The sequence below is a fragment of the Vigna umbellata genome, chromosome 1 (genome assembly GCF_029865625.1).
Source record: "Vigna umbellata cultivar VRB3 chromosome 1, Vumbellata_1.0, whole genome shotgun sequence".
Lineage (NCBI taxonomy): Eukaryota > Viridiplantae > Streptophyta > Magnoliopsida > Fabales > Fabaceae > Vigna > Vigna umbellata.
This window is the reverse complement of record NC_142165.1, coordinates 7110312-7182400: the sequence shown is the minus strand read 5'-3', so window position 1 is coordinate 7182400 and position 72089 is coordinate 7110312. Positions and strand designations below refer to the sequence as shown.

Genomic DNA, 72089 nt, shown 5'->3' with positions numbered 1-72089 from the left:
CCGGAGTCCGTCCTCATCGGACACGAGTTTTTGTTAGAGGACGCTCGGGCAATACAGGAAACGCTACCGAAAACGAACGACCGTTCACATTACACGACCGAACGCGGTTAGTGTTCAGACACCACTACTTTTTGGACGCTCGGGCAATACGGGAAACGCTACCGAAAACGAATGACCGTTCACATTAAACGACCGAACGCTCTAACACTCACTAACACACAGACCGAACGTTCAAAAGGTACACTCCGATCCAGGTCGAACGCAAACAATCACTAACACATGCCAAGATCGAACGCTAACGCTCGTTACCTGAGAACACAAAACCGGACGCTTAAAATTCAAACCTAAGAATCGAAATTAAGAACGAACGCTCACAAGCATTAAAACAGAACCAAGATCGAACGTTAAAGCTCTCTGACACAACTAGGACGAACGTTTTGAATCTTGGTCGAACACATAGCGTTCTGGACGATCGTCTAGAATCATGGCCGAATGGTCAAAACTTAACACATGACCGACCAATACCGCATCAACACTTAACTGCATAAATCAAAGCTTGATCGAATGGTATCTAAAATCTCACTTAACCGTACGGTATCAATTGAACTTCCGAACGAACGTTAACAGGTTTGACCGAACGGTATCAGATTAATATCTTACCGAACGGTGAAGATATTGGTCAATAAATAACGATCGGTTGAGCATGCAGGGGAGGAGCCGAACGATGACGAACGGTCTGCGACATTGCAACAGAGGACGAACGGTTTCATTCGAGGGGAAGGAGCTGAACGCGCACGGTCGAGGAAGAACATTGTTTTTTGTTTATTTATATATATATATATATATATATATATATATATATATATATATATATATATTTTTTATTTTTCTTTTTATTAGGAAAATACAATAAAATAAATATATTAAATCACTAAAACACCAAAACTAAAACATCAAAACCGAACGCTTAGACTAAAACATCAAAATTTGAATGGAACCATAAAACACATAGTATGACCGAACGTTCATGCACAAATTAAACTTAAGCATAAAACGCAAACCCAGAAACACAAACTTGAATGGAACCAGCGACTGAAAGCAAGCATGAACAATAAAATCCTACCATGGCAGCGTGAAAGAGATGATGAACAGTAAAACTTGCAGCACAATAAACAGTTAAAGCGTAAAATGAATAAGAAACTTGAGTGGAGAAACAGATTCAACTAGAAAATTTCAAAGAGACTGAGTTCAATACATGAAAATGGGAAAGAAACCAAAACCTAAACCTCCCCAAATGGGAAAGAAACCTAAACCTAAACCCCTCTTTTTCGTCCACCGAACAGTCGACACTCCGGCGGCACTCCGGCGATGCTCCGGGACAGGGACGGAAGCAGGTGGGACGAAGCGAGACCTTGAATGCGCCTCTAGTTTGCTGGGCCGGACGGAAGACGATGTCGTCTTCGCTTCGTTGGCCAACGTCGGAGCTGCGGCGGCCGTGAATCGGAACCGGCTGGAGGGGTTGAATAGCTCCGACACGACCTTCAATGTTGTCCGGCGGCACCCCGGCAAGCACTCCGTCGGACCTTTCTCTCTCGAACTCCCTTTCTCCAACTCTCTCGGCCTCTCTCTCTAGGTCACACTCTCCCTCTCAACCTTTGCGCTTCTCTCTCTACAATTCTTCCAAATGAATTTGAAATTTGAAACGCAACTTTATAACCCTGCCCACCCCCTTTCCACGTCATATTTCATTTGCTTTTTGATTTTCCACGTGGACCACTTCCATTTAGACACCTGTCTCGTGTCTAAATGTTGTCAAAAGAGGTTGTTTAAGTATCATTTTCCTTTATTTTAAAGTTAGAGATAATATTCCATAGTAAAGAAGTTAAATAAAGTTAAGTATGTTTCTTATCCATATACTATTATGTAAAATTAAAAATCGTCTTAAATAAACTTTAAACAAATGTAGACCATAAATTTTGATTCAAATATTCGCTTTCTTCATCATCACATTGTTCACACAAAACTGTGATATACACTAGAAAAATTGGTGGTTCTTCATTTCAATCACTGCCAACACACATTTTTAACAACACAACAATCAATGAAAGAAAGAAAGGTAGGTAAAAGGATAGTGTCTGTGTAAGGACCGAGTGTCCTTTGTTAATTGATGTGGTAGGGGAAGAGCTTCACGTGGGCAGCTGCACGTTCGGTTGAAGTGGTGGGGGAGAGGCTCCACGTCCAGCAAAGAAGTGTGCAGCAGATGTGAGTGGTGGGTCTCTCCACCTTGAGTGTTTCAGCCACTAAGGGAACCACCATCATCACCTTCTTAGTGGACTCGGCACTGAGGAGTGGGAGGGGATGGCTGAGATTCGTCCAAGCTGGCACCAACAGTGGAGTGTAGAGTCTTCCTTCCTCTTTAAGAGAAGAACCCAGGGATTGAAGGGGTGTTGGGGTTCTGCATCTGGAGGAGTGAAGAGGCTTGCTGCAGATCTGGGAGAGGTGAAGTGTTGATCTTCTGGAGTTGCAAGGAGGCCTTGGTACTGCAAGTCTTGGAGAAGATAGATTCAAGATTCACTACGGAGGTCTTCAAGAGGTAAGGGGAGTTAGATCTTTTGTTTGATTGTTGAAATATACTGTATTTGATGCAAATCTGGGAATTTGGGGATGAAAAATGGGGTTTCTGGGTTTCTGGAAAACCTGGTGCGATTCTGCAGAATTCTGCAGAAACGCGCGTTCGTCCAAATGGCTCGACCAATTAGTGGTCGGCCAAAATAATATGAGCGTTCGGTTTTGTATTCTCATGTAACGAGCGATAGCGTTCGTCCTTGAGTTAGTAAAATATTAAACGTTCGTCAAAATATTATCCAATGAATTAGAGATGTTAGGCATTCGTTTCTAATTTGGACTCGTAACAATCCTGAGCGTTCGGTCTTAAGGTGGAAATTCTTAGAGTTCGATGATGAGCGTTCGGTATTAATATGATATTCCAAGGTTTGAAATCTTAAACGATCGGTTTTGATGTATCTGTGATAATAAGCGTTCGGTTTTGATTCAATAGTGGTTGTAGGCGTCTGTCCTTAAATTGATATTTACAGTGATCTTTAGCGTTCGGTCTCTTTCTGTATTAGCATTTGAGCGTTCGGTTTTGATGAGGTATTCTCGCTTGTGAGCGTTCGGTCTTAATTTGGATTGTTAAGTTTGGATTATAAGCGTTCGTTCTTGAATAATTGTGATTGTGAGCGTTCGGCCATAATTCGATATTCAAAGTTTGAAATCTTAAACGATCGGCCTTGGTGTACTAGTGAGTATGAGCGTCCGTTCTTCACTTAGTATTTTCGGGAGCGTTTGGTCTTCATTTGATAGTCTTAAGTTTGGATCTTGAAAGTTCGGTCTTGATATCTGTTAGTAATCATTAGCGTTCGACCTGGATCGTGTATTCTGAGGTTTAGTTGGTAAGCGTCCGATCTGGGTGTATCAGTGATAGTTAGTGTTCGATCTTGAACAGGTATTCACAGGCTTCGATCGTAAGCGTTCGGTATTAATGATAGATAACGTTCGGTTTTGCTGATGTTTATTCCCAGTTAGTGATCTAATAATGCTAAATTTTACCATTATTTAAGCATCATTTTAGTAGCAAAATCAACTCCTTTCTAACTTATAATTTGTTAAATCCTCTTCTTTTGTCTTGTTTTCTAAATAATTGTGTTTTTGGCTACTTTGATGTACTTTCATCAATAATCCCTTATTTTGTAGCTAAAAATGAGTTTGGAAGAGTCTCCAACAAATTATAGAGCTGAACCAACCACGCTGCACATGAAGAAACGCTCGGCCGCAGGAGAGAGGACGCTCGCCCAGGATAAGTGGACGCTCGTCCAAAATGGAAGAACGAGCGGACGCTCGTCCAGCGAAGGCAGAAGAGGACGCTTGTCCAGAAGGCAGAAGAGGACGCTCGTCCAGCCAGGCAGAAGTGGACGCTCGTCCAAGACAGACAGAAAAGGACGCTCGTCCCAGCCAGGCAGAAGAGGACGTTCGTCCAGCCAGGCAGAAGAGGACGCTCGTCCAGCGAGAAGAGAACGCTCGCCTGTGGACCCAAGAGAGGACGCTCGTCAAGCCAGAAGAGACGCCCGCCCTGTGATCGCAAGAGAGGACGCTCGCTAAGCGAGCAGAAGAGGACGCTCGTCGTCCAACGCACGAACGCTCGTTACATGCGGACGTGCGAGAGGACGCTCGCTCAGAGAGAGGACGCTCGCTCAGAGAGAAGTAGACGCTCGTTCAGTGCACGCATGAGAGGACGCTCGTCCAGCGGGAAGAGGACGCTCGCCCTGTGGACGCACGTGAGAACGCTCGCCCAGCAAGAAGTGGACGCTCGTCCATCAAATACGTTCAGTGGACGCTCGTCCAGCGAGGACCCGCAGTGGACGCTCGTCCAGCGAGCTAAGAGGATGCTCGTCCAGAGAGGCGCTCAATGGACGCTTGGCAGCGAGAATTGGACGCTCGTCCACTTTCAGTGGAAGTTGACTTTTCCAGAGAGTTTCACGCCCGGGCGTGAGAAATGGGGCTCCTGGGCGTGACATTTCCAGAGAGGTTCGCGCCCGGGCGCGAGAAAGGGCGCCTTGTGCAAGTTTTCTAGGGAGATTCGCGCCCGGGCGCGACTGAGAGGGTGTCGGGCGCGATTTTTGCTGATGTGTCAAAATGCCTATTTATTCAAGTGGTCTAGAAGCATTTGGGGATCTTTGGCTGCCCAAACACGATTTCTCTCATTTGGAGCTCTAGGAGGCGAGCTAGGAGCTATGGGAACAGTCCTTCTTCACCCTTGGGTCTTCTTCCTTCCTCCATTTCCACCATTGTTGTAAGCTTGAGCTCTCCATTCATGGAGAGTTAGTTTCATTATTGTTGGGGGATTGATGTAGCCACTGAAATCTTATGTAAACTACTATGTTTTGAATGAATTTATGCCTCTTTCATTGATTGTTAGTGTTTAATTCCTTTTCTTAATGCTTGTTGTGAAGTTGCTACCCATTACATGATTTTAGGGTTTGCTTGATATTGGGAAATGTTGGGTAAATCTGGACTTGGATTAAACACCTAAAGGAAATAATATCTAGGGATAGAATTAGGACCTTTGGTTGTCTTAGATCTCAATTCTTAATGCGGAAATAATTGTTAGGTCTTCCAAGGGATTGGAGCCTAATAAGGAAGTCTAGGCTCTCTCTACCAAGGGATTGGGTTTGAGTAATTTAGTAGATTGACATTGGCATATTAATGAAGAGGAAGTGATTTTCTATACATAAGAATGAAGTAGGTGAAATCATACCCCCAACAATACCATTCCATATCATTTCTAATCTTTCCATTTCCAAGTGTTTGAGTATCTAAGATCACTTTTATCAATTATGTTTCATGTTTATTTTAATTGAACAAAAACACAAATTATGAAGCATTCTTTAGTCTAAGTTAGTTGGAAATTATACGATTGTTTGGTGACACGAGTCTCTTGGGAAACGATATCCAGTCTTACCGGTTTTATTACTTAGAACGATTTGGTACACTTGCCAAAGTCCCAACAAGTTTTCGGTGCCGTTGCCAGGGACTCGTGTCAATACTAGACTTTTGTGAGGTTTCTAACTTGTGTAGACTTGATTTTGTATATAGAACTAACTCTTTTGTTGTAAATAGATTTTCACTTTTATTTGGGCTAATTTGTGGCTTTAGCCTAGTTGTGTCTAAGTGTATATGCAGGGAGATGTTCACATAAGGAGGACTGCAGCCTCAAAAGCATCATGAAGACCCTGAGATTGAAGGAATTATAGGACACAAGGAGACAACTATGTTGAGCATCACAAGCTGCGCCAAATTCTTCCTCCCTTGAAGATTCTCCAAGTGTTAAGTGAAAGATGAAGAAGAAAGGGAGAAGGAAAAGAGAAAGACTAGTCACCACCACCCTTTGATGAGAGACAAGGAGCTCAAGCCTAGCAAGCCAAAGTTGATCAAGAGGATTGAGTATTTAAAGATGTCAAGGTAGTGGAAGGGCTAAAAATGAAGAATTCAAGGTATGAGAGTTAATTTGGTGACTAGAAAGTAGTTCAAGAAGAGTTGGTGGAAGGAGCACACCAACAACAAAATCCGCACTTCATTGAGTAATACGTCAAGCTAATGACGTTAAACAAGCGCTTTTGGGAGGCAACCCAATTTTCTTACCCTTTTTACTTATGTTTGTGTGATTTTTGTGTCATTTGCATTAGTAACTTATGTTTTGCATGTTTGTGTAGTTTTGCATTGTTGTGATTTTTGAGTTGTGATGTTGTTTTTATGGTTTGTATAAGTGTATTAGGTTAGTTTTAGCTTGTTTGGTGTGTGAGTGCATTGAATGAAGGGCTAGAACCAAAAATCACATGGTGAGTGGCCAATTTCGTAGAAATCTGCATTATGCAGAAAACTGATATGGCGCCCAGCGCCCCCTGCACCAAGGGCGCCCAGCGCGAGCTGCACCAATGGCCTCTGCACCCAATTGACTGAGTGGCGCCCAGCGCCCCTGCACCAGGGGCGCCCGGGCACAAACTGAGCTGTGGCCACCCTGCACCAGTGGCGCCCAGCGCCAAAAATTATGGTTCTGCACTTTTGTTTTTCTTGATTTATGATGAGTTTCCAATTCTTTTGCACTCTTTCACACACTCCTTTTGGTGTGCTTTCGTCTTTATTTGTTTTGGTTTTCATTGGTTTGTTTCTTTGCTTTCTTTTGTACATTTCTTTTAGTGTGTTGTTGGACCTTTCTCTTCAATTGACTGTGAGATACTAATTTTGCTTTGAGCTTTCTTGTTACAGGATAAAATCTTCCTTAGGAATTAAAGAGTTTAAAACCACCATTTGTGAACCCTTGAGGCATGCAGGAGTTGAGCAACCATATGACTTGAAGATTTTGCTGCTCGTGTAGCATGGCCTGGGGGTCAGGCCCCTACTGATGGGGGAGGTGGAGCAGTTGCGGAGTATAAGCTACTGTTGGAGGAAGATGTTTCAGATGAAAGTGAAGCTAGTGTCCTACACTGTTGGAGATGCAAAGAGTCCATTTTCATCGATTTTTCCGTTTTAATTTCAAGTTTTATTTACTTTCAGTATTTGTGTTTTTTATTTCTTTTTTGACTTGCCTTGTGGATAGTTCTTGTGCAATTGGTCTGGTGATTTGAGTGAATCATTTGTTATGCTTGAATTGAATACAAATCTGTTGTGCTTGCTCTTTATCCATGAGAATTGTTTTGAAAATCTAATTGAGATTATGTGGTTGATCTTGTTGAACAGAGATTGTGGTTGCTTGTATCTGTTTAGATAGATGCTTGGTTTTAATTGTGATCAATATTCTTGGCATGATGTTTATCAAATTTTGGAACCTTGAGTAAACCTATGAGATGTTGTGCCTCAGAGTTTATTGATGAATGATATTACTTTGGAATCATAGTTGATTTTGCCTAAGTTTCTCTATTTGAACTAGTTACTTGCATGTTACAAATGATCAAGGCCATCTTGTTCTTCCACCTCTTCTACATTTTGAGCCTAAAAGCCAATGTATAACCTTTGAACCTTAAAGAAAACTTTCTCATTCCCGAAACCTTAAGCCTATTGAAAAATCCTTAACCTCCTTACCTTGAGTAGAGATGAACATATATGTTAGGATGAGGAGCATGATTTAAGTTTGGGGGAGTTCTTGTCAAAAGGGGAGCATTGAGAAAACAATAAATTGAGTAAAAAGAAAGAAGAAGAAAAACAAAATCATGAATTCAATGAACAAGAGTTGGGAAATAAGTTGAGAATGGTTTATTCAATTTTGGAGAAAAAGAGATACTATGTTATAGCTTGAATTAAATTGTTTGGTCTCTTATCTCAAGGTGCTTTGTTGTCCAGAGAAACCAATTTTTCTTCTTAGCCCAGCCACAATACAAGCTTCAAAAAGTCCTTGTGATGTAACTTGCTTGTTAATGTGTTTGATATTGTTGAAACGAAAGACAAAGTTGATTTGTGTAACATTGTGATATTTGAGAGTAAGACACACATCCTTATACACCATTGTGCTTGAGTGAAACACTTTCTTTGGTGAGGATTGGTTCCATGCATTCATTGAAAACAACTTGCCACTTTTGTTGATCTATCATTTGCATCTATCTTGTGACTTTTAATTTGTGAGCACCATGGTTGTAGTTTAGCTTGCTAAGGCCATATTCTCTCTTGAATGTGATTTATAAGTTGAGCAAGTGTGACATCCCAAAAATACAGCAATAACCATATAATTAGAATAATCACTTTTAATAATAAACTAGTACAGTTTTCCAACTAAAAACAAAAACGAACGAATGAACGCTCAAGGACGAACGTTCTTGATTACAGTCTTACAACAATAAAGAACGAACGTTCAAGGTCGAACGTCCTTACAGTAAAGTTACAAAATAAAAGCCGAACACAAGTTGAAACTGACCGAACAGTTTACACATGAAAATACCGAACGGTCGAACATAGCCAAAATAAAAGCATAAGTTAGTCGAACGACCATTCTGCCACAAACCTACACTACTAACCGAGCGTCTCACTGCTCGGTCTTCACTTCAACTTCAACCAGATTCTCTTCGTCCAATGTCTCTTCCAACCGCTCGACTTCCCTCTGCTCACATCCACACGGATGATCATTGCAACGACAGGACGAACATACAAAACGAGCAACACAAGGAAAAACGCAGGGTAAGCTTATGTAATTTAACTCAGGCATCAACATACAAATCACGTAAACAGTTCATCACACATATACATATCAACGCACGCATTACATACAACTCAATACTCGACTGACCGTCCGGACTGTATGAATTCTGCGTAGTTACAGGCGTTCGCGCACCCGGGTGGTGTGGTAACTGGCATCCTCATCAGCTGCCACCCGAGGTTAGTCCGTTCCGTCCAAAGTACCCCTAAGGACGAGGACCTCCTGCCGTTCCCACGCATGACGTACCCCTCTACTTGAGGATGAGTACTCACGGAACATCAGGATCAAACAGCCAGCATTAACTTCCCACAGTCATACTTTACAAATTCTCAAATTCTCAATCAGGAGTCGTTCCAACCCGGAACGCTCGTTCAAATCCATAATATTCTTTTTATCCCAAATAACATTCATCATTTATTTTTCATCATTCCATAACCGTTTTCATCATTAATAGGACGACCATCAAAAACCGAACGTCCTGCCCTCACTAAGAAAACGAGGACGAACCATGCAGACTGGGCCAAAAGGACGCTCGTTAAGAATCAGAGTACGAACGTCAGAATTTCAATTACGTACGGGAATAGCTGAATAATATATTGTTCATTGGACGAACGTTATTTACCATGAGGATCAGTTGAATGAACTGACTCTTGTGAATTCAAACAAATACTCCAAGAATGTTCTAATTGTGGAGGTCCTAGGCCGAATACATCAAACGCGAACATCTCCAGATTTCAAGGAAAATTCTCATACTGAACCCACTGCTAGTAAACGACCAAGCGTGGAAATCTGAAGTTGGACGTACGCTATTTTATAAGACTAATTTACGAGAAAGAGTACGAGCGCTCAGTATAAGACCGAGCACCATTTAGAGCGAGCGCTAGGTATAAGACCGAACGCTATTCAGTACGAGCGCTAGGTGTGAGACCGAACACCACTCAATACGAGCGCTAGGTATGATACCGAATGCTATTCAGTACGAACGTTAGGTGTGAGACCGAACGCCACTCAATGCGAGCGCTAAGTATGAGACCGAACGCTATTCAGTACGAACGTTAGGTGTGAGACCGAACGTTAATAATCTTAAAATAACAGACTTTGATAATTATACCAAGGAACTTTCGAAGCATTGTTTACGAACGGTAAAGTATGATATTACATATTTATAAATATAAAAGAATGGAGTTTATCAAAGAATACCATATACAACAGTGCTTGGCCGAACGCTTAAGTATAGTATTTTGACACGAGGACGCTCGTCCTCAACAAGGGATCTATCCAAATGAAAGAATCCCACTTTCGCTATTTTCATCAGGAAAACCGAACGGTCAATGACCGTTCAGCAACGAATGCATATTATCACAGGGAAGGTTCTTATTCAATTCCATTTACATTTCAATTCATTTCTCATCTTAAATTTTCACAGTTTCATTCGTTCATATCAAAATCAAGTTCCATATTTCATACGATCCATTTCATCAAGATTCGTATACTTCATTTCACCACCTCAACGAACGTTCATGTACTTCAGTCACATCAAACATCATGGATTATACTCATACAGTCAAATAACGAACGTTCATATAATTCAATCACATCACCCATCATGCATTATTTTCATGCAGTCAAATAACAAATGTTCATACAAAACACAACATCAAACCAGTTAAATTAAATAAGTTTCCCTTACCTCTAAAGCGTGACCGGACGTTCTCAAACTAGAAACACAACCTCTCAACCACTGATTCTCCTACTGTCAACACTCGTTAATCCAACTACAACAAAATGGATCCTGACACCATCAGATTTACTCACTTTTTAAGAAGGATGACGAACGTACGAACTTAAAACTGAGTTGCATGTTTGTAAAACGAACGATAGAGAGCAGGGAAGGACTTACCAGCCCAGCTTCACCAACCGAACAGTTTATCTAGGAGCTCTTGACGCCGTGCGTCCTTCAACGGTGCTGGAATATTGATCGGAGGAGATGAAACGGTGTACTCTTAGAGAGAAGGTGGAGAAGACGTAGAGAGAAGGAGGAGAGAAAGGTTCTCCAGGAACGTTCCTGGGGAATGGCGCAGAGAGTGTGGGGAAATAAGTTCAGAAATCTTAGTTTAGCTTTTCGCTCTGCCAGCGCACGTCCTCACTCAGCCAGCACACGTTACACTCTGGCCGGCACATGCTCTGCATTTCCGGTTTTTGGCTGCCCATGCCGAACGGTCGTCCACTATGAGGTCGCCACGTGTTTTCCACTACCGCTGAACGCACGTTCTCACCCTGGCAACATGCTCTCCACTAACGTTTCTGACTCACCTCCACGTGCGACACCTGGCGTCCGTTAGTGGGTGTCAGGCGCTGCTATCGCCCATGTGCGTCGCTGAGTTGGCTCGTTTTACGCTCGCCACCTGGACTCCACTGACGCTCGTTATTTTCGAGGCCTGACAGCAAGCATGATTGATTTTGTTTATTTGATTTAAATTGACTCTTGGATTGTTAGACCATTGTGATTGAATTATTTGCTAGGTGAAGTACTTTTGCTTGAGGACAAGCAAAGTTGTAAGTTTGGGGGTATTTGATAATGCTAAATTTTACCATTATTTAAGCATCATTTTAGTAACAAAATCAACTCCTTTCTAACTTATAATTTGTTAAATCCTCTTCTTTTGTCTTGTTTTCTAAATAATTGTGTTTTTGGCTACTTTGATGTACTTTCATCAATAATCCCTTATTTTGTAGCTAAAAATGAGCTTGGAAGAGTCTCCAACAAATTATAGAGCTGAACCAACCACGTTGCACATGCAGAAACGCTCGGCGGCAGGAGAGAGGACGCTCGTCCAGAATGGAAGCACGAGCGGACGCTCGCCCAGCGAAGGCAGAAGAGGACGCTCGTCCAGAAGGCAGAAGAGGACGCTCATCCAGCCAGGCAGAAGTGGACGCTCGTCCAAGCCAGGCAGAAGAGGACGCTCGTCCATCGAGAAGAGAACGCTCGCCTGTGGACGCAAGAGAGGACGCTCGTCCAGCCAGAAGACGACGCCCGCCCTATGATCGCAAGAGAAGACGCTCGCTAAACGAGCAGAAGAGGACGCTCGTCCAGAGGACAATCAGTGGACGCTCGGCCAGGCAGAAGATGACGCTCGTCCTCGGCCAACTAGAAGTGGACGCTCGTCCTGAGATCAGTGCACGCTCGTCAGCGAGCTAAGAGGACGCTCGTCCAGAGAAGCGCTAAGTGGACGCTCGTCTGGACGCTGTTTTTCAGAATGGTCCACGCCCGGGCGCGACAGAGGGGCGCCGGGCGCGATTTTCCAGAGAGTTTCACGCCCGGGCGCGATTGAGAGGGCGCCCGGGCGCGACTTTTCCAGAGAGCCTCGCGCCCGGGTGCGACTGAGAGGGCGCCGTGCGTGACTTTTGCTGATGTGTCTATTTAACCCTAAAACACGAAGGGGTATCGGTCTTTGGTTCTTTGGAGGCGCGATTTCACTTAGAGGAGAGCTTGGAGGGCTGCTAGGGCTCGTGGGAACACTCCCTTCTTCCTCTTGGGTTCTTCATCTTCTTCCATGGCCATTTTGTAAGCTGAAAGGCTCTCCATGCCAAACCCATCTTGTTGGGGATAGATGTAGCCTTTGAATTCTTGTGTAATTGTTGAATGATATGATTATATATATGCCTTTTCTATCAATTGCTAGTATTCTTGTTTCCGATCTTAAAGCTTGCATGTAATGGGGACGTTCATGACTTGATTTTGGGGTTTCATGGATTATGGGGACGTAAGATGGAACCCAGAACTGAAATAGGAGTCCTTGTGGTTCATTGATTCTAGGGATGGAAGATGATTCACATGTTGTCTTAAGATCCTAGCTCTTTAATGCGGGTTTGCTTGTTAGATTGTCCAAGGGATTGGAGTTTGATAAGGAAAACCTAGGCTCTTTCACCTAAGGGATTAGGGCTAGAGTGTTTTAGTGGATTGACTTTAGTAAATTGATAGAGAGGAGATGAAATTGGTTATATGTAACACCCCGAAATTTGGTGTTACGCCGACTAATTTTTCCGTAAAAACACGTAAGTAAAAATTCAAGTTTTTAATATTCAACCTCAATGGAAAAATAGTACGTTATTTATTACAAACCGATTATTCCGAAAATAAAATGTTCAAATAGTCAGGATCGAATAAAATATTAAAATACATTCCCAAGTCCTCTATCCCATCTCTCTTTCATCCTTTATGCATGTTCAGAAGCATCAGCCATCACATCTGTAATAACATCTGCTCTTGTATAACATCACGCATTATACGATCATCGCATTCACATGCACAAACAAGCAAGGGTGAGCTAACAAAAATACAATTCTTATACATCATAAATATACTCATAATAACATGCTATCATCCACACCTTAACCAGATCAAACTATATACCCGAGTACGAATTATGCTTCAACCATATGCATATTCCAATAAATTTAATCATTCACTAAGTCCCTATTTTCGCATGGAATCTCAATTTCGTCCCTTTCTTTCTGAAAATATCAATTGGGTCCCAATTTTAAAATTGGGACCCAATTGATATTTTCAGAAAGAAAGGGACGAAATTGAGATTCCATGCGAAAATAGGGACTTAGTGAATGATTAAACCTATTCCAATATGTATCAAAATATCAAATTAGAATGCATACACCAATACGTATTACAAAATAAATCAGACTACATCCACCAATATTACAGACGAATCAAAATACATACCCCAATATGTATTAGCGTCACTCCCATCACTCTTTTCAGAGCTTCCCCGGGCCGTTACACATTACCCTAATGTGTAGTGCTGCTTCCCATCACTCTATAGGGAGATTCCCCGAGCAAGTACACAAGTCACCCTCCATCACTCTAATCAAGAGCTTCCCCGGACAAGTGCAAGTATAGCCCTCATCACTCGCCTAAAGAGATTCCCCGGGCCCGCAAGCACAACACCAATCAAATTTGTAATGAGCTTCACCGGACTAGTACCCCACGTCACCCTCATCACTCTTACATAAATGTAAGAGATTCCCCGGGCGGTTACACACGTCACCCGTGTATAGGGTTACTTCCCACCACTCTATAGAGCTTCCCCGGGCCAGCAACCACAACGCTTACTATCCACCACTCATTTAATGACACCAACCAGCCAAAAATACACATATCCAATAATCCTCACAATACCAATCCAACCATACCATAACGCACATATCATATCATCATCACGTAATCATCACAATACCAAATTGTAAACAATTCAAGTTCTTCATTTAACATGAAACTTATAATCAAATCATATACAACCATGATTTCAACAGTACTTAACCATCCAAACATCATTCTCATATCAATTTGCAATCTCAAACAGATCACCCAACATTCCCATATCAAATAGATATATCAAACAACTCAAAACAGTGTACACATAACACATTTTCTTTATATCCTTTTAATACTCATTTTTAGGTAACTCAAACAGCTTTGAAACCATCACCAACAGTTCTGGAAGGGTCAAGAACCCCCAAAACGACCTAGAGAACGTCCAAAACGGACATCCAGAACCCCCAAAACTATCGAAAACAAATTCTGCAAAGTGCAGGTGCGAGTTAACTATTTGGACGAACGTCATAAACCATTGGACGGACACTGTTGGGACGAACGCTGTTACTCTTAGTCGAGCACTATTGGGCCGAGCGTTGTTACCCTTAGTCGAGCACTATTGGGACGAACGCTGTTAATGCTAGCTCTTCATGACGAACACTGTGAGATCTAAGACTCTGCCGAACGCTCAAACCCGAACACCATATTGAATTCAACACTGCTGTTAATGCTAGCTCTTCATGACGAACGCTGTTAATGCTAGCTCTTCATGACCGAACACTACTAACCAGCGAATGAACGAACGCTACTAACCAACACCTGAGCGATCGTTTGTAAACCATAACTTGAGCGATCGTTATTTAAACCAATGACCGAACGCTCTCCAGACAAGGACGAACGCTAAACTCCTAAGCCAAAGCATGATTATGACCGAACGCTACTACCAAGAACGAACGTTAACCAACATTTGACCGAACGCCACTCAGCACATGGCATGACCGATCGTCCAAATCCGACGAGGACGAACGGTCAGTTTTCGCATTCTGCAGAATTCTGCAGAATGGTAGCAGAACCTCCCTTGACCATTTCTAACCACTTTTCTCAACTTCTTAGACTCTTAATTCTCGTTTTAGACTTAATTAAACTTATCCAAATGATTCTAAGCATTTCTACTACCATTTTTAAGTGATTAAAGTTCACTTTCAGCTCCAAAACACTAACTTTAACAACTTAGGGACCCAAATTTGATTCTACTACTTGGAACATGTTTTTGACTACTTTTATGTTTCTAGCAAGTCACAATGGAATTGTCTAGACTGCCCAAACAGTCCAGGAACACTACAGCCCTCATTTACTCAAAATCCCTACCTCACTTCCTCTAAAATAGCCCAAATTGACCATAAAGACACTTGATTTCCTTTCACTCTCAACCATGACTCTTCTCATATTCATGATAATTGTTTCGGTGTACATTTGTCCGGTGTGTCTTTATTGCTCCTGGCTGTCTGGGACGCTTGCTGGGACGCTTGCTCTTCTCCAATTGTTGTTGTTCATACTCGCCAAAGGAGGGGGAGGTACCTGCAAAGATACTCCGACGCTCAAGTCAGATGTGAATTATGGAGCCTCAGCTCTCAAGAGAGTGATTATGATACTGTCTAGGGTCTCTAGAGCATAAAGAGAACGTACCTGGACTTTTGCCCTGTCATTGTATTTATAAGTCAAATAAAAATAACCACCTTACCTAAAAATGTGGTTAGTTACTTAACCGTCTAAGATATTTTATGTAAATATCTTACTACATAACATGCCCCCCAAGTCCGAGTTAACCGTTCTGTTTTATGGACGCGGTAACTATAGGACTTATGGGTTTGAGGGAGGCTGTGTTTCTGGTTGTCGCTCCTGTGTGGACTGAACGTTTTAAACCAAGGATGACCGAGCAGTTGAGTGTGATGGGCCAAAAAGAGGCGGATACGAACGGCAAAAAGCTGGAACGACCGAGGCCAAACGTGAGGATATGTATGGCCGAGCGGTAGAAGCCGAGTGACATGTGAGGCCGAGTGGTTGAGACCGAAGGGAGGACGGACGACTGACTGTGTGAACGTTCGTTGACATTGATGGTCGAGCGACCGGCTTTGTGAACGTTCGTTGACATTGATGGTGGAGCGTTGAGGCCGAACGACCGACTTATTGAACGCTCGTTCATAGAGATTGTCGAGCGGTCGAAACCTAAAGGTTGAACACCTTTTTGGCCGAACGGCCGACAGCTTGGACGCTCGTACACAGGGATTGTCGAGCATTTGAATCCAAAGGGCGAGGCCGAGCAGTCGACTGTTTGAACGCTCGTACTCATTGATTGTCGAGCGTTCGAATCCGGAGGGCGAGGCCGAGTGGTCGACTCTTTGAACGCTCGTACTCATTGATTGTCGAGCGTTCGAATTCAGAGGGCGAGGCCGAGTGGTCGACCCTTTGAACGCTCGTACTCATTGATTGTCGAGCGTTCGAATTCAGAGGGCGAGGCCGAGTGGTCGACTCTTTGAACGCTCGTACTCATTGATTGTCGAGCGTTCGAATTCAGAGGGCGAGGCCGAGCGGTCGACTGCTTGAACGCTCGTACTCATTGATTGTCGAGCGTTGAGGCCGAACGACCGACTTTGTGAACGTTCGGTTGTAAATTGATATTCGTAAATTCATATTCCTAAATTTAGATCTGGAACGTTCGGTTGTAAATTGATATTCGTAAGGTTGAATCATGAACGTTCCGTCTTAGTGTATTAGAAATTGTAGCGTTCGTTCTTTTAGTATTCGGTTAAATGAGTTTCGAACCTAGCGTTCGTTCTTTTGGTGTTCGACCTAATGGTATCCGGTCTAATAGCGTGGGGAATTCTAATGTCGAGCCTAAGACTTTGATCTTAACGTTCGTCCAGGCAGTATCCGATTTGAATGCGGAGTTCTGTTTTAGCGTCCGGCAAATAGTGTTCAATCTAATATGAAGTTCGGTGTTTTGACTTTCGACCCAGTAGCATTTAATCTCACAGCGTTCGGCCTAATAGTGTTTTATGTAATATGGTGTTCGGTTTGGAGCGTTCGGCCTTGTATGATCTAATCTCACAGTTTTCGTTCTTAGAGTGTTCGGTCATCATGGTGTTTTGCGTTTTAGCGTTCGGCCTAAGTACTCGATCCCAACGTTCGGCCTAAGTATCAATCTTAGCGTTCGTCCTAATAGTGTTTAAATCCAATATGGTGTTCGGGGAAATAGCGTTCGGCCTAAGAATTCGATCCAAGCATTCGACCTAAGTATCAATCTTAGCGTTCGTCCTAATAGTGTTTAAATCCAATATGGTGTTCGGTAAAATAGCGTTCGGCCTAAGTACTTGATCCCAGCGTTCGGCCTAAGTATTAATCTCAGCGTTCGGCCTAATAGTGTGTTCGGTGAAATAGCGTTCGGCCTGTTGGTAAATAGCGTTCGTTCAATACCGTTCGGCAGATAACGTTCGTCCAAATAGTATTATGTAAATGTTGGGTTTTAAGTTCATTTTCTCTTGAATTGTATGTGCAAAATGTTTGGAAAATATATACTGTGATGTGATTTATGTGAATGTATGAGATATGTTGGATTTAATGTGATATTATGGGGGTATCTGGTTATTCATGACTTGGGATAAGGTTCAAAGTAACAGTATGATTCATGGACGTAATTCCATGATCCTCAAGGAGAGGATACATGGTGGTGTTTTAGGGTTGTATAGAATGATTACATGGTAGCTCAGTTTTGGGGGTCATCCTGAAACTCCAATGGTCTTTCTTCTCATGTAGAAAGGATTGAACATGTGGTGAGGAGTAGCAGGAGGTCCTAGTCTTGGATGCTTCCATATGATTCAAGGTGAGTGATAACAGATTAACCTCGTGTGGCCGGGCGGTAGTGCCCAGAGTTCCACCGGGCGGTAGTGCCCAAGTTTCACAAGGCGGTAGTGCCAGGGCGGGAGTGCCCAAATTTCATAAAGCCACCACGAGTGCAAGACCCGCCATAGCTCGGTAATCATTCTAGTCCGGACGAGTCGGTCTATAAAGCAACAAGTCGGGGTATAAAGTAACAAGTCTTGTGATGTCAGTTTGCCATGTTTGGATGACTTTTGCATGTCGTGTGAGATTATATAACATGCTTTTTATATCTAGCTCACCCTTGCATTGTTTGTGTTGTGTGCTGTTTGGGTATGTTTCTTTAGCGATGATCATCCACTTGGATGGGAGCAGATGACGGGGAGGATACTTTGGGAACAGCTCTTGATGGAGACGGCAGTGCTGCAGCTTAAATTTGCTAGCTTTTATTTCAAGGACTCATATTATTTGGAAGAACTTTTGAGTGTTTAAATTTTTAATTGTCCCATAATTTCCAGGGAGAAATTCTAATACTCTAGTCGGAAATTTTGCACTATTCTAAGGATGACTGTAATCCTTGATTAACTCTTGACTGCTTTCCTATATTATGCATGACGACGTCTTTATTATATATGTGTGACGTATATAATTGGGATGTTACAGCAACACCCCTAACTTCTCGAAGTAACAAACAAAGGACTTGTACTTTTTCTTACGGACCAAAGACAAGCCCATGGGTTAAGGGTCCGATCGTGAGTAATTGCCATCTCTTTGGAACGAACGAACCCAAGAAAAAACCACCATCTAGGGTTTTAAACTAAACCCTACAACTGTTAATCCTTGGACCAATTTCTCAGTCTTGCGCTTCGATGGAGAATCCAAAGAAGAAGAAGAAAACCAGTCAAAATCTTGAGGTAAAGTTCCAATATGAGCTTAACTCATGTTCCAAGGCTAAGGACCTGCGAGGCGCCATATCCTTATATGACGACGCCGTTTTGAACAATACGCGCCTCAACCAACACCACGTCAATGCCCTTCTCTACCTCTGCTCCAACTCCGTAGCCGACGACTTGCTCAAAACCACCGCACTCGATTACGATTTCCGCGCCTTCCGCCACATGTCCTCTCTCGGCGTCGTTCCCAATGAGGCCTCCGTCACTGCCGTTGCGCGCCTCGCTGCGGCCAAGGGTGACGCCGATTATGCCTTCGAGTTGGTGAAGGGCATGGGCAAGTACAACAACGCTACCCCGAGGCTGCGAACCTACGATCCTGCGTTGTTCTGTTTCTGTGAAATGCTAGACGCGGATAAGGCCTACGAGGTGGAGGAGCACATGAATGGCGTTGGGATAAGTTTGGAGGAGGCGGAACTTACCGCGCTTTTGAAGGTGAGTGCGTGGAGTGGTAGAGCAGACAAGGTGTATGAGTATTTGCATAAGCTTAGAAGCTGTGTGAGGTGTGTTAGTGAGTCCACTACGGTGGTTGTTGAGGAGTGGTTTTGTGGTGCCAAGGCCTCTGAGGTTGGTGAGGTGGAATTTGATGTGGGGCAAGTCAAAGAGGGGGTTTTGCGGAATGGGGGAGGGTGGCATGGTCAGGGATGGATTGGTAAAGGAGATTGGGCCGTCAATAGAACGAGTGTTGGTGTCGATGGACATTGTTGTTGTTGTGGGGAGCAATTTGATGGAATCCTGCTTGACGTAGTCCTCCTTTTTTACCTTTTATAGTTTAATTCTTAAGAAACATGGGTTACTATAAATACCCAACTCCTCTCTTGTATTGATACTTTTAGCTTAATGAGAATTTAATTTTATGATATTCAAAAATAATTCTCTCTTGAAAGTCAGAGAGTCTAAAGACTCCCTCTAGCCACCTTCCTTGCACACTGCCTTCCATTTTCATTTTCCTAGATTTCCACTGTGCTACACATATTTCTTTTTCCTCCACGACGTCGCTTCTACACCAATCCATTTCCTCTGCGTGGCGCGCCGCAGCAGCTACAATTGCACGCGTCAGCTCCTTCATTCCACATCACTGTCATTCTCTTTGTGCATTTCATTCTCGCGCATCCCTTGCTCATCCCAGAGCATCTCACTCTCTCTCGAGAGCCCTCTTCGTCAAGATCCATTGTTTCCATAACGGTAATCTTCTTTTTCCTCACAGATCCATCTTCTTCCATCATTTCCTTCGATTTCCACCTATCGTTCTCCATTTCTCACCATTTAAACCATTTTCCACCGTTCAATCTTCAACTTCAACCGATTAATCGGTTCCATTTCTCTTTTCCACCGCTTAATCGGTCCGATTCACGTTTTCCTTCGGTCTCTAGGTTTTCCACCGATTAAACCCTAGATCTTAGGGTTCTTATTGTCCGCCCTCAGTTTTCCCATTCAATCTCGCGTTTCCTCTCCATTCCGCTGCGTTGTCACTCGTGCTTCGAGGAGTCCGAATCGTGCTCGCACAGCCTCTATCGTCATCTTCTCGGGTGCTCGTCCATCAGTTGGTATTCAGAGCTTAGGTTTGAACACGCTTCAGAGGTAAGTTGTGTCGGGTTCATTTGATTTTGAGTCGTGTTTTTTCGTTCATTTGATTTTGAGTCGTGTTTTTTCGTTCATTCTCCGCGTTGTTTTATGATTCCTTTGATGTCTTGTGTTGTTTCGCTATTCTGAGTTTCCTTCACTTATGCGTTGTTCATTACATCTTTCTATTGTCTTGATCCTGAGTTTGTTCTTCCATTCCGCTGCTTGATTCATGTGCTGGTTTAACGTTGTGCGTTTAATTTCTTTCATTTTCGTGTTGTTAGTTAATTTCTTTACTGTCTTATGTTTAACTTTTGTTCGTACACCTTCATTCAGTGAAATTTGTGTTCATGTGTTTAGGTTTCCAAATTCTGATAAGGTTGCTTGTTTTGTGCTTTGAGTCTTATATCATTTTATTCGGTGAATCCAATTTGTTTGAGTCTTTTATTTTCTAAATCCATTTCTGTTTTGTCTATGTCATGTTGCTTTGTTTTTAATTGTTAATTAAATCTGAGTTTAACTGATTCAATTGAGTTTTTGCTTTGAGTAAGATCTGTCTATCATCATAAGCAGTGACATTCAATTGAATGAGCTTGATGACAGACTTCAACAGCAGTTTTAATGTCATTTCATTTATCTGAAGCTGTCTTGAGTTTTTGATGTTGTCCATTACATGTAATTGTATTGCACTTTTGAAATTCTGTGAGCTGAAAGTTGAATCTGCTTGTGGATAGCAAATGCACACCAATTAAGCTATGAAATGTTGCATTGAGCTTGGGTGCAAGATGCTTACAGCAGCATCAGTCTCTATTTTGGCCAGCTACACCGAACTGGTTTTTCTTTGCAGAGTTTGTGAGTCATTCATACTTGGTTTTAAATTCTTTGCCAAGTTCTGATTCAATTTCTTTTCCAGTATTGTCTTTGTTTCGTTGGCATCTATTGAGGTATATGAATCTGCAGAATTGCATTAAAACTGTTTACAACAGTGATTGAATTTAGTTTGAACTTCTGAGTTTGTGATCCATAGTGTGCATTCACTGTTTTCACTTTTTCACTTTGCTATCAATTCTGCAATTGAGAATAAATTTTTGTTCACTCAAGGAAGCCTAAACTAGTGATATGGAAACTATAATTGTAGCTGAGAATGATTAGCCTCTTGTTTTCTTTTGGATATTTTTTTTTTTGAGTTGAATCATTTGTTTCTATCATGACTCATATCTTGTGAAGTTGAATTGAAATAGAGTCAAATTATATGTTGTGAATTGTAGCAAAAGAAAGTGAAAGTATAAAAGCATGAGTTCTTGTGATTTGAAAAAGAAAAAGCAATTAGAAAAGAAGTATTGATTGAACCACATAAAGAGTCAAGTGGCAAGTGCAATTCACAACACAGTTTCACTCTTAATGTTTCTCTCCTTTTTCTGATTCATCATATAATTGGATTAGAGTGAACATTTTAGAGCAATTGGCAATGCATTATTCTATTTCAGTTGCAAATCTGTTTGGTCATGTATGATTCAACTTGCTGTGATTTTCTTGTGTTTTTAATCTGTTTCTAGTTCTATTCCTTAGGCTCTATTTTGCTGTGCGTACCTTTATTAACTACCCTGTTTCTTGTTTGTCAATTGTTGGTTGTCTTGGTTTTGTCTTTCACGTGTGAACTCTGATCTGCTGTTCTTAATTTGAGCTTTAATTGCTTTATTCATCTGATCTAGAGTTGTCTTAAGCAATAGATCTGCTTTGTTGTCATTGTTTTGTGGTTGTCCTGCTCTGTTCTGCATATCACTTTGCCTTGCCTAGCCTTTGCCTGTTTGAGAAGTTGTTACACTCTGGTTTCTGGAATTTGAAAGAAGGTTTGTGTGCTTGGTAGCATCTTAGGTGGTGGTGGTCTGAAAGACTCTCAAGCTATGTACTGCCAAGGGAGAATCTCCCTTCCAAATCTTTCCATTTTGAGTGCTTTAAGTTTTCAAAGAGAAGCCTGAGTGTTGTGAGTTTCGTGAGGCTAATTTAGCCTAATTCCTTGGCACTTTGAAATAGAGAATTCATTGTTAATCTAACTGTTTGTGATCGTTCATTGTGCAGGAAAAGAAATTGGATCAATTAGATTGGAGCAGCTGTGATTTGCTTAAACTAACATTGCATTCATTTTGGCTTATAAACTGTTTGCTGAAATCATTGAGATATTATATGTCTGAATGTGATTACTGATTTCATGGTTTGCTTACAATTGTTGAAATCTGTTGAGTCCTTATTAGCACCATCACTCTTTCTTTGTTAAGATCATTTTTTCCAAATGCATATAGAAAATAGTTTCTTGGTATTAATCACATGCAGCTTTCAGTTTTTTTTTTTCAGATTGATTGATTGCATACCCTTGCATGCCACCTAGTTAGGATTTCATGGACAGATTTATGCATGAATTGATTTGCTTGGAGTAATTAGGCTTGTGCATGAACTTGTTTTAACTGTCAAAGCATCATTCCATTTTTTTAAGAAGTGACTAAAGCACTTAATTTCCAATTCTGACTTCCTGGTTGAATTAAGCACATCATTCTTTTTACCCATTGGATTTATCAGATTTTAAATTAGAATTGAATGGTTGTTTAAATCAGTTTAGTTCAGTTTTGAATTACACCCATTGCATCTGGTTAATGTCCATTCCTATTTGTCTTTGCTGGATTTGGGTTTGATTTTGTATGCAGAAATGAACCAGTGCAGGGTGTCCAATAGAAGTTGAGATTAGTTTAGAATGAGCATGAGTATAGCTTGAGCAACCAGTAGCAGCCATCTGAACTGAAGGAGTTCTTTTATCTCAAACTGCTTTTGATATCCTTAAATTGTTTTGTATGGCTTGCAATCGTTGGGATTAGAATTGTTTAATCTGCTGATTTAGTTGGAATTGTTTGTGCAGTATAAGTTGAGACCATTAATTGAGCAGCAGCAGAATCTTAGTGGAAAGCTTGGAAAGGTTGTGCAGCCAAGAGAAAGGGAAGATTATACTGGCCAGGAGATTCAAAAGCATTGATTTCAGAAGCTGTCAAGAAGCAACAAAATTGAGCAAAAGTGTAGTTGGAGCAGGCTAGCAGCTATCTTCTGAACTAAAGGGAAGACTTGAAATTGTTGTGTATCTCTTCTTGTAATTTGTTTGCATCAGGTTCCCTAATCCACATGTTATATACTGTTTTGCAGGAGTGGTGAATCAGATCCAAAGAGAGTGGAATCCAGAAGCTAGAAAAGGGGGCCAAAGCTGCCCGAAACAGCAACATCAGTGTACGTATTTTAGCACAAGGACTTGGCATCAAAAGTGGACTGTAGCTGAACCAGTACCAGACCGTGGCAGCGTGCATGTTTTATATTTTTTTTGTTCCATTTGATGTGTAATAGGATGATAGGCTAGCTTTCTTTTAGTTTCATTTTTGTTTGTAAAAGGCCTTTTAAAAAGTCCAAGTATTTGGAAGTCCTTGGTGCTCTTTCAACTCTTGGCAACTTTTCTTGATTGTTTGAACTTTAATATTGATTTGCTTTGTGTTTTACGTTTAGGGGTGATTTAGGCTAAAAGGGATTAAACTCTAAGCCTTATCACATTATAGTCCGAGAGTCTAGTCTTTTAATTGTGATTAATTATTGATGTTTGTTTTTTTATTTTGAGTTGTGTCCTTTGATTTTAAAGGTGATTTTAGTTTAAGGGGTAATTAGTTAGTAGCCTAAAACATTTATGGCAACGTAAGACTTGGTACTTAAGCAGCTCTTTAGCTCAACTCTCTTGTCTGGGACTTGTCTAAGTGAAAGTTTTGAACCCTTTAGATTAAGAAAACTTTTAAAAACAAAGATGTCTTCTTATAGTTCACATAGGTCTTCTAGGTTAGCTAATGTTGATGAAATGTTTAAACAAGCTAGCAATCTTCCATCCTTGTGTAAAGACATAGGTGCATTAACATACCTAGCTTGGGAAAAAGAAATTGATAAAATAAATCCTTGGTTTTATGAAGAGAGTGAATATTATGTTCTTAGTATATATCTCTTTAAGTTAGAAGAGCATGCAAGTGAGTGGTGGGATGAAAGATAATATCGAAAGGTAGAAAGTCTTCCATACGTGATTGGCATGATTTAAAAGCTTGCATGAGAGGAAAGTTTGTGCTTTTAAGTATTAAAAGAAACCTAGAACTAATTAGGGACTACATTGTAGATGGAAAATTATTTCTTGAGAGTTTAAATGATCATGGGTTTCTTCGTAGAGAATTAGAATTTAGGGCAAGACTTAAAAAGATCAAGGATAAGAAAAGAGAAAGAGAGATTGAGAGAAAAGAAAAGGAAGAAAGGAAAGAAGAAGAGAAGAGAGAGAGAGAAAAAAACAAGAAAAGAGAAGAGAGGAATTAAGAAGAGAAGAAGAAAAGAAAGAGAAGAAGATAAAAGAAAAGAAGAGAGAAAAGAAAAAGAGAGAAAAGAAGAAGAAAAGAGAGAAAGGTAAGAAAGAGAGAGAAAGAAAAGGAGAAATTGTTACTGATTGAAAGACCACGGAATCTAAAGGGAAAAGTTTCCAAACCTTTAATTCTTTTTCAATAATTGATTACTTTTCAATTTTTAACTTCTCTTCAAAACAAATTGTCATCTCATATTTCATGCAAACCTTTTCAAAATATGACAATTCATATCTTGAGTTATTTTTATCTTTAAGGAAAGAAATAACTCAAGACAAAAGTGAATTTGGACTTCTAAAATTTACTAAGACTAAAAAAAAAGATATAGAAATCCTTATTTCTTTGTTTTTATAGAAAAATTCTTTCTTGGATTGATATGAATTGAAAATATATTTGATGTTTACTGCAGATTTGAGTTTGATCCAGGAGGAAGAAAAAGTGAATATAAAAGAATAAGGTCAGTCCAAGATGGCCATGCTCCTAAAGATTGTGTGGAGCTTCTTCATAAGGCAATTGCCAAATTTGAGGATAAATTTTTTTTTAAGAGGGAAGGTATGAGGGAACCCTACTTGACGTAGTTCTCTTTTTTTACCTTTAGCATGGGTTACCAGCTCCTCTCTTGGTACTTTTGAGTTTAATGAGAATTTAATTTTCTGAGCATCAAAAATAATTCTCTAGCCACATGGGTTTAATCCTTTTCGACATCCCTATTTATGTACGAATGTCTCAATTGGGTCCTCGTTTTTTAAAGTGTATCAAAATGGTCCTTAATTTTGAAAATTGATATCAATTGAGTCCTTTCCGTTAAGTTGGCTGGACGGCGTTAAAAAAATTGATGAGTGGATGTTGAGATGACGAACGAACGAACGTCCACCAGCGAACGAACGCTCGTCCACCAGAGAACGAACGCTCGTCCACCAGAGAACGAACGATCGTCGACCTCTTACTGCTGGACGAGCGTTCGTTCCACACTGGACGACCGTTCGTTCGGTGGTCGACGAGCGTTCGTTCGCTGATGAACGAGCGTTCGTTCGCTGGTGGACGAGCGTCCGTTCGTCATCTCAGCATCCACTCATCAATTTTTTTAACGCCGTCCAGCCAACTTAACGAAAATGACTCAATTGATATCAATTTTCAAAATTAAGGACCATTTTGATACACTTTAAAAAACGAGGACCCAATTGGGACATTCGTACATAAATAGGGATGTCGAAAAGGATTAAACCAGCCACATGCTAGAGAGTCTAAAGACTTCCTCTAGCCACCTTTCTTGCACACTGCCTTTCATTTTCATTTTCCTTGATTTCCACTGTGCTCCACATATTTCTTTTTCCTCCACGACGTTGCTTCTACACCAATCCATTTCCTCTGCGTGGTGTGCCGCAGCAGCTATAATTGCACGCGTCAGCTCCTTCATTCCACATCACTGTCATTCTCTCTCGCGCATCAGACACGCACCACTTCTTTGTGCATTTCATTCTCGCGCATCCCTTGCTCATCCTAGAGCATCTCACTCTCTCTCGAGAGCTCTCTTCGTCAAGATCCATTGTTTCCATAATGGTAATCTTCTTTTTCCTCACAGATCCATCTTCTTCCACCATTTCCTTCGATTTCCACCGATCGTTCTCCATTTCTCACCATTTAAACCATTTTCCACTGTTCAATCTTCAACTTCAATCGATTAATCAGTTCCATTTCTCTTTTCCACCGCTTAATCGGTTCGATTCGCGTTTTCCTTCGGTCTTTAGGTTTTCCACAGATTAAACCCTAGATCTTAGGGTTCTTATTGTCCGTCCTCAGTTTTCCCATTCAATCTAGTGTTTCCTCTCCATTCCGCTGCGTTGTCACTCGTCGGAGAAGCTTCGAGGAGTCTGAATCGTGCTCGCACAGCCTCTATCGTCATCTTCTCGGGTGCTCGTCCATCACAATTGGTTTGTGTTGATATTGATGATTCGGAGACGGAGAAGTTTGCAGGGTCTGTTGTTGGCTTGGCTTTGCAACGAGAGGTCAAGGCCAATTTTAGTGAATTTCAGGTGTTGTTGATATCTCCATTCATTGCAATGCAACACAATTTTAAATGACATGAATGATGATATATTATTGTTAGAGTTTAGTTTATGTGCTAGGTAGGTATCAATTAGGAATCTTGATAGGTATGACTTTTTAGGGGTGTTATTGTTAAAGTCAACAAACTTAATATGCATGACAATTTGTGATTGGATTACTTTTTGATAAGCAGAGGGGTATCAACAATAACCTTTTTCATTGCCAATAACCTTTTTCCGATTCCTAAAACAATAAATACAATGAAAGCATACCATGCTTAAGAAATGAACAAACAAAAATGCAAACAAAATATATATTAAGCATTACTATTTGCACAAATGTCGATATTTTGGAGATCAAACTAATTAAGAATAACTTATCTGCATCCACACCAATTGTAGGAGACATACAATTGTCATCACAAAAAGGATCTCACTCTGATCCCTGAAGGACAGAGATCAAAGTTGCTTGCACAACTTCATGAACATTAGAGGTAAAAAAAGTTTAAAAAGAATATACTGAATCATCACTTTATTAAATGACAATACAAATCTCTTGTTAATAACCAGAATAATTGTCTCAGGCCAAATAGTAAGAAGATATACACAAACACCAATGAAAATGATTGAGGTGGCACTGGGAACTAGTTATTGAGTCCCGTTCAGAAGGTATAGAGGAATTAAAATAATTATTTAGGGGAAGTTTGCTAAATGAGAGAGGTGGGTTTTGATTATTCTCTTCTTCATCTAAAGCAGAGGGCATTGCAGTATAGCTGTATTCTCTGCAGGAGCTGTGCTCCAGAAAAGTAAAGCAGCCCCTTTTACACTTATGTTTTTTCCTTCGTCTGTGATTCGTTTATGTTTTGAAGCTTATACTGACAGAACACAATAGAATCCCTTTACCCTCAGTCCTCAATCTTGGGTCCCTAAGTCCTAACTTCCTACCATCTCCCCTCGAATACCAAAAGATCAAAACTACTAAGTTGTCAGACAGAACAAAATGCAAGCGCATCCCAGAAGGAACAGTAGTAGAGTGGCCACTCCAACATTACCTGGATAACCAATGAATATGATGGAGGCATCTGAAGCTTTAGGTTTCCTTTCATAAAAGTGTAGTGAACCTATAAAGAAAACAAGATAACTAGTAAAGAAAAAGAAGGGTAAGCCATATAAATCTTGAATAACCTACATATCACATGTTGAACTATACGCATAAGAACCTTAACAGCTCGAAACGGAATCAACTACTCCTATGTCAAACATAGGAAAATGTCCTAAAGGGAATAACAAACAATTAAAAATTATGCATCACCTTTTTTTCACAAAAACTACACACCCTTCCCGAAAAAATCCCAATCCCACATAAAACAGGTACAATAAAATTTAATTAACACAAAACATAATATCAAAATGAAAAATCTCCTGAACTAACCTTAGGAGTAATCAATTTCAAAAAAGTGCCCAAACATGACACAGATATAATAAAATTTTAAATTAAATTTATAGGGAAAAAGATCCCATAGAAGACCAATTTTAAATTGTGAATAGGCAACAACTCACTCGTATATTGCTAAAGTAAGTAAAGCTAGAAAAATGAATAACTTACCTGATGTCTTTCTTTCCGCTGGTTAAAAAAGTTACTTCCTATGAGTTCAAATATGTGATCTCGCATTTCATCATTTGTCACAAGCAAACACCTAAGTTTTACTGTTGCAAACAGCCAATACCTGCAACCCAAAAGATTAATATATAAGTAAATGGGTTATTAAACTTAACAGATTGAAACTAAATTTTAAAAATACATATGAATCAGTGCCAAACAGAAAATAAAAATGTTATAACATATTCATGAAAAACACAACAAAGAATTTTGACTAAATTAACTATTAAATATTTGAACCTCCAAAAGTTAAAATCGTTTACATTTTAGTACTTAAAAAGTTTAGCTTTCATTTAGACCTTCTCAGTTATTCAAGTCTACGTCCACTTTGGTTTTACCAAGAGCTTCAGCTGTCTAATGCAGAAACATATCATATACGGGACATCGAATGTGAATTAAGTCCCACACAAGATTATACATATTGCATAGATAACATGATAAATTCAAGTTTTAAATAAAGAGTCAAACAGAACAAGAAACGATATGGTTGTCCAAAGATTAACAGTGAAAAGCAAATGCAATGTTTAGGACATTTATTTGGAAATTTACCAATCATCATTGGACCCATTAGGAGTTGTATACAGTGCACCATTATTCATCCACTCCTCTACCAGTTTCCTGGTAGAAGGATTTTCCATTAGCCCTCTTAGGCACTTATTGTGCAGCACAACGAGCGGCCATTTATTCTCACTCTGATTGTAAAGTTCTTTTACAACACAATCAAGCTGCACTATTACAAAATCAACAAAACAAACACAATTAGCTGCAAAAGCAATCAAGCAAAATTATCAAGCAAGAGCAATAGACATACATAACTTGTTCAGACAATAAAATTAAAGGAACTCTATAACTTAGGAATACAACCTGAGAAATGCTAAATCCACCATCAGCAAAATTTTGTTTGTAGAGCCCAACATTTGCTCCATCCACTATAGCTTCATAAGAGTCATGCTTTTCAAGCCAGGCCTGTAAGGGATCAACCAGAAGTATCAAAACCAAGCTATTATAGCTAGACTAAAAATATCAAGAGTAAATAATGGATGCAGCAATATTGCGAAGGGTTTGTATACGAAAGTAATCCAATCACAAATTGTCATGCATATTAAGATTGTTGACTTTAACAATAACACCCCTAAAAAGTCATACCTATCAAGATTCCTGATTGATACCTACCTAGCACACAAACTAAACTCTAACAATAATATATCATCATTCATGTCATTTAAAATTGTGTTGCATTGCAATGAATGGAGATATCAACAACACCTGAAATTCACTAAAATTGGCCTTGACCTCTCGTTCCAAGGCCAAGCCAGCAACAGACCTTGCAAACATCTCCGTCTCCGAATCATCAATATCAACACAAACCAATTGCTCCCCACAACAACAACAATGTCCATCGGCACCAACACTCGTTCTGCTGACGGCCCAATCCCCTTTACCAGTCCATCCCTGACCATGCCACCCTCCCCCATTCCGCAAAACCCCTTCTTTGACCTGCCCCACATCAAATTCCACCTCACCAACCTCAGAGGCCTTGGCACCACAAAACCACTCCTCAACAACCACCGTAGTGGACTCACTAACACACCTCACACAGCTTCTAAGCTTATGCAAATACTCATACACCTTGTCCGCTCTACCACTCCGCGCACTCATCTTCAAAAGTGCGGCGAGTTCCGCCTCCTCCAAACTCACCCCAACGCCATTCATGTGCTCCTCCACTTCGTAGGCCTTATCCGCGTCTAGCATTTCACAAAAATAGAACAACGCAGGATCGTAGGTTCGCAGCCTCGGGGTAGCGTTGTTGTACTTGCCCATGCCCTTCACCAACTCGAAGGCATAATCGGCGTCACCCTTGGCCGCAGCGAGGCGCGCAACGGCAGTGACGGAGGCCTCATTGGGAACGACGCCGAGAGAGGACATGTGGCGGAAGGTGCGGAAACCGTAATCGAGTGCGGTGGTTTTGAGCAAGTCGTCGACGATGGAGTTAAAGCAGAGGTAGAAGAGGGCATTGAAGTGGTGTTGGTTGAGGCGCGTATTGTTCAAAACGGCGTCGTCATAGAGGGATATGGCGCCTCGCATGTCCTTAGCCTTGGAACATGAGTTGAGCTCAAATTGGAACTTTGCCTCAGGATTTTGACTGGTTTTCTTCTTCTTCTTTGGATTCTCCATCGAAGCGCAAGACTGAGAAATTGGTCCAAGGATTAACAGTTGCAGGGTTTAGTTTAAAACCCTAGATGGCGGTTTTTTCTTGGGTTCGTTCGTTCCAAAGAGATGGCAGTTACTCACAATTGGACCCTTAACCCATGGGCTTGTCTTTGGTGCGTAAGAAAAACTACAACTCCTTTGTTTGTTACTTCGAGAAGTTAGGGGTGTTGCTCCCTCCACCACCACACCTTTCTCCCTCCACCTCCCCAATTTTTTTTAATTCCAATTACCCAAACCCTCACCTGCAAAACAACCAGAAAAATTCCCAGGCAGATATAAACATATTGTCTACCCTAGGGTTCAATATTCAGCAGTTATTTACTCACATGCGATTATTCAAATATCAAAGATAGATAAAGAAAAAGGGAAGTAAAACATAAAGAAAAACCACATTGAATTCGCACATATAGTTAAATGGCTTGACTCTCTAAAAACAAAGTCCCCAGCGGAGTCGCCATCTGTCGCAACCGGAATCGCGACGGGACGACGATCCAAAAAAAGAAACGGGTTTTAAAAAGAGATTTGGAGTCGCCACCATAGTTTATTATGGAAAACTATGGAAAAACCTCAAAACGATAAAGCACGGTCCACGAAAACCAAAGATTGGGTTCGGGAGTCGGTTACGCGTGGGGAAGGTGTTAGCACCCCCACAACGCCTGCCCTAAGGCAGTACCTTTAACTAAATGCACGAATATGATGTGGTTTTTTTTTAAAATGTTTAATTATCCCCTAAAATAAAATTCTAAATAAACAAAACATATTTTTTAGTTTTTTTGGGCCCGACAAGGATTGACCTTGCTCCTACGTATTCTCATTCAAAATGAGAAATCAGGGTTACGTAGTTCTAGCTGAAAGACTGTTTGTTTGTTTGAAAAACAAATGTTTTTAATTTTTGGAGATTTTTATGTTTTTAATATTTTCGAGAAAAAGAAGGTAATGAGTACTAGGCCGACGCGAACGGTCGCACGAGTACTCATACCTTTAAAATGATATTTAAATATTTTTAATTATTTTTGAAAAGAGAGATAACGATATTAAGCACTAGGCCGATGCGAACGATCACACGAGCACTCATACCGTTATTTACTTATTTAGGAAGACTTGAGAGTATTGAGTGCTAGGCTGATGCGGACGATCGCACGAGCACACATACCATTATTTACTTATTTAGAAAAACTTGAGAGTATTGAGTGCTAGGCTGATGCGGACGATCGCACGAGCACTCATACCCTCGTTTAATATTACGTAAATAAGAGAGAAAAGTATTGAACACTAGGACGATGCGAACGATCACACGAGTGTTCAACCTTTAAACGTATTTTTGAAATTTTATTTAAGAAAAGAAAAGGTTTTTAGCACAAGGACGACGCGAGCGGCCACACGTGTGCTTAACCTTCAAAACGTATTTCTTTTGTAAATTTATTTAAGGAAGAAGAAAAAGGTTTTTAGCACAAGGACGACGCGAGCGGTCACACGTGTGCTTAAACCTTTAAAACATATTTTTGTAAATTTATTTAAGGAGAAGAGAAGGTTTTTAGCACAAGGACGACGCGAGCGGTCACACGTGTGCCTAAACCTTTAAAACATATTTTTTGAAATTTATTTAAGGAGAAGAGAAGGTTTTTAGCACAAGGACGACGCGAGCGGTCACACGTGTGCTTAAACCTTTAAAACATATTTTTGTAAATTTATTTAAGGAGAAGAGAAGGTTTTTAGCACAAGGACGACGCGAGCGGTCACACGTGTGCTTAAACCTTTAAAACATATTTTTTGAAATTTATTTAAGGAGAAGAGAAGGTTTTTAGCACAAGGACGACGCGAGCGGTCACACGTGTGCTTAAACCTTTAAAACATATTTTTTGAAATTTATTTTTATTTAAACTATCAATATTGTATTATTAAATATATATTTTAGGATAAGTAAATGTCTAAAATAAATAAATAGAACAAAATAAAATAAGACAATAAAGAAAAAATAAATAAACAAAAGAAAATTGAGAGGCTGAACGGACGCTGGGAAGAGATTCAGAATAACGAGCGTTCGTTAGGTAAAGAACGAACGTTCGTTGGGGAAGAGGACGAACGTCCATTGGGGAACATAACGGACGGACGTTTAGAAATGTGACCGAATGACGAGCGTTCGTCAAGAGATATGACGAACGGACGTTGAGAACGAAGGCTCAATAACGAACGCTCGTTGAAGGCATGACGAACGGACGTTGAGAAATTGAAGCTGAGTAACGAACGTTCATTGGTTCGGAAACGAACGCTCGTTCGAGCGCTCTTCAGGGAGAAAATTTGAACGAACGGTCAAAAAGCTTAAGGATAACGAGCGTTCGCTCGTTTGGATAACTAGCGCTCGTTGGTGAGAAGGTTTGAACGAACGGTCAAAAAGCTTAAGGATAACGAGCGTTCGCTCGTTTGATGAGAATGTTGAACGAACGGTCAAAAAGGCGAGCGTTCGCTCGTTTGGATAATGAGCGTTCGCTCTTTTGGATAAAGAGCGCTCGTTCATTTGGAACGTTGAACGAACGGTCAAAAAGGCTCAAGGTTAACGAGCGCTCGCTCGTTTAGATAACGATCGTTCATGGGTGAGAAACGAACGCTCAAAAAGGCTTACGGATGACGAGCGTTCGCTCGTTTGATGAGAATGTTGAACGAACGGTCAAAAAGGCGAACGTTCGCTCGTTTGGATAATGAGCGTTCGCTCTTTTGGATAACGAGCGCTCGTTCATTTGGAACGTTGAACGAACGGTCAAAAAGGCTCAAGGTTAACGAGCGCTCGCTCGTTTAGATAACGAGCGCTCGTTGGTGGTAAACGAACGCTCAAAAAAAGCTTAAGGTTAACGAGCGTTCGCTCGTTTAGATAACGATCGTTCATGGGTGAGAAACGAACGCTCAAAAAGGCTTACGGATGACGAGCGTTCGCTCGTTTGGATAACGAGCGCTCGTTCATTTGGAACGTTGAACGAACGGTCAAAAAAAAGGCTGAATGTTCCCGGACGTACGTTCATTTCTGGGCTTGGCCCAGTCCAATGCTTCTAACCTAGAATTTTCTAGGGGTTCAGGAGGTTCACCCTCATTCCCACTCATTCACGCCGGCTTGTGCCTTCTCCAGAGATCCAAGATCTCCTACTCAGCACCATGACTCCCCGCCACCTCCGTCATAACCGGCCACCATCACCTCGCCCAGAACAACCTTGGTCTCGCCGGCGGCAACTCGCGCCACCAGAACCACCACCAGCCACGACGCCACTGCTCCACCTTTCTCACTTCGAAAACGGCGATTTTCAGGGAGGGTCTTCCTCTGCGTTCATCTCCACGGCCACCAGATTCCCTTTCAACATCTTGGGCTGCCGGGACTCAACGCCGTCGCGCCCCTAACCTCACCGGTGCCATCAACGCCACTCTTCTTCTTCCCCATTCGAGGATTTTCTCGAATGCCAAATGCTCTCCGCAACACCACTTTTCCTCTCTGCCTCTCCTAATCTTTATTGTTTATTGATTGATTTTAATGTTGATTGAATCTTGTCCATTTGGTATCGGAAACGACGAGTGCGTAGTGTGCATATGAGCATGAGTGGGATAGATGATTCCGTGATAATGGTGTATGGGCTGGCGAGATGGGGTGAATGGAGCTTATGCAGTAAGCATATATGATGAATCTGAATGTACAAGTGAACAAAAGCCCTACCTGCTGCTATGGCTGCTGCTTCTGCTAGCTGCGTATCCGGTGACCTCCTCTTGCCGGTGCCAGTGCCGATGATGACTCTGGGTGATGATCCCAGATGATGGTTTCTCGTGTGCACCCTTTTTCCTTTTTTTCTCTCTCTGATCCCACAAAATTCTGCTCAAAAAATCCTTGGAAAATCTCCTCCGCTCACCACCTTGTTCCCCCCAAGATCTTGGGAAATATTCTCTTAACCACCTGGTCCCCCCTGCTGAGACACGCCTCCCATACGCCAATTCCCACGTTTTTTCATTTTTTCCTTTTTTTTTTAATTTTTATTTTATTTTTTAATTGTTTTCAGTTTTAATTTTATTTTTTTAATTTTTTAATTATTAACTCTATTAAAACAAAATTGAAGATAAGAAAAATAGAAATTGAATTAAAAACAAAAAATCTAAATACATAAAAATAGAATAAAACAAAAAGGTAAAATAATAAAAAGGAAAATAATAAATAACCAATAAAAAAAAGAATTTTTTTACAACCCGGACAAAATTGAGTGTTGACACCAATTATATCCTTAAATTAAAATTTTTTACTTATACCATTTTAATTTATTTCAAACCTAGTTCTCCTACTTTACTCCCTGCACTCAATCTTTTCACCTCTCAATTCCGTTTAACAATTTGTCTTCAGTTTTACTCTACAACTCCATTTGTCTTCTTCGTTTCACTTCTCCTCATCTGTTTCTTACTTCTTCATTTTCCTTACATTATTAAAATACATTAAAAATATATTCAAAAATAATAAATCATAACATTTAAATTAAATTATTAAAATATTTCTAAAATAAAGAATAAACTAATAAAATCATGTGTGGCTGGATGCTCGGTCCTGATTGCAATCTTGCGCGGACGTTCGATTCCTGAATGGTGGACACTCGGTCCTGATTGCATCTTGGCTGGACGTTCGGTTCATTCATGAACCGAACGTCTTTGGAGGGTCACTCGGTTCATGTGTGGTCGGGCATCGTTAACTTGGACGCTCGGTCTTGGCGGTCGACCTGGGTGGACGTTCGGTTTATGTCTGGGGAGTACCGGTCGGTACATGTTAGTTTGGACACCCGGTCTTGATTGTGACCTTGGTGGGAGGCATTGTGTTAACCGCTCGCTCGGTCTATGTTGGGAGGACCTGTCGGTACACTAATCAACAAGATTTTAAAATTGCCAAAGGTAACATCTATAATCATTAAAGTAATTTTGGTTAATGTTCATTAATTTTTTTAAAAAAATATTAAATTATAACATAGAGATGTATTTAATTAATTTAAGAATATAATCTAAAGTCTTTAAAAGACATACCTATATATGTTTAATATAGTAAATGTATTAAATTAATGAAATGGTAACTAAAACTTGTATGGTAAGTATAATTACACTTTAATTAGAAAAAATGGATTAATTGTGTTTTCTTTTCAAACTATTAATTAAAATTCTATTTCTTTCCTTTTTCAAAATATGTACCAATTTCATCTTTATATTTTATAAAAGAATGTAAAATATTATCAAGAGCAAAATATAGTTAATGATATTAGAGTTTTCCTCTTTTATCTACTTGCAATTCTCTCTCTTCTTTACAATTCTTTTTTTAGCTAATTTATGAAAGGTATAGATTTTTTTTTCACTTGCCTGTCATAATCTCTAATTTATTTTAAAGTTAGAGATAATATTCCATAGTAAAGAAGTTAAATAAAATTAAGTATGTTTCTGATCCATATACTATTATGTAAAATTGAAAATCGTCTTACAATAAACTTTAAACAAATGTAGACCATAAATTTTGATTCAAATATTCACTTTCTTCATCATCACATTGTTCACACAAAACTGTGATATACACTAGAAAAATTGGGGGTTCTTCATTTCAATCACTGCCAACACACATTTTTAACAACACAACAATCAATGAAAGAAAAAAAGGTAGGTAAAAGGATAATGTCTGTCTAATTATACAAGGGATTGACATCACTTTCTACCATGATCTTAAAGAGATGAGTTAACGAGTCTTTTATCTTTATAAAGTGTTTTCTTTTCTCATTTCTATCTAATATGGGATTTAAACTTAAATTTTGATTCAGAATATAAGAAAAGGAAGCAGAGAGAAGTGTCGTCTGTGAAACCAATCAACATCTTGTCCCTGAACGCATCACACGACATAACAAGAACAAAGTTGACGATGGAGAAGGATAAACCACTAAGACTTTAATGGGAGATGGAAAACGACAAAGAAGTTGTCTTCCCTAGAGAAGAAGATGGAGCAGGAAAGCCCAAATGCGATGACATTGGTGATGACAATTGTGGTGCATGTGACGGTCTGGACGATGGAGGCTTATGTCAGATGTGGAGGAGCTCTTTGATAATGCTAATTTTTACCATTATCTAAGCATCAATTTAGTAGCAAAATCAACTTCTTTCTAACTTATAACTTGTTAAATCCTCTTCTTTTGTGTTGTTTTCTAAATAATTGTGCTTTTGGCTACTTTAATGTACTTTCATCGATAATCCCTTATTTTGTAGCTAATAATGAGCTTGGAAGAGTCTCCAACAATGTATAGAGCTGAACCAACCATAAGAAGTAAGCACGCAGAAACGCTCGTCGCCCAGCAAGCGGCGCTCGTCGACCAGCGAACGACTGCTCGTCCAGTGTGGACGCACGAGAGGACGCTCGTCCAGCGAGAAGAGGACGCTCGCCCTGTGGACGCACGAGAGGACGCTCGCCCAACGAGAAGAGGATGCTCGCCCAATGTGGACGCGCAGTGGACGCTCGCTCAGAGAGAAGTGGACGCTCGTCCAGTGTGGACGCACGAGATAACGCTCGCTCAACGAGAAGAGGACGCTTGTCCAGAGAGGAGGCTCAGTGGACGCTCGGCCAGCGAGAAGTGGACGCTCGTCCAGAGAGGAGGCTCAGTGGACGCTCGCCCATAGAGAGGAGGCTGCTCGCCCAGAGAGGTTCGCGCCCGGGCGCGACAGAGAGGGCGCCGGGCGCGACTTTTGCTGATGTGTCAGATTGAGCTTATTTAACCCTAAAACGCGAAGGGGTTTTGGTCTTTGGTTCTTTGGAGGCGCGATTTCACGTCTGGAGCTCATGGAGGGCGCGAGGAGCTTGTGGGAACATCTCCTCCTCTTCCTTTGGGTCTCCTTCTTTTTCCATCTTCCATGTTTGTAAGCTTTAGGGTTCTCCATGGAAATGGAGAACCAAACCCATCTTGTTGGGGATAGTTGTAGCCTCTGAATTCTTGTGTATTTGTTGAATGATTTGATTATATATATGCCTTTTCTATCAATTGCTAGTATTCTTGTTTCTGATCTTAAAGCTTGCATGTATAGGGGACGTTCATGACTTGATTTTGGGGTTTCATGGATTTATGGGGACGTAAGATGGAACCTATAACTGAAACAAGATGTTGACATAGTATTTTTTTTATAATAAAAAATAGGCTTAATTACCTACTTAGTCCCCATGTTTGGAGGTAATTTGCTGTTTAGTACCCGATTTTAAAAATGTAGGCATTTGATACCTATGTTTTGAAATTTGTATCAATTGAATCCTACTCACTTAACGCCGTTATAAATCTAACGTTTTTCTGACTGTGTATGTGATTTGTGGACGAGCGTTTGTGGACGAGCGACGAGGACGATCGTCCAGCGAAGAGGACGCTGATCTAGCGAGGCAGAAGAGGACGCTCGTCCAGCGAAGCGAACGCCCAGTCAGGCAGAAGAGGACGCTCGTCCAGCGAAGCGAACGCCCAGTCAGGCAGAAGAGGACGGTCGTCCAACGAAGCGAACGCTCGTCCATAACCGCTCGTCCACAAATCACATACACAGTCAGAAAAAACGTTAGATTTATAACGGCGTTAAGTGGGTAGGATTCAATTGATACAAATTTCAAAACATAGGTATCAAATGCCTACATTTTTAAACCGGGTACTAAACAGCAAATTACCTCCGAACATGGGGACTAAGTAGGTAATTAAGCCTAAAAAATACAATTAAAAAGCTATTAATTGAAGTTATAAGAATTTAATTATTTAAATAAGTATCTTTTATTAAATTTTATAATCTTATAATTATAATCTATTTGAATATAATTAGTAGTTATTGTAAGTATTTTTTATAAATAATGAAATGAATAAAATAGGTTACGTTGAAAAAGTAAAATTGGTATATTAAAAAACTATTATAAAATATAAATTTTCTTTATTAATAATTATAGAATGATAGATATAAATTATAGATCATGGATATATATTAATTAAAATAATTATTCTAATTTATATAAAGTTGGAAAATAATCGATGACATAGGTTTCGTAAGAAAAGGGCTCGTCTGAGAATATGTACGGGCTTGCGGGCCCATTTGAAAAACGGGTGAAGGAATGAAACCATTCATTCTGAATAGTTGAGTCTACTTCTCGTTATCCTCTTCTGCGTCTTCTGTGTCAAACTCGGTCCACAAGAAATGACAGTTATATTATGCCACCACCACCATCGCCTATTCTCCACCGCCACGCGCTTAAACTCCGCCACCAGAGACTCGCGGCGACGAGGGAGCGGCGCAAACTCCATTCGGTGCGCCGATGTGAGCACGGCCACGAATGAGAATTGGCGAGTGAGAGTGAGTAATAGGAGCGATTATGATAGTAAACGGGATTGGAAAACATTAAAATAAATATAAATTATGATAGTAAATTTTTTCGATGATGAAAAACAAGCTTAGTTTATTCTGTACTCTTATTGTTATATATAGAAATATACAATAGAATTTTCTTTTCATGTTAAGAGTTTATTATTATTGACAACTATTATTTTTTATTAATTTTCCAATACACTTTATAAAACTGTTAAAAAAAAGTGTTATAAGTGTTTTATATTGTAAAAATATTAAATATAGTTTTTAGGTAGTTTCTTTTGTATTTCTTTGATATTGGTTTGATCCTGTGTTTTTGTTTTTATTTTTATTTTTATTTTTTATTACATGTCAAATACATGGGTAGCATAAGTTTTGTTTTTTAAATTCGAAATATAAAACTATTAATTTTCTTTGTTTATTAAATTAAAGGGTTATTAATATTTGATTTAGAATTATTCTTAATTTGTGATTCCCACTTAATAATTATTTATATTTTTAGCAAATTGTATTTATTTTTTAAAACAGAAAATATTAAAATTGAATTTAATTAGCTTTATAATAAAAATAATTATTACAAACATAAAATATATTGTTACTTCTTAAAGTAATCTTTAAAATATTAAAATAATAATCATGTAATATTTTTTAAAATTTCTGCTCCGCAATTACTACCTCTTCAGTGGCTGCAACTCTACTCGAGGTTAGAAAATTGTCCTCTGAAATTGAATTGCTTACGTTAGGCTTAAACGATGTCGTTTGACGTGGACTGCTCCTAGTCCGCGACATTGACTTTATTGACTTTTTTAAATTAAACGCAATAAACTAACCGGACATAAACACGTCAACTTCACCCAGCAAAATAACGATTGAACAAAAATAAATAATTTTTAAATAAGAACCTTGATTAAAAAGAACAAAATTTTAGATATGTAATAAAACAAAAGTTTTATACAGAAACTCAATTAAAAATATCCATTCCCTCAAAAAATCTATTTATACTAATAAAAATGATAAAAACGCATGGTGGAGAGCAACAGGGTGCTGATATAGGATAAAGCAGTGACGACGCAGCACTGTAACAGGGTGCTGATATAGGATAAAGCAGTGACGACGCAGCACTGTGACCATGACTCTATTATTTATCTTGTTAGAGCGACACGTAAATTTGCTGAAAGGAACTGTCTTATTTCGTGTATTTCCTACTGTCACTATAGGTTCTTGAGCACTTTGGAAATGTCAGAGTTGTTGCCGCATTCTTTGGGCAAATTCACTTTCAGTCCAAATGGAACACCAACTAGGAGAGGAATAGTAGTAACACCAAAATATAGGCATCTGAGGCCGTTTCAATGTGTGTGCACACAGGATAATCGAAGCATTGTCGTGAAGAATGGCAATGATTCTCTGGATATATGCCGGGTTGTGAATGGGATGTGGCAGACCAGTGGCGGGTGGGGCAGAATTGATAGGGATGATGCTGTTGATGCTATGCTTAAATATGCTGATGCTGGACTCACTACTTTTGATATGGCTGATATATGTATACAACTTAGTTAACTGCTTCTACTTGCTTTCCTGTTTGAAATAATGTACCCCTTTAAGGAAATTCCTTGACTACACGCTGAAGTTATTCTTTAGAGGAATAGAAGGCGATAGTAGATTTGATGTGTTCAAATTTGAGTGTTATGTGATTGTTGGATGTTTTAGATGTGGATTCTTCCCAACATGAGCTTTTTGCAAGCCTTCTTAGAGGTTATGCCTTTTGAGGATTGTTCTCATTGTTGTGTTCTTCGGGCTTTGCAGATGGACCTGCTGAAGATCTATATGGGATTTTCATCAACCGAGTTCGTCGTGAGCGTCCTCCAGAATTATTGGAACAGATCAGAGGGTGAGTTGACCAGTAACTGTTGGGAAACAGCAGTATTTGTTCCCTCCTCTGTGAACCCCAAAATGGGCACTGTGCGGAAGCGTAGAAATGAAAGCGTAGGAATAGAGAAAATTAACACTGAAAATTTTAAGGTGGAAAATCCTCTCGAAAAAAACCACGGGACCTAGTCCAGAAAAATATCTCCACTATAAAAATAGGATTACAGTGTTTCTCTCACTCTGAGGATCTCTATGTAAATACCTCATCCTCTCGGATGGTACACAAAACTCTCAGTTTTTCACACTCACAAAACAGACTCTCTCTGTTTTTTCACTCACACTACCGTGGTAGCTATCTCTAACTTCTCTTTCTCTCTTCACCGAATTTTTCTTCTTGGTGGATGTCTTTCATTCTGCTGCACACACTGGCTTCACTTTATAATAAATGAAGGAAGTAAACGTTAAAAAAAAGGATGAGTGGTTGTGCTGAAAGTCTGGAAAAGTTGCGTGCATTATTTTTGGCATGGGAACAAGTCTCCTGCATTTCAGCTTATCATTGGGACCCATAATTTTGTTTTATCCAACAAAACTCCCCCATAAAACAAATAAATGGGTCTTCTATCTGGAAGATACCACCAGACCAGCACCTTGGCAACAATCTTCAACCTTCTTGGTTGGAATTGACTTAGTTATCATATCGGACCAATTCAAGTCTGTATGGATTTTTTCAATCTTCAATTTCTTCTTATCCACCGCTTCTCGTATCCAATGATACCGCACATCAATATGCTTCGAGCGTGAATGGAACATGGGGTTCTTGGTTAGATGAATGGTACTTTGATTATCACAATTCACCACATAATCATCTTGATCATGTCCTAATTCACTTAGGAAATTCTTCATCCATAGCATCTCTTTAGAGGCTTCAGTCACCGCTACATACTCTGCTTCAGCAGTAGACAATGTCACACATTTCTGTAGTTTTGACTGCCAAGAAACAACTCCCCCTGCTAAAGTAATCAGATAACCTGATGTTGACTTCCTTGAATCGACATCTCCAGCCATGTCTGAGTCTGAATATCCGATTAGCTTTAGATCTCCATTGCCAAAACACAAGCTTCTTTTGGCAGATCCTCTTAGATACCTTAGTATCCACTTAACAGCTTCCCAATGCTCCTTTCCTGGATTTGACAGGAATCTGCTCACAACTCCTGCAGCATAGCCAATATCTGGCCTTGTACAAACCATTGCATACATAAGGCTACCTACGACAGAAGAGTAGGGTACCTTGCTCATTTCTTCTTTTTCTTCTTCATTCTTTGGACATTGCGACTTGCTAAGTTTGAAATCTCCTGCAATTGGAACACGAGCAGATTTGGCATTGTGCATGTTGAATCTTTTGAGAATCTTCTCAATGTAATCTTCTTGAGATACCCATAGCATTCTTCTAGAACGATCTGTGGAGATTTTTATTCCAAGTATCTTCTTTACTGCACCCAGGTCTTTCATGGCAAAAGACTTGCTCAATGCCTTCTTGAGAGCAACTATTTTAATTTTGTCATTCCCTACAATCAACATATCATCAACATACAAGAGAAGTATGATGGACTCACCATTTTCATAATGCTTCACAAACACGCAATGGTCTGCGGAGGTCTTCTTGAAATTATGTTGGATCATGAAGGAATCAAATTTCTTGTACCATTGTCTTGGAGCTTGCTTCAGACGAGACTTTTCTTCAGACGACACACCAAGTGTTCTTTGCCTAGTTCTTCAAAACCCTCTGGTTGCTTCATGTAAATTTCTTCCTCTAGGTCTCCATGTAAGAATGCTGTTTTGACATCCAGTTGTTCAATCTCCAGGTCTAGTGTTGCTGCCAGACCGAGAATTGCTCTAATGGATGTCATCTTCACCACTGGTGAGAATATTTCATCAAAGTCTATTCCTTTCTTCTGGTTGCACCCTTTCACGACAATTCGTGCTTTGTACCTTGGGCTTGGGTTGTTCTCTTCATTCTTGAGCTTGAACACCCATTTGTTCAGTAATGCTCTCCTTTCTTTTGGTAATTCTAAATCATAAGTCTCATTTTCCTTTAAGGATTGCATCTCTTCTTCTATGGCTTGCAACCATTTGCCTTTGTCTTTCGTCTCCATTGCTTCTACAAAGCTTTGAGGTTCACCTTCATCAGTAAAATTAACATATTCATCTGAAAAATACCTTCTTGACGGTTGCTTCTGCCTTGTTGATCGTCTCAATTGGGGTTCTTGCGAAGCATCATCAATTGGTTGATCTTCTTCCGTCAGATTAGGTTGATCTGCTTCTTCAGCCATTTCATCAAGTTGTAACTCTGGTTCGGCTTGATGAGTTTCTCCCCCTAAGTTGTTCATCACAATAGGGCTTTGATCACTTATCAGCTTAAGTGTTGGTTTCTCCACTTTCTTGATGTCTTGGATTGTCTGATCTTCAAAGAACACCACATCTCTGCTTCGAACAATCTTTCTGTTTGCAGGATCCCATAATCTGAAACCAAATTCATCTCTTGGAGAACCAAGGTATATGCACTCTTTCGCCTTAGCATCGAGCTTTGCTCTTTCATCTTTCGGAATGTGAACTGATGCCTTACATCCGAAGACTCTCAAGTTGCAATATGAGGCCTTTTTACCGGACCATACTTCTTCTGGAATCTTACCGTTTAATGGTCTTGATGGTGATAAGTTGATTAAATCAGCTGTTGTCACCACTGCCTCCCCCCAGAATGACTTGGGAAGTTTTGCGTGAGACAACATGCTTCTGACCTTCTCAGCAATCGTTCTGTTGAATCTTTCAGCTACGCCATTCATTTGAGGTGTCTTGGGAGGTACTTTCTCATGTCTGATCCCATGAGTCTTGCAATAGTGCTCGAATGGACCTCTATACTCTCCACCATTATCACTTCTCAAACATTTCAACTTTCTACCAGTTTCACGTTCAACTGAGGCGTGAAACTCCTTGAAGATTCGTAGAACTTCATCTTTTCTCTTCAATGGATAGACCCACAATTTTCTGGAGTGGTCATCAATGAAGGTAACAAAATATTGAGCACCACCAAGGGATTTTTCAGATGTTGAACAAACATCTGAGTGTACAAGATCCAAAATATGCTCTTTTCTTCTTCCACTTTTAGATCTACAGAAGGACACTCTACGCTGCTTACTTGCTAGGCAGTCTTCACATAATTCAAGTGGTTGTCCTTTTATACTCTGGAGATGATCTTTCGCAAGGATCTCTAATCCCTTCTCGCTCATGTGGCCCAGTCTTTTGTGCCACAACTCCTTACTTTCTTCTTGAGCAACATTTGTCTCTCCTTTGCATATCTTTCCTTGCATGACGTACAAAGAGCCTTCCTTTTTGCCACGAGCAACAATCATGCTTCCTTGGCTAAGTTTCCATTTTTCATCTCCAAACTGGTTGTTCATTCCAGCATCATCTAGCTTACCGACTGAGATAAGGTTTAGACGCATTTCTGGTACATGTCTTACCTCCTTCAGCACAAGTTTGTTTCCATTTTCTGACGTCAAATCACTTCTCCTATGCCCACAATTTTGCTTGTGACATGATTACCCATCTTCACTGTTCCAAAGTCTCCTTTTTGATAGGATGAGAAGAATCCCTCATGAGGAGTAACATGGAAAGATGCTCCAGCATCTACTATCCAAGTGCAGTCATCAAAAGCAATATTTAGATAGTTTACCTCAGTGATAAGGAACACATTCTCATCATTTGATACCACCGCTGTTGTGGTCTTTTCCTCCAACTTCTTTTTGGGATCTACCATATCAGGGTGTACAGTCCCATTCTTCTGATCTCTCTTCAGGAATCTACATTCTTGCTTCTTGTGACCATCTTTTCCACAATAAAAGCATGTCAGACCTTTGGAATGAGACTTGAATCTTCCTCGTGACTTTTCACGTTTTCCTTTGCTTCTGTTTTCACTCCTTCCTCTATTCTCAACAACATTGGCTTCTGAGTGACTACTCGATCCCCTTTCTTTCCTTCTGGATTCTTCATTCAGTAAACTGTCTGTGATGTTATCCAGACTGAGCTTTCCATCTGGTGCTGAGTTACTGAGAGTGACCACCAATGTGTCCCAGCTCTCAGGTAGAGAACTAAGGAGTAAAAGAGCCTGTAATTCATCATCAATTTTCATATATGCTTTCATTAACTGGTTCACAATACCTTTGAAGGTATTGAGATGCTCGATCATATTCTGGTCGTCAGAGTACTCCAACTTTACGAGTCGTCTGACTAGGTGAGCTTTGTTCCTGGGAGTCTTCTTTTGAATCATTGATTCAAGCTTTGTCCATAACTCATACGCATTAGTATAAGTTGATACATGCTCAAAGAGACTTCTATCGATGTATTTCCGAATCATAGCCACTGCTTTACGATTCAGAATCTCCCAGTCTTTTTCGGTCTTTCCTTCCGAAATTTCCGGATTTGTGATCGGCTCATACAAATCCTTGCAGTATAGATGATCTTCCATCATCGGCTTCCAGTAGGAATAATTATCTGCAGTTAGCTTGAACATGTCTCCTTCCATCTTGAGTTTCACAGGACCGTGACTTTTCGAATTGGTAGCTCTGATACCACTGTTGGGAAACAGCGGTATTTGTTCCCTCCTCTGTGAACCCCAAAATGGGCACTGTACGGAAGCGTAGAAATGAAAGCGTAGGAATAGAGAAAATTAACACTGAAAATTTTAACGTGGAAAATCCTCTCGGAAAAAACCACGGGACCTAGTCCAGAAAAATATCTCCACTATGAAAATAAAATTACAGTGTTTCTCTCACTCTCTGAGGATCTCTATGTAAATACCTCACCCTCTCGAATGGTACACAAAACTCTCAGTTTTTCACACTCACAAAACAGACTCTCTCTGTTTTTCACTCACACTACCGTGGTAGCTATCTCTAACTTCTCTTTCTCTCTTCACCGAATTTTTCTTCTTGGTGGATGTCTTTCATTCTGCTGCACACACTGGCTTCACTTTATAATAAATGAAGGAAGTAAACGTTAAAAAAAAGGATGAGTGGTTGTGCTGAAAGTCTGGAAAAGTTGCGTGCATTATTTTTGGCATGGGAACAAGTCTCCTGCATTTCAGCTTATCGTTGGGACCCATAATTTTGTTTTATCCAACAGTAACTTCATATTCTTTTATACTTTTTTCTTCTATTTGAAGATTCGAAGAAGATGCAGCTACTTTTATAGTATTTGGCTGGTAAGCGTCCTACCATATATTTCCAAATTGTTATTGAAAATATAAAGGAAAGTATGTTCTTATTGTCCATTGTATTATTTGGTGCAGTCTCACTAAGTGGGTGCCTCCGCCAGTTAAGATGACTGCTAGCTATGTAAAAGACAGCATCAATGTTTCAAGGAAGAGGATGGATGTAGAATCCTTGGACATGCTTCAGTTCCATTGGTAGTTAATCCCTCTGTATTGTGTTTATTTGATCTACAAACTATCATGGTTCAAGCAGCATAATTATTTATCCACATTTTGCAATTCTTGAAATTTTTAGGGAAAATCATAACGATTACCATCATCCATGACCATGAGACCATCATACATTTTGATTCTGTACTGAAATAGTGAAATGAGTACTGGATTCCCACTATCTAGCCAAACTACTTCTGTAAATAGTTCTAACTCTCTGAAGTTCAGGATTCTTGTGACAATTCACCTCTATCTCTAATGGATTTAGGTGGGATTATTCAAATCCAGGCTACTTGGATGCGCTAAAACACCTTAGTTATATTCATATATGTAGGCTATATAACAATTCAAGTTGATGATTTGAATTTTTGTCCACATAACTTAGTTATATTCATATGTTTTTTTCTATACTTTGCATCTGTTGACAGATGGTAGATGCTTGGGGAGGATGGAATTTGTTCCAGAGACTACTTCGGACTCTGAAACAAGTAGCTTCTAAACATGGTGTTTCAATTGCAACGGTTGCAGTGAAGTATATATTAGATCAGGTGAATTTAGTTGATTGATTTCTTCTCTCTCCAGAATTTGATGTGCTTATTGCTATAAAATCTCATTCTCATGTTATATTGATAAGGCCTGGTATATATCCCTTTCATTTTGCCCCTTGTCAAACATGCAGCCTGCTGTAGCAGGATCGATGATTGGTGTCAGACTTGGCTTGTCAGAACATATTCAAGACGCCAATGCTATATTTTCTCTTGCTCTTGATGAAGACGATGTGGGCAGCATAAGAGAAGCCACGGAGAAAGGAAAGGATCTACTAAAAGTGATTGGTGACTGCGGAGATGAATACAGGCGTGCATGAGTCATGTTGGGTTATCAAACTGGTGAAATACTGTGTTTTTTTATATAGTACAAGAGCATGAAAAGGGGGTTGGCGACAGAGGAAAGTGTTCAAGCCCATTTTTTTGACAGTTGAATTTCTGTATGTAATACTTTTATGGATTCCTCCGACTGGTAAAAAGACAAAATACATGAAAAGAGAAAGTAATGAATTCTCTAATATAGTTTTCTCAAATGTGAGTTTTAGAACAACTTTTCCTTTTTCTATAACAATAACAATTAGCAAATACTACACATATTAAAGATCATTCAAAGAAGATTACATATGATTTAGTGGTAAAATGGAAGAGATGGAGTAAGGAGGAAGAAAAATAAATTGTGTACCTTGAATAAATTGTTCCCTAATTTTATGCAAGCAAAGGAATTAATAACTCTGTATATATCTTATCCATTTTCATTCACACAATTACTCAAACAGCTTATGACAGCTTCGGTAACCACCAGTTTCAGAGCTGTGTAAATAATAACTCCTTTTCTTTTTCTCCCATATAACAACATCATATGATAGTTATTAAGTAAGAAATATAAAGAAATGAAAAAGATATCCAGAGTTTCTAAATTATTGTAAAGGAACAATTTAAATTTTTCTAAAATGTATTATGAATTCAGAAAAATTTTCTAATTTTATTGTAGAACCTTACCGATATAACAAATATGAGCATTATTATTATTTGTTTTTATTATTTTTTATTCTTATTTGCTAAATGTTTTTTAAAACTAAAATTCTTTTTCCCCTAAGCCATTTTCATTACCCCTTCCTAAGATAAATAAGATTCATTATATCACTATTTTCCTTTTCTAAATTATATCCCTTGAATTCGATCTGTTTTAAAAAAATTAAAATAAATACTTATTTAAAAATAAAAGCATTTGAATATTTATTAAATTTATTTAATTTGGTTAAATAAATAAAAAATACAGTATTCACTTCTGAATTGATATTATCCTTCAAAAGTTTTAAAATTAAATTTGTTAAGTAATAATTTCATTTCATTTTTGCATAAAATACTCTTTTTGCGTAAACCTTCTCCAGAGTTCCACCAAGTTACTTCAGCCCCAATCAGAACCACTTGTACTGGCGCCAGTCATCAAACTTCTCCTGCGATTGCAACTCTACCACTTGACCAAAGCCATTGTCAACGACAAGTTCATAGCCGAAGTTAACCCTAGCTATTCTCCATTTAACCAGATTCGCCGAAAGCCAATACAAGTCCTGGCTGATCAGACTCGCCGGCGGCATCGCCTCCTCCTCCGGTTCCGGTGCCGGTGCGTGCTCCGATTTCACTTTCCTCACATTTTAAGAATGTTGGGTCATCATCATTTCATTTAGCATTTGTAGAAATTATATGCCCATAAAGTGTTTGTAGAAATGATGAAAAACGGTGAAATACTTGTTTAGTCATTTGGTATATTTTTATAAAAATTAATCACATTACTTGGTTGTTTCTTTTTTTCACTCACCATTTATTCCTCCATTCACTTCCCTTATGTTGTGAATTAAATTAAAAAAGATAGACACACTTCTGAAATACAATAACCGTGAAGGCCACGGTAAACCCCTGCATTTGCAGTTTTATACCCATCAACCGTTCCCTTGTACAGCCTTAGCTCACCGATCACCGCTAGCCAACCAATAGCAATACCAACTATACTATGATATTGTAATCCGTGTTTTTTTTTTCTGCAGTCGTATATTGTGAGCTGCTATAAAAAAGAAAAAGAACAGAAAAAACCAGAATTGTTGTGTTTTCTTTGCGGAAGGATTACCAGAAAGCAACCATGGATGGTACGTCATCTCTGTTATACTGACTATGTTGTCTTTACTGGCATGTTAAATTGTTTTGCTTTAGGTCACATACCTTAAAATATGAAAAGGTTCAAATGTTTGGAAGATGAATAATGCTAATAAACTTTTGTGTGGGTTTCAGTCGATTCGCAGCCAACTATGGATGAAACAATTTTGGTTGGTGATGATTTAATGACCGGTCCTCCATCGCCTGTAGTACCACCGGAAATAGCCTCCCATGTCCTCCAAGGTGTTGATTTATGTGATGGACTTCTCAGGAATCTATTTCTCTGTAAGTATCGTTTTCATTAACCAGGTGCAACTGTTCTTTCCCTTAATTCCTTTTCTTGCATAAAATTAGGGAACAATTTATTCAAGGTACACAATTTATTCGGCATCTTTGGTATTATTTTTGGAATGTTAGTTTGTTTTTTATATAGATTGTAGTTGTATTTTCTGTTTTTCTTGTTGCGGTATAGTATGTATATATAAACATTTCCTTTAAGTGAATAAATGTAGTGAATTCTCCTGTCTTAATTTTAATACAGTTGTATAGAGAAGAAAGAACGTCTAAAATCCTAATAATTAATGTGTATAAAAAATAAGGAAATTAATGGCGCAAAAAGAAAATAAGAGTAATTTATTTATATACTTGGTTTTTTTTGTAGTTTAATTCTAGTAACATATTATATTCTGGAAATTGAACTTGTATCGTAAGATTTACTTTTAAGAAAAATAGCCCTTAGATCTACGTTTTTATTTTCATTTGATAGTTCTAAGTAGATGCAATGACATGCATTAAGCAGTTATTTTGCTTCGTTGTTTTGTAATTAGGATTAGGGTTATGTAGGAACGTGAGTCACTTGATATTTTTCCGACCTTGTAAAAAAAGTGGGTACACTTTTTTGGTATGCCCAGATTGGAGAAGTTAAAGGACTAAAACTTCAACAAGGTTCAGTAACAGTGCAGTATGTTAACGAGATAATTGTTTTTAGGCTTAATTACCTACTTAGTCCCCATGTTAGAAGGTAATTTTCTGTTTAGTACCCGGTTTTAAAAATGTAGGCATTTGGTACCTATGTTTTGAAATTTGTATCAATTCAATCCTATCCGTTATATTGTAAGTAACGGCGTTAAATGTTAAATGATGTGGACGACCGTGGACGAGCATGCAATTGACGCTCGTCCAGCGAGAAGAGGACGCTCGCCCTGTGGACGCAAGTGAACGAACGCTCGCCCAGCGAGAAGTGGACGCTCGTCCAGCAAGTACGTTCAGTGGACGCTCGTCCAGCGAAGCGAACGCCGAGTCAGGCAGAAGAGGACGCTCGTCCAGCGAACTAAGAGGACGCTCGTCCAGAAGCGCTCAGTGGACGCTCGGCATCGAGAAGTGGACGCTCGGCATCGAGAAGTGGACGTTCGTCCAGAAGCGCTCAGTGGACGCTCGTCCAGAAGCGCTCAGTGGACGTTCATCCACGCTCGTCCACATCATTTAACATTTAACGCCGTTACTTACAATATAACGGATAGGATTGAATTGATACAAATTTCAAAACATAGGTACCAAATGCCTACATTTTTAAAACCGGGTACTAAACAGAAAATTACCTCCTAACATGGGGACTAAGTAGGTAATTAAGCCTTGTTTTTAATATTAGATGTTTGTCTATTGCAGCCTTTTTTATCTGAACGTTTTATGAGCTTTATTATATCTTGCAGGCTTGCAAATCAATGACATTGAACCATTTTGTCAAGATGAAATTGCTTTATATAAGCAATGTGCTGAACGAAGGGTGAGAACATTGTTATCAGATATCATTTATGAATATTGATTTATTTTTCTTCCTCCTTACTCCATCTCTTCCATTTTACCACTAAATCATATGTAATCTTCTTTGAATGATCTTTAATATGTGTAGTATTTGCTAATTGTTATTGTTGGAGATGAAGATTTAGGACAATTAAGTTTGTTAGATTATCATCACCTTTACTTTTTTTTGGAATAAAAATAAATAAACTCCAGGATAAGGAGATACGGAAGCGACTTCAAGATAGTGAATTGAAGTTGGGTTTATCAATGCCTCTAGATGAAGCCAAGGGGAGGGCCTCTCAGCTTGAGGCAGAAGTTACATCATTGGAGAGGTATGTTCAAGTAGTCCTGTAATGTGGTCCATTGTCTAGAATGTTTCTTTTCTTTACATATCCTAATGGAGCATAAAGCAAGCTTTTAATAAATCCTTGAAGAATGATTTTTCCTAAGATTTTAAACTACAGAAACTTCAGCTTCTTTAGACATGATTATCTTTTATGACTAAACATTTCATTGCTTTTATTTTAAGGAAGGTGGTGCTCTATCTTACTCTTCTAAAGATATTACTGCACTTATCCCAAAATTTATGATGGTAGAGAAGAATATTTGTTCTTATTTGGACTTCTAATATCTATTTAAAAAATAAATCAAAACCTAGGACTAAGTTTTATTTTGTTTTTTCAAACTGATCTCCAATATCTAAAGCACATAGTTTATTTTTATTGAAGTTGGTAGTGAATTTGTATAAAATAAATTCTCTTTAGGCACTAAAAACTATAAACTAAATTCATAAGAGCTCTTGGATTGCCTTATATACTTCTATTGATTGACCTTATTTCCTCACTTTAGCACCCAAAACTTTTGACAATATTTGTGTATTGGATATCGTGTGACATTTGGGTGTGTGAATGTGATGTTTAAAATTTTCAATCTGTGGACATCTTATGTACCTTGGTTTCATATGTATAGGCGCCTAATTCTTGCTAGTGGAATTGAGGGCATTGAAGGTTTTCGCCAAAGATGGAGCCTACATGGCCGCCTTACTGATTCCAAGTAAGGTTTAGCATCCATAATTGTGTTTTTGTGGCACATCACTTGATTGACAATATTTTTATCTTGTGTTCCATGCTATACATGTAAAGCCTTTGTCATATTATTTGTAATTTATGCGGGCTGGTGTTTTGGGCTATCCCGGTTTGCAGTACATAGATCTTGGAATTTCAGTTTTTAAATATCTTTTCATCAAATTTTTGCTATCAAGTACGGTTATTGGATTATTAAATGGTTTTGACTTGCCCTTACCGTGTAAATATCCCTATGAAGCTATATTAGCAGTCTGATTAGTGGATTCAGGGTTTCGCACTTGTGCAGTGGTCTTGGTATTTGTTAATGCCCTTCATTCGTTAATTGTTTTATTTTCTTGTCGTTGATTTCTGGTAATGTAAATTTTGTGCAGAAATAGGTTGCAGTTCTTAAAACAGGGTATAGATAGCAGAAAAAAAAAGAATTAGTCCATTGGAGGAGAATCAACTACCAAAAATTGACTCTTGATGTGAAGATTGAACCGGCATTAGGTTGCACCATGTTTAGTTCGTCCCCCCAATACTTTAAAGTTACAACTTTTCTTTTACTTTTTTTCTTAACTTGGATGTTTTTCTTTATCTAATATTCCAAATGATAAATCAACCAAGAGTTTGAGATTTTAAGTCTGTATTCTGCATTTACACATAGAGATTAATTATAAAAGATTGGATTTCACCATTGCTGTGTTTGTTAGGAGTGTTAATTAGTTGGATCAATTCGACCAACCTATGGTCCAAATATTTAGCTTATGTAGATTCATCAAGGAAACATGTATGAGATTAATTATCTTATATTGGATATACATGAAGGATTTTTTTCTCCGGTTTATTCATGGTTTTTTTTTACTACCTATTCTTTTGATCTCTCTTATGTGATCTGTCTCGTTTATATGTTTTTTTTTTTCATAATAAAAATAGTTTTTGTGAATTTATTTATAATCGTAGGCTTAATAAAAAATTATTTTAACATTCAATGTTGTTGTGGAGGTTGTTCAAATGTAAAATTGGAGACTTTAAATGTTTAGATTCAAAACATTTCACTGTTCTCTTATATATATATATATATATATATATATATATATATATATATATATATATATATATATATATATATATATATATGGATTGAAGATCACAAATGCTCTATTTAATATAATTATTTGCCTATAAAAAAATGTTAGAGATGATAATAAAAAAGTTAGAAATAGAACAATGATTCATAAATATTGTTTTTTCTTTCTTTTTCCTCCATACTAAATGTAAGGTTTACGAAAAAATTCACTAGAGAGATCAGATCAATAAAACTTGAATCTAAATACATAAGAGATTGACATATTTCTCTACCTAAAATATTAAAACAATGAATTAATGCATCGTACTTTATATCTACTTTTCTCATTTCTGTCTAATGTGAGACTTAGATTCGTATTTCTAACACTAAACACCCAAAATTCATTATTTGTTTTCAATTTTTTTCTCAAGCACATTCTAAAATAATAGTTTATTATCCTCAATTATTAAATCTTATGTATCCAATAACCAAAACTTATGTGTGCAGAGGTTCTAATATACCCAAACATGCTCGTTTTATCATGTAAAGAAACATTGTTGAATATCATGAATTTTTTTCTACTAGATATTATTTTTTGTCAATGGAAGAAAAGAATTGAAATCGAAATGACTTAAACATGAATTGTAAATTACTGAATTTGTAATGAGCTTTTCAAGTTATCTTAACACAAGAAAATCATAAACAGAAAGCAAAATTTTCATGAAATTGAAAATTCTAAACACATCACGAAGAAATAGTTAAATGCACGGGGAAACTAAATTAACTTTGGAACAAAACTTTCTTACCTCTTCAAGCAAAAATTTGGTGTATCCTTGCAAAAGTCCTCTGAGAATTGATAGAGACATTTTTTTTTCTTTCTTTTAGAAGAAGTGAAGCTATCTCGTTTGGAGAAACAATATGTAAGAAAAGTTTATAGAAAAGTTTATACTTCAATGAAAGATACTATAATTGCATAACCTATATGAATAACGTTGCAAAATAAATGAACTAAATACAGGTAGAAATTAATTAACTGTCAGTTACCTTAAACTCAACATGAAAATATGTAAAAAATGGTGCAGGTTGTCAGGGACCGTTTTTTTCCCTTGTCTTCTTCAAAATGCATTTATTCAAGGAGATGTTAATTTATTTACGAAAAGAATGAATGAATAAGCATACTATAAGCTTTAAAAATAATTGTGGGATAAAATGAAGGATTTTTTTTTTCAAAAAAAGAAAAATATTAAATACTAATCAACAAGATTTTAAAATTGCCAAAGGTAACATCTATAATCATTAAAGTAATTTTGGTTAATGTTCATTAATTTTTTTTAAAAAATATTAAATTATAACAGAGAGATGTATTTAATTAATTTAAGAATATAATCTAAAGTCTTTAAAAGACATACCTAATATATGTTTAATATAGTAAATGTATTAAATTAATGAAATGGTAACTAAAACTTGTATTGTAAGTATAATTACACTTTAATTAGAAAAAAATGGATTAATTGTGTTTTCTTTTCAAACTATTAATTAAAATTCTATTTCTTTCCTTTTTCAAAATATGTACCAATTTCATCTTTATATTTTATAAAAGAATGTAAAATATTATCAAGAGCAAAATATAGTTAATGATATTAGAGTTTTCCTCTTTTATCTACTTGCAATTCTCTCTCTTCTTTACAATTCTTTTTTTAGCTAATTTATGAAAGGTATAGATTTTTTTTTCACTTGCATGTCATAATCTCTAATTTATTTTAAAGTTAGAGATAATATTCCATAGTAAAGAAGTTAAATAAAATTAAGTATGTTTCTGATCCATATACTATTATGTAAAATTGAAAATCGTCTTACAATAAACTTTAGGTTTAATCCTTTTCGACATCCCTATTTGTGTAGGAATGTTTGAGATAGGTCCTCGTTTTCTAAAGTGTATCAAAATGGTCCTTAATTTTCAAAATTGATATCAATTGAGTCCTTTCCGTTAAGTTGGCTGGACGGCGTTAAAAAAATTATGAGTGGATGCTAAGATGACGAACGAACGCTCGTCCAACAGCGAACGAACGCTTGTCCCTAAGTAAAATTTTTTAACCTTTAAACAGAGGTGACACTCACAGGGAGCATCCTAGAAGGTCACCTATCCTAGAATTACTACAGGCCAAGCACGCTTAACCATGGAGTTATCATGAGTTAGGCTACCGAAAAGTAAATGCATTTTGGTGATATGCGTAGCCAAATCAATCCCTTTAAGATATCCTTCAACTGTATAGTCTCATACCTACACAGTCTCCAGATCCCTCTCATTCCGGTGTATGTTCGATTCATCCATGTACCCCTTCCACTCGAAGCTGCCAGGAGCCGCTCCTTGTCTGTGTCCCTGCACCATGCTTCTTGCACCGGCGTCACTCCTCGCCCTCGTCTCAGTGCCTGGGTGTCACAATACGCACCTCAACCAACCCCACTTTAATGCCCTCCTCTACCTCTGCTCCAACTCCGTCGTCGACGACTTACTCAAAACCACTGACTCGATTACGGTATCCGCGCCTTCCGCCACATGTCCTCTCTCGGCGTCGTTCCCAATAAGGCCTCTGTCACTAACGTTGCACGCCTCGCTGCGGCCAAGGGTGACGCCGATTATGCCTTCGAGTTGGTGAAGGGCATGGGCAAGTACAACAACGCTACCCCGAGGCTGCGAACCTACGATTCTGCGTTGTTCTGTTTCTGTGAAATGCTAGACGCGGATAAGGCCTACGAGATGGAGGAGCACATGAATGGCGTTGGGGTGAGTTTGGAGGAGGCGGAACTTGCCGCGCTTTTAAAGGTGAGTGCGCGGAGTGGTAGAGCGGACAAGGTGTATGAGTATTTGCATAAGCTTAGAAGTTGTGTGAGGTGTGTTAGTGAGTCCACTACGGTGGTTGTTGAGGAGTGGTTTTGTGGTGGCAAGGCCTCTGAGGTTGGTGAGGTGGAATTTGATGTGGGGCAGGTCAAAGAGCGGGTATGGCGGAATGGGGGAGGATTTGGCATGGTCAGGGATGGATTGGTAAGGGGGATTGGGCCGTCAACAGAACGAGTGTTGGCGTCGTTGGACATTGTTGTTGTTGTGGGGAGCAATTGGTTTGTGTTGATATTGATGATTCGGAGACGGAGAAGTTTGCAGGGTCTGTTGCTGGCTTGGCCTTGGAACGAGAGGTCAATGCCAATTTTAGTGAATTTCAGGTGTTGTTGATATCTCCATTCATTGCAATGCAACACAATTTTAAATGACATGAATGATGATATATTATTGTTAGAGTTTTGTTTCTGTGCTAGGTAGGTATCAATCAGGAATCTTGATGGGTGTGACTTTTTAGGGGTGTTATTGTTAAAGTCAACAAACTTAGTATGCATGACAATTTTTTATTGGATTACTTTCGTATACAAACCCTTCGCAATATTGCTGCATCCATTATTTACTCTTGATATTGTTAGTCTAGCTATAATAGCTTGGTTTTGATACTTTTGGTTGATCCCTTACAGGCCTGGCTTGAAAAGCATGACTCTTATGAAGCTATAGTGGATGGAGCAAATATCGGGATCTACAAACAAAATTTTGCAGATGGTGGATTTCGCATTTCTTAGGTTGTATTCCTAAGTTATAGAGTTCCTTTAATTTTACTGTCTGAACAAGTTATGTATGTCTATTGCTCTTGCCTCATAATTTTACTTGATTGCTTTTGCAGCTAATTGTGTTTGTTTTGTTGATTTTGTAATAGTGCAGCTTGCTTGTGTTGTAAAAGAACTTTACAATCAGAGTGGGAATAAATGGCCGCTCGTTCTGCTGCACAATAAGCGCCTAAGAGGGCTAATGGAAAATCCTTCCATCAGGAAACTGGTGGAGGAGTGTATGAATAATGGTGCACTGTATGCGCACAATAATGTCCTCTCTCGGCGTCGTTCCCAATGAGGCCTCCGTCACTGCCGTTGCGCGCCTCGCTGCGGCCAAGGGTGACGCCGATTATGCCTTCGAGTTGGTGAAGGGCATGGGCAAGTACAACAACGCTACCCCGAGGCTGCGAACCTACGATCCTGCGTTGTTCAGTTTCGGTGAAATGCTAGACGCGGATAAGGCCTAGAGGTGGAGGAGCACATGAATGGCGTTGGGGTGAGTTTGGAGGAGGCGGAACTCGCCGCGCTTTTGAAGGTGAGTGCGCGGAGTGGTAGAGCAGACAAGGTGTATGAGTATTTGCATAAGCTTAGAAGCTGTGTGAGGTGTGTTAGTGAGTCCACTGCGGTGGTTGTTGAGGGGTGGTTTTGTGGTGGCAAGGCCTCTGAGGTTGGTGAGGTGGAACTTGATGTGGGGCAGGTCAAAGAGGGGGTTTGACGGAATGGGGGAGGGTGGCATGGTCAGGGATGGATTGGTAAAGGGGATTGGGCCGTCAACAGAACGAGTGTTGGTGCCCATGGACATTGTTGTTGTTGTGGGGAGCAATTGGTTTGTGTTGATATTGATGATTCGTAGACGGAGAAGTTTGGAGGGTCTGTTGCTGGCTTGGCCTTGGAACGATAGGTCAAGGCCAATTTTAGTGAATTTCAGGTGTTGTTGATATCTCCATTCATTGCAATGCAACACAATTTTAAATGACATGAATGATGATATATTATTGTTAGAGTTTAGTTTGTGTGCTAGGTAGGTATCAATCAGGAATCTTGATAGGTATGACTTTTTAGGGGTGTTATTGTTAAAGTCAACAATCTTAATATGCATGACAATTTGTGATTGGATTACTTTCGTATACAAACCCTTCGTAATATTGCTGCTTCCATTATTTACTCTTGATATTGTTAGTCTAGCTATAATAGCTTGGTTTTGATACTTTTGGTTGATCCCTTACAGGCCTGGCTTGAAAAGCATGACTCTTATGAAGCTATAGTGGATGGAGCAAATGTTGGGATCTACAAACAAAATTTTGCAAATGGTGGATTTCGCATTTCTCAGGTTGTATTCCTAAGTTATAGAGTTCCTTTAATTTTACTGTCTGAACAAGTTATGTATGTCTATTGCTCTTGCCTCATAATTTTGCTTGATTGCTTTTGCAGCTAATTGTGTTTGTTTTGTTGATTTTGTAATAATGTAGCTTGATTGTGTTGTAAAAGAACTTTACAATCAGAGTGGGAATAAATGGCAACTCGTTGTGCTACACAATAAGCGCCTAAGAGGGCTTATGGAAAATCCTTCCAGCAGGAAACTGATGGAGGAGTGGATGAATAATGGTGCACTGTATACAACTCTTAATGGGTCCAATGATGATTTGTAAATTATCAAATAAATGTCCTAATCATTGCATTTGCTTTTCACTGTTAATCTTTGGACAACCATATCGTTTCTTGTTCTGTTTGACTCTTTATTTAAAACTTGAATTTATCATGTTATCTATGCAATATGTATAATCTTGTGTGGGACTTAATTCACATTCGATGTCCCGTATATGATATGTTTCTGCATTAGACAGCTGAAGCTCTTGGTAAAACCAAAGTGGACGTAGACTTGAATAACTGAGAAGGTCTAAATGAAAGCTAAACTTTTTAAGTACTAAAATGTAAACGATTTTAACTTTTGGAGGTTCAAATATTTAATAGTTAATTTAGTCAAAATTCTTTGTTGTGTTTTTCATGAATATGTTATAACATTTTTATTTTCTGTTTGGCACTTATTCATATGTATTTTTAAAATTTAGTTTCAATCTGTTAAGTTTAATAACCCATTTACTTGTATATATGATATGTTTCTGCATTAGACAGCTGAAGCTCTTGGTAAAACCAAAGTGGACGTAGACTTGAATAACTGAGAAGGTCTAAATGAAAGCTAAACTTTTTGAGTACTAAAATGTAAACGATTTTAACTTTTGGAGGTTCAAATATTTAATAGTTAATTTAGTCAAAATTCTTTGTTGTGTTTTTCATGAATATGTTATAACATTTTTATTTTCTATTTGGCACTTATTCATATGTATTTTTAAAATTTAGTTTCAATCTGTTAAGTTTAATAACCCATTTACTTATATATTAATCTTTTGGATTGCAGGTATTGGCTCTTTGCCGCAGTAAAACTTAAGTGTTTGCTTGTGACAAATGATGAAATGCGAGATCACATATTTGAACTCATAGGAAGTAACTTTTTTAACCAGTGGAAAGAAAGACATCAGGTAAGTTATTCATTTTTCTGGCTTTACTTACTTTAGCAATATACGAGTGAGTTGTTGCCTATTCACAATTTAAAATGGGTCTTCTATGGGTTCTTTTTCCCTATAAATTTAATTTAAAATTTTATTATATCTGTGTCATGTTTGGGCACTTTTCTGAAATTGATTACTCCTAAGGTTAGTTCAGGAGATTTTTCATTTGGATATTATGTTTTGTGTTAATTAAATTTTATTGTACCTGTTTTATGTGGGATTGGGATTTTTCCAGGAGGGGTGTTTAGTTTTTGTGAAAAAAGGTGATGCATAATTTTTAATTGTTTGTTATTCCCTTTAGGACATTTTCCTATGTTTGACATAGGAGTAGTTGATTCCGTTTCGTGCTGTTAAGGTTCTTCTGCGTATAGTTCAACATGTGATATGTAGGTTATTCAAGATTTATATGGCTTACCCTTCTTTTTCTTTACTAGTTATCTTGTTTTCTTTACAGGTTCACTACACTTTTATGAAAGGAAACCTAAAGCTTCAGATGCCTCCATCATATTCATTGGTTATCCAGGTAATGTTGGAGTGGCCATTCTACTACTGTTCCTTCTGGGATGCGCTTGCATTTTGTTCTGTGTGACAACTTAGTAGTTTTGATCTTTTGGTATTCGAGAGGAGATGGTAGGAAGTTAGGACTTAGGGACCCAAGATTGAGGACTGAGGGTAAAGAGAATACACCTATACTGCAATGCCCTCTGCTTTAGATGAAGAAGAGAATAATCAAAACCCACCTCTCTCATTTAGCAAACTTCCCCTAAATAATTAATTTAATTCCTCTATACCTTCTGAACGGGACTCAATAACTAGTTCCCAGTGCCACCTCAATCATTTTCATTGGTGTTTGTGTATATCTTCCTACTATTTGGCCTGAGACAATTATTCTGGTTATTAACAAGAGATTTGTATTGTCAATTAATAAAGTGATGATTCAGTATATTCTTTTTAAACTTTTTTTTACCTCTAATGTTCATGAAGTTGTGTAAGCAACTTTGATATCTGTCCTTCAGGGATCAGAGTGAGATCCTTTTTGTGATGACAATTGTATGTCTCCTACAATTGGTGTGGATGCGGATAAGTTATTCTTAATTAGTTTGATCTCCAAAATATCGGCATTTATGCAAATAGTCATGCTTAATATATATATTTTGTTTGCATTTTTGTTTGTTCATTTCTTAAGCATGGTATGTTTTCATTCTATTTATTGTTGATAAGCAGAGGGGTAACACTGGAATATACTTGCAAATGTTTGGTAAAATGGTGTTTGCTCTGACATCTGAGCAAGATACTCACGATTTATTTACTAGGGTATGGCTTAACTACGTATGCTTCGGATACCCTTTCCATCTACCAAGGAATATAAAGATGCCTGAGCAGGAGCAGTAAACAAACCTACGGCACAAAGATACCTTGGATGCTCTTTCTATCTACCCAATTGGCCAATGTGTGTGGGATGTGATACCCTTCCAAACCCATAGGAATTTCAAGATGCCTAAGCACGATTTTTCTACCCCTTTTTTTATTATCAATTGCTTGTTTTTACCTCTTAATTAGTTTCATATTACAAAAATAGCGTAGAAACCGGTGAAGTTGTATGTTTGGAAATTGCAGTTGGATATCTGAATCTGATGATTGTTACTAGTGAAACATTGTATAAGAGCATTGAGATTATTCACGTGGCATCTAAGCTGAGCTTGCAAACATAAAAATCCTAACTACTTCAGCATCCAAAATGTTTGTATACCATGCCTTGTCAAATTCAAAACTTTGTTTCTTGACTACTGTTTCTAAATGATGTTCTTGAAATGTTTCAGGAATCGAAAAAAAGTTATTGGCATATGCCGCTAGGATCGGGCACTAGCCGTGAGTCTTCGATATGTTGGCTTTGCATTATCGGACCAAGTGATCATGATGCTATCGTTACTGTTTCCAATGATGTAAGTAGCTGCTTGAATTCCCAAGTCAATGAAAACAATGTCACTTCCATCGGTGGTAAAAGAAAAGGTGGCGTATTATATGAGTCCAGAAGTCCACAATTTCACAATCTGTTTTTATCCTGAGAGAAGAAAAATTATCTGCATATTACTAATTGCATATTTCAATGATAATTACTTTTTTTTGTGAGAACTATATATATAAAACAAAATGCTCAGATTTTCTTGAATTATTATGTTCTCTCCACGCTAAAAACTAAACATATCAGACATAGAGATAAATGATAGATGACACTAATAACGAATTATATGATCAACTTTAATACGGAATAAATTTGTATAATTTGATCATGTTTTTATTTTTTCTTTTATTCAATGGTCTTTATTAATTCATATATATTAATCTTTAGGTTTTTGTGGACTTAAGCTATTGCCAGCTGTCTGGGTGCTTAATTATTTTGTTTTTCTGCTTAGTCATTGCTAAAACAACGAAATGACAAATACATGCACAAAAGTATTTTTCACTGAACTTGAAAGCTATGGCTGAGATTTTTTTATGAGTTACTTTCCAGCAGCCCTAAAACATGAGCTATGCATTATTTTTCCTTTCTTCTTAGACTTTTCTCATAATCTTTGTACCAAAATTAGCTTGCGTCTGCGCAATGCTAAATTATTTCGTCAAAACTGATTTAAATATGCATATATAAGTGTTTGATCTGAATGCAACGTTTTAAACACAAGCCACACAGCAATAATTGAAAGCTTAGTTGCAATGCATGATCCAAAGTCCATTAAAAAATATCTACGAGAAAACGAATCAAAGGAGAAGAAAAAACACCACCCTTTGTCAATCTTTTCTCTCTAAATCTTACGTATTTATTTTCCCATGGAAAATTTGTGTATTTGAGAGAACCACCTAACGTTGGAGTTGACCGTGAAGTCACCAAAGTCAACTTCTGATGTTCTTGAGCCAATGATGTAAGCATGAAGTGTACATATTGAATAGATAAATTAATATGTTATATTATATGTAAACACCAACTAAAATATGAATATATATATATATATATATATATATATATATATATATATATATATTATTCACAAATATGTTTCATATATTTTTCAATTAATTTTTACTAAATATTTAAAATAAATTCAATTTACAAATTTGATTTATAAAATAATATTCACGCACACGCACACGCACACGCACACGCACACGCACACGCGCACGCACACGCGCACACACACACACACACACACACACACACACACACACACACACACACACACACACACACACACACATATATATATATATATATATATATATAATTTTTTTATGTGTGGTTGATGTGAGATTTTCAATACATCTCTTCAAATTGAGGCATATACATGTTAATTTTAAACGTGAGACTAACCATTAATAATAGCTCAATAGCAGTCAAATAATATTGACATGATTAACATAACAAACAAAGAATTTCTTTAGGATATGTTTAAGATGACTTTAATACCATTTTAAGTAATACACTTTAAATCTAAATCAACTATACAAAATTATTGTATATCCAATATAAATTTGTCTTATCTTTATTCGATATGTGATCTTTAACTCATCAAATATAATATTAAACACCAAATAATAAATATAAGTGAACAAATCATAATTGAGATTTTTGATTTGATGAGAGTTCTACACGCATGCACTTATTTTTCCAAAGGTGTTAAGAGTGGCAAAAGGAAGTTGAAAAGAGCACGTTGTCATGCATAGTTCTTTTGTTTCTTAATTCTTGTTCTATAAGTTGTGTACTTGAATAATTATTTTCATTAAATAATCCATTAGACATGATGATAAAAGTTTCCAATTAAGCACAACATATATATGTTGAACCCTAAGTAATTTGTGATTCTAAAAATTGTTGTTGCTCCTTCCTTATAGTCAAGAATTAATTTATGTTGTTCAATGATTTTGAAAATCATTATCTCCATGACTTTGAAACTCAAACACTTTTTAACATAATAACACATGCATCGTTCCTCACTCTCGTTGTGTAAGACAATTTTATCTCTCACTGACATGTGAATTAAACCCTAAGGGTGTGTTTACTTTGAAGAGATGATTTGTGGGAGAGTGAGTGGATGAATTTGAGGAGATTTGAAGGTAAATTTTATGTTGTTTATGTGAGTGGATTTGGAGGTGAGTGAGAGTGGATTTGGAAGGAAAGTTTGTGAAAATTAGTATAGAATTTGATCTGATGTGACAGATAAAAAAATGATTTAATTAATAGAAATTGAAGATTACCAAAATACCCTTAAGAGTAAAAGTAATATAAAATGATAATTATTAATATTATATATAATTGTAAAAATTATTATATAGAAAAAAAAATAAAAAAATAATTTTTAAAATTCCATTATTATTATTTTTATTTTTATTTTTATTTTTATTATTATTATTATTAAATAGAGATAATATTGTAAAATCTTCTTCTATCCTTCAAATCTCTTCTCTTGTGCGAGATAGGGGATTAAACCAATTTCGCAAATCTTTGCTTCACAATCGCCTCAAATGGAAACGAACACACGAAATCAAGTCCAATATGGATAGTTGTTTGTTGTTCTATGTCAAAGATTGCTACTCTACTCAAGAAAATCAATAAAAACATACGCACTCTCTACCAAAAATGGATCGTACAATATAATTAATCAAGCTTTTTTTAAGTATAATTTCAATATAAAAATGTGATTCATAGAAATTTTTATTGAATTATTTTAGCAAATTGATCCTAAAAGAATATAATTTTTTTTACATCGATAACAATTTATATTCGTATATAACGTAAACTACACTAATATACTATAATTAGAGTCAATGTCGTATTTAAGGTGTTATTAATGTCGTTGTCACCGGTTTTGCAATCAACAAACAGTAATTTATGTTAAAACACAACTTAAAATAAACAATATAGTATAATTAAAGTCAATCTCCATATTTAAAGTTGTCATTGATTTTGAAATCTTATCACGGTTGTTTCATTCAACAAAGAACAGTTTTGTGAATAATGATGTTTTTAAACTAATCATCCGTACTGATTAAGAGATTACCAATGCAATGTTAATATTATGTTAAATATTTGTATTAAAAATTATAATGAAATGTATGAGTAACCTTGTATACAATTAGTTTTACTTGTTTCTTCTTCCAGTATGTGTATGATTACACAGATAAAGAAACAAAGAATATGTACATAAAATCAACTCTCTTAATAATCTTGCTAACAACTCAAGCTCGAGAAATTTCAACTTAAGGACCTGTAGCGGTTAGAAGAAGCAGGTATTGCTAACTTTTTGGAACCTATACATGGTACAAAATATTAATAATGGAAATTTTTAACTCTATTCAATTGAGCTAATAAGGTAACATTTATTTATTTTTTATTTATATAATATAAATTAATCTTATCCTATGTGTGATTTGTGAGGAGGATTAAAATTGTTAAATGTCAAAATCATTGAAAATCCGACATTGAATGACATAATAATATATTTAAATATTAGATGAGATGAATTTTCAATAACTCTTATCATATTAAGTTCTAATATCATATTAACATAATCAAATTTAAATTTAACTTCACTAAACTGTAGTAAAATAATGAAGTTTGTCCCACTCATATATACTGAATTTGATCTCTGACCAATAACGCAATAATTGGTGTTTTAAAAAATACAAATTAAAAGCAATGTATATACGTGGAAGGAAATCAACAAATAATAACAAAAGAAGTTGTTAGTTGATATAGGCAATAGAAGATTGAATTCAACCTTCTACTGCCTTGATAATCATTTAGGAAACCTCAAATAGTCATGTTTGCAGTCAAACATGTTACGACAATTGCGTGTTCTAGGGAAATTGAATTTCAATCCCAACTTTATTAATATTAATATTAATATTGTTAGTCCAATTTTGGGTATAAGAGTTTTTGTTATTATACTTGACTTTTCTATCATAATTTACCCTTTAAAGGTATCTCTATCATTATGATTTTTGAATGTTAATTAAGTAAAACAACATTTTCTATATATTTAGAAGAAAACTCCTTGTTTAGAGTAAGACAAATATGTTTGTGTTTCGCAAGTTATTTATAGGATTAAATTCAAAACTTAAAAATATTTTGGAACTTCTTTTTCTACCGAATCTAACCTAATACACTATTTTGATCGAGTTCAGAAAATTTTACTTACAAATTTTAACAATCATTATTTTGTTAAACCTTGTAGCTTTTAAATATTGTTTTCATAATTTTTTAAATACATTTTACAAAATAGACTATATAATTATTGCAAATAAAACCAAGAAAATTATAACTACAAATTAAAGATAAAAAGTAAAACAAATAACTAAATTGTTAGATAATAAAAATTTTAATTAAATGGGTCACAAGCATTCATTACTAATGTAAAAGTCACGAACATAGTTTAATAATTAAAGTTTAGAAAAAATTTAAATACCTCCTTTTAACTCATCAAGATGTGTTGTGTTATATATATATATATATATATATATATATATATATATATATATATATATATATATATATATAAATGAAGACAAATTTAACAGGTGAAAATAATATGTTGCATGGTTTTCGAGACATGTTCAGTGTAACTAATAATTCCTTGCCGTGATGAAACGTGATTAGCTTGACTTTCCAACGGATATTAGTGTTTTAAGAAATTAATTCTCAAGAATGTGAATATGATAGGTTTTTTAAAGTTACGTTACCCTCTATAAAATATAAATATATTTGAATCGCGTAAAATTATCATACAATTAGGAATAAGGACACCTTAAATCTTGAGTTAAACTAAAATAATTAAGGGATCAAACGTTAAAATTAAACATTTAGTAAACATGCATAGAACAACTTCTATATAAATGTTTCATAATTATATATTCTTAAAATTTAATTATATTTGCTACTTATCAAAATATAAGAAAATATATATACACATCGTACACATTAAATACTTCAAAAAAAAATTCACATGTCATCAAGAACCTTCATGAATTTGTAATAAAAAAAAATATAACGATCACTTATTATAAACTTTAAGTGAAAAAAAAATACTATTAATTGTTTAAAAATATATTTAATTGAAATAACGTATGGTACTTATCATATTACATTAATTGCATAATATTTTGAAGAACGCTAACAATTTTTTTTATAGTTGTTGTTAGCATTTTTTTTATCATTGACTGAAATTTGTTTAAAACCATAATTTGGTGAGCATTGATCTAAATGGAGAGAGAGAATAAATGAAAATAAAACTTATTAAAAATTTTGACATTTTTAATAAATTTCAGTTAATTATAAAATGTAATAGTGGAAATATTTAAATTTCACTAATATTTGTTTTTACTTTTTACCGGCAGTTGTATATAGAAAGACGTGGTTAATAAAAAAAGTAAAACAACACATACAAACTAATATATTTTTTTTTCTCTCTTCCATTCAAAAGGTTATAACGGCATTTAAAGTTTTGTGTAGGAATCTGAATTCTCTATATAGTTTTTCAACAGTTGAAGCTACAAGTTCTGCCCTCTATTACTTTCTTTTGTTAGCGTGTTTTTCATTTTCTTTTTGAGATAATCAAAGACTTTAGTATATAATTAGTTAATATGTTGAATTTTAGGTCGAGTTATTTAATATTATTAATTTTTATTGAAAACTATTAACAAGCTTTACTTAATTTCTGATCAAGTTAGTTTAATACATTAGATGAAACTTTAAGATACCAATCCACCACATCCAAAAAAAAAAAGAATATTTTTGGATAAGGTTTATATGAACATGGTACATGACATATATGTATTTTAACCAACCATGATTACATTAAAATAGTGTTCTGAATCATTTATGAACATGTGGGATATATTTAAGCAGACAAAACATCACTCTTGTTTCGCCAGTGAAGCAACAATTGGATAAAACAATCACAGTTTAAGTCCATTTACCATACTATTTAGGACGATACTATTTTCATGACACAATAGTCAACACAAACAACAGTGTGAAAATGTCGAATTTTCCCAAGCTCTAACTGTTTACTAGGTTGTTGCTGTTTCATTTTCAGCCAACGTACCCAGGAAAATATAAGTCACTAAGACACACAACACAAAAAAAATATTACTATTACTTACTATTATTATCGTGTACGTGTTGAAAACTATTTGGTAATAAATGAAACCTTGAATAAAGTTTTTAAAGTTTAATTTCCATGTGTTAAATTAAAATTGATTTGCACTACCAATTAACAAAAAAATCACATTGATAAATATAAATGTGATTTATAAGATGAAAGTTATAAATATAATAAATTTAGTACAACCATATACAATATATTTGTACGTAATTTTGTGTACAAAAAATTATTCAGAAAAATTAATATTGCATTTATTAGTTAAGAGGTCTCTTCAACACAGCATTTAACATAGTATGACATTTTTTTTTGAGAGCTCTCTTGAACAGTATTTAGAAATCGTAACGATTCTTCATTTCGCAATTATAGACCGTGTCATTTCAACTTGATAAGGTTTGACCGGTTCGCCATTATGATAGCTTATCCAGTTTAACATTCGCAAGATGGCAGAAGTTATGCCATGATCGGTATTATATGTATACTGATGATAGAAGTTAATAATAAAGTAAAGGTTTAATCGATTCATATGTCTCTATTGTGTAGCGTTAAATTTTGTGTTTTGTGACTAGGGGTGGGCAAAGTATACTGTACTGCACTATACTATAAAAATTTGCAATTAACTATAAAACAGTTCTCCTAAACTAAACTGAACTAAAAGTAGTTCAGGTAAACTGAACTGCACTGGTTTTTAGTCCATTCATAGTACAGTGCAGTTCAGTAAACTAATTTATATTACACTTTGTGCTCATTTACTGAAGTGTACTGGTTTTTATATTCTCCGTCTTGTTTGCAGAAAATAATCTATGGCGAAGAACCCCACAAAACTTCAGCAGCAATGGTGGCAGCTTCGGCATCAGAAAGAGAAGCTTCTCTGACTCTCACCAAAATCTCCGGTTTAACTGCCCTCTTCTCTCTCTGCCGCAGCCCTTCCCCAACCTCCAATTGCACCGCAAACTTTGCTACGCAGCTCGCAAAAGGGCGTCTTTCCAAAACCCCACAAACTCTTTCTTTCCCAATCTCAATCAAATCGCCACCGTTCTTCGACCTCTGCAACTCTACCAGCTTCTCCACCAACCCCTCCTTCACCATAGCCTCCACCGCTTCCTTGCGTCCGAAGTACCCAATCTCCAACACACACTCCAACGCCAGCACCTGCAGCTACAAATCGCGGGAATTCAACAACGCTTAGATTAAGGGTTTTCAATTTGGGGTAAAATTCTCAGTTAGGAAGAAACTGTGGTTCACAGTTAACTGCACTTAAATTATATAGAGTTCAGTTTCTTTTAACTGAACTGTAAAATGGTTTAATTAGTTTTAGTTAAAATAAGTTTAGTTTTTTTAAGTATAATATAATTCAGTTAATTGTAGTTTCAGTACAGTTTGGTGAATTATGCCCAGCCCTAGTTGTGACATGTACAGTAACAATTCATTCATTAGGTGGATTTATTTGATTTTAAATTTTTAAAAACTTTAAAACATGGTAAATTTAATAAAAACAAAACGTAATATTTATTTTCGGAAATGAAATTAAAACGTATTAGGATTAAGTTTGATATTTTGGGGTCAAATTTTGAGTGTGTGAGAAAATTGGGGACAATAGGGTTTTTCGTGGATTCGTTCTGGTTCGAAATTGGGAAAAAATAGGGTTATAATGAGAAATTAATTGTGAATAAAGTTTGGTTTTACGATTTTGGCGTCATCTATCGGTGATTTTTCGGTGAAATCGTCAAATTGTTAGTGGTGAAGCACTGTGGGCAACACCTGAAGCAGAGTCTTTTGAGTTGACTCAAAACCAGCATAGAAACATTGCACGGTGTTGGCGACGAAGGAGGTCGAGGAGTTGGGAGGGGGAGAAGTCGAGGGGGAGAGGGTGGTGAGTGGCGGAAGTGCAAGATGAGAGAGTGGAGGAGAATCTGAAGGTGGAAGAGATAGAGAAAGAGAATGAGAAAGGTGTTGTGTGGCGTTGGGTTATTACCTTGTAAGGAATAAGGTGGTAGTAGAGAGAGGATAGTACAATTGAGACAAATTTACAAACATGTGGCGTGCGTGAAGAATTGGTGACCACAACAGCGATGTCCAGAAGCCAAAACCACCAAAGGAATTGAATAATCCAGTGCAAAGATAAATCAACCAATTCACTAGTGAGAGATAAATTATCACAAAAGAAAAATTGGCTCCTTTTTTCCACTTCTTTCTCATCAATAAAAACACACTAAAAGTTCATAAAACCCAGAAGCCAAAGCCATAAGCAGAAAACACTATAAGACTGTAAGGCATGGGAGGAGCAATAGGCGATTGGATTGAGGGGTAGGCGTGGATGTAGATGTTGAAGAGGTGGGTGTGGGAAGGTGAGAAGAAGGTTTCCCAGAGAGGGGAGAGGGTGAGGAGGAGGAAGGCGATTTTGGAGGTGGAAGGTGGTGTGTGGGGCGGCGGCGCGACGGAAAAGGGCGAGGGCATCGGCGGAAGAGGGCTATTAAACTATTTTTAGGTTTTCTTCTTCTCTATCTGATGAGATTGTGGAGTTGATTGATTGTTAATATAGAGAATTTTTTTATGGTTGGATTTAGAATGGTTAAGACATTTATGAGCTTTGAAATCTCTTCATTTGTGAGGACTATATTTATTAAATATAATTTATTTTAAACTTAAAATAAAATAATTTTACGTAATGAGTTGTTACTGTGCCACATAGTTAGTAAATGCTACCTCAGCATGCCACAACGCAAAAAAATTAATGCCTTCCACAACAATTAACAACAAGGGCATTATTGACTCAATTTTAAATAAATAGGGACCAAAATTTGCACTTTCAAAATACGAGGACCTAATTGACGCAAATATGCACAAATAGGGACCTCCGAATCAATTAAACCTAAAGTAATTAACGAAATATACTGTGAAATGTGAAAACTTTATCTGAGTGTTAACCATTCTATTATACTATATTTATCGAAGTTAGGGAGTTTATTAAATATGAGATGATGTGACTAAAGAAACATAGTAAAATTCTATATCAAAATGTAAAACAGAAGAATCATGACTAACCCAGATGTTGGTGTAGACACCACTAGATCAAAATGTAGATCTTCTACAAACAACCCCAACTTCGCAACACACTCTTCAGACATGAAGGAATGAGTCGCCCCCGAATCAAACAAAACAACACACGACTTCTCAAAAAGTAACCAACAACTGATAATGAGGTTACCTGAGCTAGCTGCCTCTGCTCCAGTCAATGCATAAACCCTACTAGCTGCCTTTGGTCTGCCACCACCCCTCTGCACTGATCTCCGTAGGGCAGTCCCTAGCATAGTGGCCCTCTCGCCTACAAATATTACACCTCTTGAACCCCGCCATCTGAGGGTAAACAGACTGAACATATGCCCTCCACATAAATAACACTTCACTACATTGCACCGAAGGAACTAAAGGCTGAGAGGAAGAACCCCTAGACCCAGAAGAGGATGGTCTAGGATAAGAGGTCCTCCTAGAACTGAAGTTGCCCCTAGACACTATTGGACCTCCAACCCTCAGCGGTTTGATGGACAAATTTATGATCACCAAAATATGATGTCACAAACTTGTTGAACAATCGGCAAGTATGACCGAATCGTTTCAAGTAATAAACTCGGTAAGACCAAGTATCGTTCTCCCAAAGGACTCACGGCCTAGTTTAGTTGTGTGGTTCGTTGATTAGCTAAGACTTAAGAACGAAATATTTGAAGTTTAATATGCAAAACAGAAAATAAACATGTATGCATGAGATTTTGATCAATGGCAAAAGCAAAAGACAAGCATTTTCAATGAAATATATATATGAATATGTTGTTGGGGGTCAATTTCATCTTATCCACTCTCATATATTTTAGGAATTCAACATTCAAGTCATCATTGTTAATGCCACTCTCTAAATTACCTTTCAAGAAGGCTTCTCCCTAATTACGAGTTCATACGATTCCTAGCATTCCTAATAATTAGTTTATTTACCGTAGGAGCTTAAGGCAACCAATATATTATTGGGAGAAATTCCTCGGATCTAGACTTCCCCGTACGTTCCCGTATCGACAAAATCAATAATCATGCATTGAATGAGTTAAACAAAGCAAGCCTTGAGCAAAGAGGAAAAACCCTAACTAATGATGAAAGAAAGCATAAGTCTTAGATTAAGATGCAAGCACAAATTCCATATATGAGAGCTTCAAAAGATTACATTGATTCCCCAACAAACATACAAAGTTTAGTTCACCATATTCATGGTGAACCTAGATGAACAATAATGAAAGAATGAAAGATAAAACCCTAGAAAGGTGAAGAGGTAGCCTGAGCATCCAAGATCCTCCTTCAAAGGGGTGGAAGAGAGAGTGTTTGCTTCGTTTCTGCCAAAGATACCTAACCCTAGGAAACCCTAAAGCTTATATATTATTCGTAAATTACAGAAAATTAGATCCAAGCCCATAAAAGTGCCGTTCAGCGGTAAAGTACCGCTCAGCGGTAAGTGCGTGAGTCGTTTCTTCCCCTCAGCGGCCATTTTGCCCCTCAGCGGACCTCCCGTAAGCTCCTGAGTGCCGCTCAGCGGTAAACTGCCGCTGAGCGGTGACTTCGGCTTCTCCTTTTGCACTTTTTGATGTCTTTTCTGATTTCATCTCTCTCCTTCTTTACTTCTTTCACCAAATTCACCTTAAAACCTGCACAAAAACACTGAAATCAAGCATAAACATGTCCAGCTCTCTTATATCTGAAAATATGAAGAAAAGCATGATTTCAAGCTAGTTTCTAAGTGTAAACGTTGCTTTTAGTATCAACTTTAAGCATGAAAATAACAGTT

At 37.7% G+C, this 72089-nt stretch overlaps 4 protein-coding genes and 2 pseudogenes across 7 annotated transcripts; 5 read left to right on the top strand and 1 right to left on the bottom strand.

Annotated features, from left to right (window-relative positions):
• Positions 1-12797: 12797 nt before the first annotated feature.
• Positions 12798-30669, bottom strand: LOC148204493 (proteinaceous RNase P 2-like). 2 transcript variants are annotated; one of them, XM_088092839.1, is made up of 6 exons: positions 29626-30669; positions 29224-29325; positions 28909-29084; positions 28306-28426; positions 27752-27820; positions 12798-13001 (listed from the first exon to the last, which is right to left on the bottom strand). In XM_088092839.1, the coding sequence occupies exons 1-6, from the start codon at positions 30532-30534 to the stop codon at positions 12984-12986; spliced, it is 1395 nt and encodes a 464-aa protein (XP_087948965.1). In that variant the 5' UTR covers positions 30535-30669; the 3' UTR covers positions 12798-12983. The 2 variants fall into 2 exon arrangements, with proteins under 2 accessions (XP_087948965.1, XP_087948962.1); XM_088092836.1 differs by lacking the exon at positions 12798-13001 and having other exon boundaries at positions 27217-27820.
• A 9271-nt stretch (positions 30670-39940) lies between these two features.
• LOC148204492 (uncharacterized) lies at positions 39941-41125 on the top strand. The gene is made up of 2 exons (XM_088092855.1): positions 39941-40465; positions 40729-41125. The coding sequence occupies exons 1-2, from the start codon at positions 40162-40164 to the stop codon at positions 40815-40817; spliced, it is 393 nt and encodes a 130-aa protein (XP_087948981.1). The 5' UTR covers positions 39941-40161; the 3' UTR covers positions 40818-41125.
• A 4841-nt stretch (positions 41126-45966) lies between these two features.
• LOC148204491 (uncharacterized) lies at positions 45967-47345 on the top strand. The gene is made up of 4 exons (XM_088092864.1): positions 45967-46048; positions 46136-46252; positions 46696-46815; positions 46947-47345. Exons 3-4 carry the CDS (start codon positions 46696-46698, stop codon positions 47130-47132), a joined length of 306 nt encoding a protein of 101 aa, XP_087948990.1. The 5' UTR covers positions 45967-46048; positions 46136-46252; the 3' UTR covers positions 47133-47345.
• An 860-nt stretch (positions 47346-48205) lies between these two features.
• LOC124839153 (uncharacterized) lies at positions 48206-52524 on the top strand. Of its 2 annotated transcripts, none has more exons than XM_088092847.1 (7): positions 48206-48436; positions 48858-48956; positions 49099-49248; positions 50673-50746; positions 50977-51095; positions 51751-51816; positions 52220-52524. In XM_088092847.1, the coding sequence occupies exons 2-7, from the start codon at positions 48950-48952 to the stop codon at positions 52272-52274; spliced, it is 471 nt and encodes a 156-aa protein (XP_087948973.1). In that variant the 5' UTR covers positions 48206-48436; positions 48858-48949; the 3' UTR covers positions 52275-52524. The 2 variants fall into 2 exon arrangements, with proteins under 2 accessions (XP_087948973.1, XP_087948970.1); XM_088092844.1 differs by having other exon boundaries at positions 48216-48436; positions 51733-51816.
• A 2557-nt stretch (positions 52525-55081) lies between these two features.
• On the top strand, positions 55082-56125 carry LOC148204490 (proteinaceous RNase P 2 pseudogene; annotated as a pseudogene).
• Positions 56126-56656: 531 nt separating this feature from the next.
• On the top strand, positions 56657-61281 carry LOC148204489 (proteinaceous RNase P 2-like; annotated as a pseudogene). The gene is made up of 6 exons (XR_015780243.1): positions 56657-57472; positions 57773-57874; positions 58014-58189; positions 58961-59081; positions 59566-59634; positions 60932-61281. The product of XR_015780243.1 is annotated as a proteinaceous RNase P 2-like (transcript).
• Positions 61282-72089: the final 10808 nt, after the last annotated feature.

Bases quoted from the DNA above. Each gene is read 5' to 3' on its own strand.
- LOC148204493 (XM_088092836.1), bottom strand. From the start codon at position 30,534: ATGGAGAATCCAAAGAAGAAGAAGAAAACCAGTCAAAATCCTGAGGCA. The intron at 29,085-29,223 runs GTTGTATTCCTA...GTAATAGTGCAG, and splicing joins GTGGATTTAGCATTTCTCAG to CTTGATTGTGTTGTAAAAGA. The intron at 28,427-28,908 runs GTAAATTTCCAA...TTTGGGTTGCAG, and splicing joins AATGGGTCCAATGATGATTG to GTATTGGCTGTTTGCAACAG.
- LOC148204492 (XM_088092855.1), top strand. From the start codon at position 40,162: ATGTCAGAGTTGTTGCCGCATTCTTTGGGCAAATTCACTTTCAGTCCA. The intron at 40,466-40,728 runs GTATACAACTTA...CGGGCTTTGCAG, and splicing joins TTTTGATATGGCTGATATAT to ATGGACCTGCTGAAGATCTA.
- LOC148204491 (XM_088092864.1), top strand. From the start codon at position 46,696: ATGGTAGATGCTTGGGGAGGATGGAATTTGTTCCAGAGACTACTTCGG. The intron at 46,816-46,946 runs GTGAATTTAGTT...TCAAACATGCAG, and splicing joins TGAAGTATATATTAGATCAG to CCTGCTGTAGCAGGATCGAT.
- LOC124839153 (XM_088092844.1), top strand. The intron at 49,249-50,672 runs GTAAGTATCGTT...TATATCTTGCAG, and splicing joins TCTCAGGAATCTATTTCTCT to GCTTGCAAATCAATGACATT. The intron at 51,096-51,732 runs GTATGTTCAAGT...TCATATGTATAG, and splicing joins GAAGTTACATCATTGGAGAG to GCGCCTAATTCTTGCTAGTG.